The sequence below is a fragment of the Leptosomus discolor genome, unplaced genomic scaffold (assembly GCF_034619465.1).
Source record: "Leptosomus discolor isolate bLepDis1 unplaced genomic scaffold, bLepDis1.hap2 HAP2_SCAFFOLD_45, whole genome shotgun sequence".
Lineage (NCBI taxonomy): Eukaryota > Metazoa > Chordata > Aves > Leptosomiformes > Leptosomidae > Leptosomus > Leptosomus discolor.
In genome coordinates, this window is record NW_028237842.1 from 696168 (window position 1) to 767620 (window position 71453).

At 45.2% G+C, this 71453-nt stretch overlaps 1 protein-coding gene and 1 long non-coding RNA gene across 2 annotated transcripts in view; both read right to left on the reverse strand.

The window, feature by feature from the left end:
- Nucleotides 1-10138: 10138 nt before the first annotated feature.
- On the reverse strand, nucleotides 10139-51044 carry LOC147412654 (ubiquitin recognition factor in ER-associated degradation protein 1-like). Its single transcript, XM_086481132.1, has 12 exons — nucleotides 50999-51044; nucleotides 50788-50801; nucleotides 50578-50611; nucleotides 50356-50477; nucleotides 49927-50057; nucleotides 49496-49568; nucleotides 48888-48956; nucleotides 48302-48367; nucleotides 47940-47987; nucleotides 47462-47544; nucleotides 10610-10691; nucleotides 10139-10213 (listed from the first exon to the last, which is right to left on the reverse strand). The coding sequence occupies exons 1-12, from the start codon at nucleotides 51042-51044 to the stop codon at nucleotides 10139-10141; spliced, it is 843 nt and encodes a 280-aa protein (XP_086337258.1).
- A 14383-nt stretch (nucleotides 51045-65427) lies between these two features.
- Nucleotides 65428-71453, reverse strand: part of LOC147412655 (uncharacterized) — a 13042-nt gene continuing 7016 nt past the window's right edge. The window contains exon 4 of the long non-coding RNA XR_015184182.1: nucleotides 65428-65853. This is a non-coding gene — a long non-coding RNA (uncharacterized LOC147412655). The remainder of the gene's footprint in view (nucleotides 65854-71453) is intronic.

Below are 71453 nucleotides of genomic sequence, written 5' to 3' on the forward strand. Positions count from 1 at the left end.
GTTCTGGAAGGTTTTTATTTTGTATGTACTATTCATCAGGAAGACTTTTAATGAACTGCCAGGTTTCTGTTTTACTTCACGGTGCATGCCAACGAAGCTCGGCTTAAAAGGAGAACAAAACCGTGTGCAAGATGTTAAGACTGTAACTACAGCGGCTTAGAAACAGCCTTTAAATGACACGTATCACACCGGGCTTCACTCTTCATTAGAGTGGTTTGGAGTTGTGTGGCATGAACAGCTCATAAAGCTGAGTACTGAGCTGAGTGTCATTCATGACATACAGATGATTTCTGTTCAACTTAAATACTTTCCAACTAGGTGGAAACTTGGTTTAGTGCTGAAGTTCTAAATCTGTGTTCAGCTGAGATAGGTGTTGTTAATACAGAAGGTGTTATATTAACAGTTGTATTGATTGTTAATATTGAAGGGTTTTGTTCCACCAAAGTCCACTCAGTTTAAAACCCATGTAAACAGGTGAAGAGAAACTGGAGTTTCTGTTTCAGTAGTCCTTTGGGGGAGTGGGGAAAATAGTACAAAGTATGTCGTTGAGATGGGCCTTAACAGCAGTTTGCTGTAGCACGTTCTGTGTCTGTCTTTAGAATACATAAGTGTATATTTGTGTGTGCCACGTTTTTGAAAGAGCCGTATGAGAATGTCCCGGGGGAAGTTTTGTTTGCTGGTTTGTAACAAGCTGTCATAAAAATACGTTGTTATTAGTAGAAAGAGCAACACTCTCCCGATTGTTTATAACGAGGCTTTGCCTTTCACACGTGGAAAACGGTGGCTCATTCTGTCAGCTGGGTCCGTGGGAATCTCCAGTTGTCAGACAAACTGGATTGGATTGATGGAATGCGTGAGACGGCGAGACTTTCTGGCATTCGGTTCTTACACGTGTGAACAAGAGGCTCCCAGGTAAGATCTGGTTTTCCTTGCACTTCACAAAAGCAAAACAGTCTTTATACAATCATTCTCCAGTATCTTTTCAGTTAGTGTGTGTGTTTTCATGAGGTCACAGAAAACTGTTTTGCATGACATGAAATGTAGAGGAAGGCCATTCAAAAGCAGTAATAATGGACTGAATGGTTAGTCTCAGAGATTAAAAATAGCTGTTTATTTTTAAGAGTGAGCGCCCCAGAGGTAATCACGCCAGTGAGTCTCTTCTACTGACTAAGTCTGAGAATGAATGCTTTTGAAAACCATAACCAGTAAGTTGAGAACGTCTTAGAAAGAGGAGATGATTTTCCTCCAGGGCAGGCAAAGCTGCATCGAGTGTGTTCTGAGTGACATTTTCTGTGAAGCAGACCTCTGGGTGAGATCTGATGGTAAGACAAGAAGGGCTCTGGCTTTATTAAGGACATGTGTCATGCAAGTCGTGTGTGGTTCTGTTATTTCGATAGCAGCATGAGAGGGAGCGGGAGCGGACAGAGTGATACTTACACTGCTCTTTCTTTGAGACCCCAGCAGCTTCCAGCAATACCAAAGGCTTTCCTTGCCCAGATTCTGAGGGACTGGAGCGACTAGAATGTTTTCATGGCTTCTCATGAGCCCTGAACAGCACCTGATACGAGAGACAACTACTCTCACTCATGTGGTCTGCGCTGCTGTTGTCATCTTCTTTCCTACCCTCCTTTTTCTTTCCTACCCTCCTTCTGCTTTCTGTTGTAACAGACTGTAGCTGAGCTGACCAGGACTGATCGTTTTGCTAACTTCCGTGGAGAAAAAGACAACTTGGAAACTGCTGTCCTGAGCAGACCAGCATTGTCTCGAGCCAGCCCGAAGCGGGAGTGTCTGAAGCTGCCGTTCCTTAACACTCCAACCCAATTCAAGAGTGTGACCATCTTTCTCCTTTGCAGTTGCCTGGGACACCTCGTGACCCAGTGCAGGTTCTTGTTGGTCTTGCTGGTGCTGGCCCTGTGTTTTGGGTGGGGGGCGGCCCTGGCAGCAGAACCCCGGTGGTGTTCAGTTGGTATTTGCCAGTTCAGCTCCCTGATCCGGTTCACCACGATCCCCGAAGAGTGCCGCTGTTGGAGCGAGGGAGGAGAAACGCAGAGTTAGGGACAGGGAGGGGGGGCTGGCGTGCTGCCGGCGTAGGTGTGCTTGAGCGGTCACGGCTGCAGCCCGCAGAGCCTGTCCTGCCTGTCATTTTCTCAGATGGCCGTGCGTGGGGGTGAGCGCAGAAACAGGCTGCATGTTCTGTCCTGACTGCTCTTTTCTCTTTCCTTCTGTGCACTTGGGTTTTGTTCCCACTCAGCCTTTCCAGATCACAACAATAGCAGTTGCAGCAGTTCACAGTCACCACAGATAATTTTTTTTTTCTCTCAGAAGAATCATCACTGCCATTTATGTAGATACTCCTTTTCTCCTTAGCTGGAAAAGAGGTTAAACAGAATAGCACTAAGAACAGATTTCAGGTATTTTATTTTTTCCATATTTTTGTATCTCTTATTAAGTTTTACAAGACCTTTTTTAAACGTCTCTTCTCTTTTATTTTATTAAGCTATCTTGACTATTCCATAGTAGACTAAACAAATCTAACAGGGAGATGATCATAGACATACGGATTATTGGTCAGATGATTGAAGAACTTGCTGAAAACTAGAAAAGACAAAAGAAAACCAACCCAAACCCCTAGCTCTTGCCAGATCCAGTCCCTGAGCACCTGAGCTCAGCACTGGACACAAATTAGTTCAAGGCAGCAGCAGCAGCTTATGCTAATGCAGAGCTACACTTTCAAACCCCAACCTGATTTTGAGGTAGCAGGGTCTTGTTAAAGCTGTTGGTTCTCTGAGTTCATTGATAATGTCTAAGTTGAGGAAATTATACCAAAGCCGTTCAGTACAATACTTGAATGTGTAGTCTGTCTGGCAGAGGGCTTTTGAGCAGGGATTTAATTGCTTACAAAGAACAGAATCTTAGGATGATATGGGGTTGTTCTTCGATAATTTGGGATTTTCAGTCCTTTGCCACCCATGTGTGTAATTTTCAGCTATTTTGTTTTTTATTGTGAATGGACACAGTGAATACCTGGCTATCAATGCTTTTAAAGCCTTACTAAAGCATTGAATAATAAATAAATAGGGCTGGTTTTGTCTCATGTTGCTACCTCCACATGCAATATTTTGTGATGTCTCGAACAAGGTGAAAGTTCTTAAACTTTTGGGGTTTTTATGCTTCCTATACTACTTGTGGCATCCTCAGGGAGAAAGCACGATACCCAGAGCAAAACAGCAGACTTTTGAAATGGGCTAACTTAGATTCTTCCCCTACTTCTCTTGCTGCAAAGCACGTTCTAGTTACTCCTCCTGGTTAAAAGCTTGGAGGCACAATTACCAGCTTACACAGCTCTCATGTCATTTCTCTGTTTTCCCAGATGTTGAAATAATAATGCAGTGCCTCATTCCTGGAATGATGACCAGGAAAATGGTCACCAGCTGCATGTTGTACTTTGTTTTCTTCAGTATTCTGCAAGTCCAACAAAAATAGAGTTCAGTAAACGCTTGTTCCCTGACTGCAGCATGGCCATCCGTATATGTTGTTGCAGCCTGTTGGGTGTTTATTTTTCCATAGGTAAAAATTAGAAGTACTTGATTTTCAGTTATTAGAGTCAAATGATGATAAACCCATGGAAAGGTTCCACTCTATGTGATAGAAAATGTGCCTTAAAAGTGAGAGTGTGGCTGTTTATTTTGGAAAACTGGTTGTCCGCAGTTTAAATTCAGGAAATGTGAGTGTGTACTCGCGCAGTTTGATACAGCTGTGTTTACTCTGTATTTCTGAAATTACAGTGACTATATCCAACCTGTTGTGCAGTATCGTGTGGAGTCCATGGTGCTGCGTATTGCAAAGCCAACGAATTGTGTTCCTGGGACACCCAGCATCCAGCCGCGAGCTCAAACGAAAGCCCTGCAACGTGCTCCCTCAGTAACGGAGCCAGAATCCCGCTCCGACGGCAGTGCTGTTCTTGTGTGAGCCTTCCAGCCGTTAGAGCCTTCCGTTGGGATAGCACACAGCTACTGATTTTCAGCCTGCCTGGGACAGGTTGAAAGCTTAGGGAAGTAAGTGGTTAACATTTTCTCACAAACTTTGTTTCCCTGGAGACTTTAGCATCTTTTCCAAGGTACTGAGAACCCTTGGGTGTCATTGGAAACCACTGGCATGTACGAACAGCACCATTTTCAGCTACACAACAGAGATGATAAAAATCTACCGGGGGGGGGGGGTGTATGCACACACATATACCTATGCACATCAATATGTCTCTTTAATTAAACAGAGAATTAGACTCTGTTCTGTTAAAAAAGAAAAATCAACTCTGTATGTCCATGTGTGTAGAGCTGTCCCATTGTTGTGGTGAGGCTGGTTTTTCCTATTGCTTCAGAATAAGTTAGAATGTCACATAAATCCACTACCTCTTTTCAAAACTGTACTAGTGTTATTCGGCTGTATGTTAATAAATTATTGTGGTTCTCTTTTAACCGTGGTAGTTCATTCTGGTCTTAACCATGCAAAATGGAAAGATAGAATGAGTTACTCTGTGTGGCCTCTCTTATGGAGCTTAACAGCAACTCTGTTAATGGGAAAAAAGTCTCATGGGTCATTATAACATGTTCTTTATAATTGTAGGTAGGTAAGAAATTTTGAATGAGAGTATGTTTGTTTATAGCTGAGATTATAATTGTGGTTGTATCCTTGGTAGTGTTACCAGCATTTAATGTGAGTTGGTGGGTTTCCTTGCTCGGGCTGTAAATGAAAGAATTGTCTTCCTATTTCGTTTTCCTCTTTATTAGATAGGATGCATTCAAATCTGGCCGTGCATCTCTCAGAGCACTTCTTGACTGGCTTTACCAGATTAGAGATGATACCCCAGTGTCACCCAGTGGAGGAGCTTTTGTCAAGCTGACGATATCAGGGCTCTGTGACGGGCACTTTCCCTTCCTGTTGGCCGAGCAGCTTAAGATCAAACGGATCTTGTAGTTTCTATTTTGCTGCATTACGAGCAGAGAGAAGGGGGGGAGGTTCAGTCTCCCATTTCCCAATGTTTTTGATATTTGTCAGCTGGCTGAACTTCTGGCAGTTCAGGAAATATTTACACTTTATGCTTTCATGTACACTGAAGGCTCATTTCCTCAATAATTAAACTGTGTTTTACTTGTGCAGTTTGGGGATCAAACAGTAACTATCTGTGTGTAACACTTCCTTCTTCTTCTGCCTGTAGAGCAGAACGTTTTCCTAGGCAAAGAGTCGTGGTTCGGGAGATGAAACTCCCTGACCTGCTTTCTGTTGTTCTCATTTTGTATGAGGTGTCTGCTGGCTGCTTTGTAAGGAAGTAATAAATATGGCCTGGAGCTCTTTCAAATAATTAGCCAATCACCAGCATACACCTATTTGCCGTAAAAGAGAAACTTTAAGTAAAGAATATTTGTTCCTTTGGCATTTGCCAGTTTGAGAATGAACAGTTAACTCTTGAAGTCCCGTTTCAGGTAACAAGGGTATCTAACCAGTGGGTGAGTGGGGCTGATGGAAACAAAGAACAACAAGCTGTTTACCCTGCCCTCAAGAGCTTTACCTGCAGTCGGAGTTGCTTGTGGTAGTTGTGGGAAGAGCCAAACCGTTGGTGCCTGAGGCACCTTGCAAACTAATTTGTCCTCTGAAGAGCGATTATCTCAACAGTTCTGGGTTTTGCTTTTACTCCTCACTATTTAGGTTGGGCTTTTTAACGTGATTTTTCCTTGGTTCCCTTTGTGGCAGCCTTCCAGAAGAAAGGGTGTGCTGCCGGGAGTGCCGGAAGGGATCTTGAAGCCGAGGGTCGTGGTGAAACAGCCCGTGAAGGCTTATCAGCCTGCCAAGGCTGTAACTGGAATGGCTGAAGCTCGGCAGTCAGGTCTGGAATTTACAGCTGATGTTACCTGTGGTGACACCGGTGCTGATTGTTCTGGAAGAGTGCCCCGCACTGAGGTGAGCCTTGCAGGTAGAAATGCAGAAAAACTGTGGAAAAGACACTGTGAATAAAGGATAGTCAGCTATCACAGTAGTATTATTTGAAACGTGGTTAATCTAAATACCTTCCCAAAAGCTGGTTTTATTTGTAGTACTGAAAATCAGCAACTTGGGATTTATTTGCCATCTTCTTTAAAAAAAAAAAGTCTTATTTTTATTCTTCCCATAAAAATGCCATTTGGCATTGGCATTTCTGTAGAACTCTCTGCAGAAGTAGATTACAGTTGTAATAGTGGAAATAAAATAAAACATTGTGGCTGTTTCATAGTTTTCATGAAAGGAGGAATCAGAAGAATCCAAAAACTAGATCAAATGATCCTAAGCAGTCTTGTCGCCCTCCTTACCCTTCTAACATGCTAAAGAAGTTTAAACCAAATTTTCCTTTATTTTAATTCTTAATAAGTTGTGATCACTCTTCCTTTATTTCATGCTATTTTGGGGTAATGTAAGCACCTTTTTATTTATTATATGCATTAAACCCTTAAATAAAATATATTGCCTCAATATAGTAATTTTCATAAGCAAGGTTGGACTGTGTTTACCAAGAGCTAGTACTGGGTTTAGCAGTAAAGGTTTTTAGTTTATTTTTAACTTTGTAGGTTGGGGATAACCCTGTGCACAAAGCCAGAGAAACGCTGGAGCACGCTATAAAACTGGTGAAGGACACAAAAACCGGGGTGCTCCCTTGTGTATGGTGACAGGGACAGGCATCAATGGTCTGACTCTCACGGCGTTTTAAAACCGTAGTAGTTCTTCATAGATATATTTTTCTTTTGTCTCGGCAAGGGAAATTCTTGATACTGAAAAGGGTCTGTGGACCCTCTTTGGGAGGTTGCTTACTGTCTTGCAGGATATGCAAAATAAATAATATTTATTTCCTTGGAGTTTCTTTTGGGACTCTTAGAAAGAACATTGACGGATTCCTTTCCTTTGAAAACTATGTAGAAGAGAAGAGGGGGGGGGATATTTTTTCAGGTGTGAATTAATGTAAGTCTTATTTATTGAATTAATACTTTTGTGCCTGCTTCTGATGATATTTTTCATTTTGGAAAACAGAATGGTTTTATGATCCAGTAGGCATTGCATGTTGATACTCAGAGCAAGGCACTGTTTTTAAGCCTGAAAAGTGGACACAATTCAGAAGCGACCACCAGAGCATACAACGAGATGATCAGGCGGCCTGAAAGACATCAATACAAGTATCTCCCATCTCTCAGTCTAGGATACACTCTGGGCACGTCCATCTCTGGTGCTGGACTTGGGTAAGTTTCCAGCCATGGGAAACAGAGCCTGTCTGGCTGTCCTTCCTTAATAACTTGTGAATCCAGCGAGTGATTTCAGCCAGATTTCATCAAAGACTTGAAATTTCCAATATACTAAGTTCATAGTAGCTTCAACTGATATGGGAAAGTAGAAAATATCTGAAAATATTCTTTTTGAAATATGTGGTGTGCTTTAGTCTCTGCAATATTAGCTCACTAGCCTCGTCTTTGGTAAACAAGAGTGTAACCCCCTGCCCTTGGCAGGGCTCAAGTCGGGGTCTTTGTCACTCGAAGGCCTGCTTCATTGTTTTAGGGAAGATGGGGATGGGGGAGGAATCGTATTTGTGCCACAGACCGTGACCACAGAGGGGGATGTTGCCTTGAGCTGTGGGCGCGGGGGGAGACACTGCCCAGCTGCCCCTGAACTGCGCACTCTGGAGGATGGGTTCAAAAGGACAATCATGATGAAGACAATCGAGGAACTCTTACTTCCTCCTCAAGACCACCAAAAGACCCTCGAAGGGGAAGACTGTGCCTGTGCAAGGGGAGGAGGTGTAATTTACATCCGAAGTGGGACAGAGTAATAAATATGTAAAATATGTCAGTTTTGTGGCTTTAAATAGGAGGCAATTCCCGCGGCGCGGGGTGCAGCATCCTTAGGGCACCGGACCCTCGCTGCACCCAGCGCTGCTGAGCTGTGATAAACAGACCTGCTGCACAAGCCACTGGGATGGTGGTGTTCTTTTGCAGATCACCAGTACAAAATGGGTCCCCTCCCAGTACACACTGGGCCCTCTTACAGTACAAACCAGATGCCTTTGCAGTAAAGACTTGGTGGACTCACAGTACAAACTGGATCCACTCCCAGTAGAGAGTGGGCCCTGTCCCAGTACAGACTGGGCGCAGTCCCGGTTCAAACTGGTTCCCCTTCCAGTGCAAACTGGGCCCTGTCCTGGTGCAAACTGGATCCCCTATCAGTACAGATTGGACTATGTCCTGGTACAAACTGGATCCCCTCCCAGTACAGACTTGGCCCTGTCCTGGTTCAAGATCTCTCCCCTCCCAGTACAGAGTGCATCCCCTCCGAGGACAGACTGGGCCCTGTCCGGGTTCAAATTGGATCCCCTTCCAGTACAAATTGGGCCCTGTCCCGGTACAGACTGGGCCCTGTCCCGGTGTAAACTGGCTCCCCTCCCAGTACAGAGTTATCCCCTCTCAGTACAGATTGGACTATGTCCTGGTACAAACTGGATCCTCTCCTGGTACAGACTGGGCCCTATCCCAGTACAAATTGGATCCCCGGATCCCCTCCCAGTACAGACTGGGCCCTGTTCCGGTACAGACTGGATCCCCTCCTAGGATAGACTGGTCCATGTCCCAGTAGACACTGGATCCCCTGATCCCCTCCCAGTACAAACTGAGCCCTGTCCCGGTGCAAACTGGATCCCCTCCCAGGACACACTGGGCCCTGTCCCAGTACAAACTGGGTCCCCTCCCAGTACAAACTGGGTGCTGTCCCTATGCAACCTGGCTCCCCTCCCAGTACAGATTGGACTATGTCCTAGTACAACCTGTATCCCCTGATCCCCTCCCAGTACGGACTGAACCCTATCCCAGTACAGACTGGGCCCTATCACAGTACAAACTGGATCTCCTTCCAGTACAGACTGGGTGGACTCCTAGTACAAACTGTCTCCCCTCCCCGTACAGAGTCATCCCCTCCCACTACAGATTGGACTATGTCCTGGTACAAACTGGATCCCCTCCCAGTACAGACTTGGCCGTGTCCCAGTACAAAATGGAACAAACTCGACACCCTCCCAGTACAGACTGGGCCATGTCCCAGTACAACCTGGATCGCCTGATCCCCTCCCAGTACAGACTGGGCACTGTCCTGGTACAAACTCCATCCCCTCCCAGTAAGGACTGGGCCCTGTCCCAGTACAAACTGGAACAAACTTGACACCCTCCCAATACAGACTGGGCCATGTTCCAGGACAGACTGGATGCCTTGATCCCCTCTCAGTATAGGCTCAGCCCTGTCCTGGTACAAACTGGATCCCCTCCCAGTACAAACTGGGCCCTGTCCTGGTGAAAACATGGCCTTCCTGCGGTTCCCCAGGACCAGTGAACCCCAGTGCTGGTAGCCAGGCAGCGTGGGGCCTTCCTATGGCCCCCCAGGACCAGCCGCTCCAGACCCCTGGGTCTGACGCACCCAAAACTCCTCCCGGCGGATGTGCCCAGTGGACACTGAGGCACAGACCCATCTCAGGGGAAAGCTGAGCCCGAGACCCCTTTAATCTGCAGGGACACCCCCTTGTACACCCCTGAGATACTATTTTTAGCAACAAACCTCTTCATCCCCCACTGAGCCGCTTTCTTTCATCCCAAACTCATTTATACCCTCCTGCAAGGCCTCCTCACCGTGGTGTTCCCACAGCTTCTCGCCCACCAACGCTGGCTCCTTCCACAGGTCATTCCTGACTGGACTCCTACCCAAAAAGCTTCCCAGAAATTGTGGCAAAACAGAGAGAAAGGGAGGAAAATATCCAGCGTAGAGCTACCCGAGACCGTCCTCGCTCAGGGTGTAAGAGAGGAGGACGTCGCCCTGTTGGGGAAGGTAGAACTCGTTTGGATTGCTGCTCAGGTTTGGCTGAGAGCTGCTCTCTCTCTTGAAAAACATACGCAAAGAATTCCTTCAGAATTCTCAGAACTTCATTCTCCACTGAAAATTCCGACGGTTTGACAGAGCCGGGGTTCAGTGTGAAGCGAATAACCAGGGAAAGGGTGCCTGTGTTGCCAAAAAACAGTCTCTCCTCTCAACTGCGATGATCCAGACACTGCAATTGTTCTTCCTGACTGACCGAAGGTGCCACAAGTCAGGGCTTTCCTCCCGTTTCTTCCAGAGAATGGCCTTCTCCCAAAAAGGGAGTAAAGTGGCTGCCGGATTTCTCCTGGAAAAAGGAAAGAGGGGATAGAAGATGGTTACCTCTGTGCTCGCTGCTGGGGCAGGATGAACGCTGAGCGACCATTGGAAGGAACAATTGTTCCATCAGAGCAGCCACTGACCGGAGACATTTCACATCCTTAATCTGGGTAATCACTGCTTTCTCCCCGAAACTAAAAGACGAGCATTTGGTGACCTTTCAGCCACGTGAAAGAGGTTTCCATTAGCAAGCAAGGACACCGGAGGTGGCTTTCACCTCACTCCAATCACTTGGTGACTACTCCCACTTTTTAAGAGAAGGGTGCTGTGAAAAACCAAGTGTGGAGAGAGGAACCACAAACTCGGGCAATAGTCCTCATGTCCTAATTCTGTGCAAAACTGGGAGGGATCCAACTCAATTTACCTCTTGGTCTTTCTGAACCGGCGGGTGTGAGTTTCTGTTGAAGGTGATTTTGCCGATCTTGAAGTCGTGGTTGGGGATTCCTCTGGAAAAGCAGCATAAAAGTACGATGAAAGGAGAAATTTTGTACCTCCCATCCACCTGAACGAAGCGAGGCCTATTCTGTGTCAGTCAGAATTGTACCATCGCTGGCTGTGAATTTTCATCCCCAAGTAATTCTAGATGGAAACTATGGAATTATTTCCTAAAGGGAGGCATACATGGCACGGAGGAAATCATCAGCTCCTGGACCTGCTGTAGAAGCTTGGTTTCCACGTTGCCTGTGGTCTCCACAGGGCCACGGACATGCTTTTCCACCAGGGTTCAAGATTTCCCGTGACACCACGTTTCGCTTTAGGAAACGGGCAGGGCTCCCTCCAGCCCACCAGACTCGGCGAGCCTGCTGCCTCTCCCCACGTGTCTTCCCCAGAACCGGAGTTGACTGAGAGAGTTTTGGCAACGTCGACTTAGGATCTGCACCTTCAGCAGTCAGGGATGTCACAGTCAAGTCTAGAAGACCAGACTTGCTTTTCTAAACGCCAAATTAGGAGGAAAACACCTTGTTTATATTGCAGGAGCAGGAAAAAAAAGGGAAAAACTCCACTCAAATGCTGAACCTTCGCTTGCTGACAAGGGAACGAGATGGACCAACCTTCGAACGGCTCCTGGTTCAGCTGCCGACTGCTCAGCACCTTCCTTCTTGCTGTTTAGTCTGTACCCAGGACCGGAGAATGCCTGTGTGCACAGAACGAGGTTTAATTTAATTGAAAGCACGCTGCACAGGGCTGCTCTATTCTGTAAAAGCTTGCTATCCTTTTTATTCAGTTCTTTGATTCAGCAGTTTTCTTTCTGGCGTGTCAAAGAAGCCGCTGACCCCTGGATGTGTGGATGTTTCCATTGCCTGGTTCTCGCCTGCCCCTCGAAAGACAGCCAGTCATACTCTTCCTGGCCGTGAGCATTCACAAAACACGGGCAGAGACTCGCCAGTGAAGCAAGGAGCCCCTCTAAGAACAAGTATTTTGCAGTTTATACGAGTATTTTTCAGTTTATACGAGTATTTCGCAGTTGTTTGGAGCAGCTTTCCCTCACCCTTGCACAACACTGGGAAAACAGCAGAGACGGGGGACTTACGTGAAAGCCTGCTTTGCTCACACGTCCGCTGGGGTCTCCTTCAGCGTCCTGTGAGGGGAAAAAAGTGACTTCCTCGTGTTCCTGGTGCGGTGTGCAGAACACACAAGAACAGTTCCATGTATTTCTGACCAAACAAAACTTTAGAATAATTCTGTGCAAAATGAGAATAATTATCTTTCTGAAATCAACTGTTGGTACACAACCACCTCCTCAGTAACACAGGAAAAAGCATCCGGTAAGGAAAGGTCAGCCTTAAGAAATCGTTTCAGGCAAAAAAAAATGATGTTGGAGCTCCCCGTTCCCTCACAAGCAAGGCTGGTTGTCTAGAGGATGCGTTTGTGGAGAGCAGAAGCTTAACTTACTATGGTCTTTTCCTGTTGTGCTCTTCCCTCTGGTTCTTTGGGCCCCACGGGAGCAACAAAATCCACCTATTTATAGAAGCAGCGTGAAAATAAGCATGAACGATATTTTTCCTTGAATCGTAAGGTTTAGACTACTGTTTCTCAAAACTTCACCAGGAGTTAAACTGGGGGAGGGAAACCTGGCTGAAAGCTGTGAACGTGACTAGCGAAGACAGGCCCGGCCAGGACACCTCCCACCTCTTTAATACCAAACTGGCAACTCATTTGACCTGCTCTTCGGGTTTGGACACGGGAGACCACTCACCCAGGGCGGAAGGTAGCAGACACCCTCCTCAGCCTCAGATTCCAGCACTCCACAGTGCGTCGCTCGGTCCGCCTTGGTGTTTGTCAGCTGGAACAGCATCGGGCAGGGGATGTCAAGTTGGACTGGGGAGAAAGGAGACAAAAACGTTACTTGTTGACAAGCCACTACTGCGTTCCTGAAGTTTGAATTTGGAGATTGAACATGAGCCAGTGAACGGGCCAGGCTACAGCAGAGGATTCCCCTTCTGCCATCATTGCAGCTCCTCAAGACTATGAACCCCGGAGAGAACGCGGACGCACGGACGCTGTCATCGCACTGAGAGCTCTAAGTGCCTCTCCAGCATTTCCCCAAGCTCAGAGATAAGCAGGCAGCGGGCATTAGCAGAGGAATCTGTTGCTCTTCTGTCCTTGTGCTATTATCAGTTACCTCCTACCTCATGGGCTTTAACAGGCCCCGCCTCTTTGAAAATCAAATCCCGCCTAAACTGTTTCCTCAAGGAAATTCTATTCAGGTTAAATCTGAAGGGGGGAAAAAACCGCCTTGATTAAAAAGGCCAATAAAAGCCATTTATATAATTGATTTGGTTATCTTTTTTCCCCATTTCAAAGTTAATTATCACTTATTCTGTCTTCAAAACAAAACTGGTTCTGAACAAGAGCGTCCAGCACCAGCAGGTTATGGTTAAGTATTTAATACATGAATGGTAACCGTTGTATCGAGCTATTAATAGTTAATAAGTACGATTCCTGACTCAGGTAGCCCAATACTTCAGATGTCTGTACTTGAAGAGAGACAATCCCCATGAATTCTGACAGACAAAATAGTTCCATAACACATTTTGTGAACTAATTAGTCTCATGGTCTCTGTTTAAGTCAGAGTTTAGTAGGTAATTAAAATACTGCAGTATTTGATTATGCATTTGCTCATGCAAATAAAATATTCATTTACTGAGTTGATCCAAAGCAGACAGTGGCATAATTACTGCAGAAATGAGGAAGAATGTAAGGTTAGGAAAAATAGAAAGAAAAAGAGCACATAACATACAATTTTATCATTCCTTTTTCTAAAATCTCTTCTAAAACAAAAAAAGGAGATTCTAAAAACTCCTGCAAATTCGATTTTTGAGCCACAGATTTCAGGATAACCAGTCCTGACAAATAGACCTGCTCGCATGGAGATTTCAGAATTTAATCAGAAAAAAAAAAGAACAAGAAGACAAGGTTTTACAATACCTAGTACGAAAGAAAATGTTTCCTAAAGGCAATTTTGTTTGTTTGGGCTTATAAGCGCTCTTAAATCAACGCCAACTCAAAACTACGTAGCATTAGTCTGACAGCTTGAAAATTCTATTACGTGATCGATTCTCTTTGCTCAAGCTTAGTGAGGTACAGTAAGGAGGGGAAAAACATCCTTAATCATAAATTCCCATGGCTCCTAACAGGCCTAAGGTTTTAACAGGAGACTTTAAAAAAGAAGAATGTCTTCTTCTAACGCTCCTAAACCAGGACTCGTGTGGCAGGTTTTGTAACCACGCACTAATGCGATAAACCCCTCCTCTTTTGTCCTCAAAGCTGCCCCCAAATACTCTGCCAGCTCTGGCCACAAAGCCAGCAGGATGTCTGCGGGCAGTTCAGCGACGTTCCCGCAGCTTTGCCCAAAAGCTGTCCTACTCGGTGTCACCCACAAACGTTCTTCCAACAGGTTGTGAGTCAAAATGAAGCCCGCACGTACTCTTCCTGTCTTTCTCCACGTTGGAGCTGGTGTGAGGCCCAGGAAGCACGAATGTGGAGGAGCAGCAGGACTGGGATGAGAACTGGTGGAAGAACACAAAGAGGAGAGTGTGTGAATAGGTGTCTGCTGCAGAGTGAGGTGTCGCGGCGCTCACCAGGGTCTTCCCAAGCTCAGCCAAAACCGCGTTGAGGAGCTGTCAGGTTGATGTCCCTGTCAGCGGAGGGAGATGACACCCCCGGCCAGGGGGGTCTCGCACCTGCTGACGTGGCAACGGCTGTGGAGGGCTGCTCTGGTCACTCGGCCCTTCTCCAGGCTCCTCGTGCTGCTGCGGCCGCTCCAGCCTCTCCAGGGGACTCACTGAAACGGCAAAGCAAACCCTTCACCGGCGGCACAAGGAGCAGCGGCGGCAGCCAAAGCCAGCGCGGTGCCTCTGGTGCAGAAAGCACCAGATTTAGGATTTTAGGATACTGCTTAGAAATCCCTTTACTGTTCCCATCTTGATTTGAATATCAAGAATTCTAATTAGTGGATATTAATAGGAGAAACTAATGATTACTTTGGGAAAATAAGTCTCCAATGGGATAAACAATCAAATATAAAATAAAATCTGTATTGCCAATGCTGCTAGCATACCCCTGTAAAGTCCCAGAGCTACGGTATTCATTAACCAATGATCTGTTAGTGGTTAGAAACAAGGACAGTGTGTTGTAGTCCAAGATGTCTGCTGGACAGGATTTATGATGGTGCCCATTGTGTATAATCTTTGCATCATGACCAAAGCAGGTACGAGCCAAGAGCCTACGAGCCAAGGACATGTTCCTTGACCAAACATGGTCAATTTGAGGAGCGGTCGAGACCTCCGACTCATGGGCCACCTACCCAAATGATACCCCCTACTCACAAGGGAACAAGAGAAGACTACGACAGAGGCTGCGCACTCATTTGCATCAGAAGCGAGAGAAGAAGAACCAATCATCGAGAGGACGATGATGAATATGCATTGATGATATTTCAATGATATATCATTGATACATATCAATGATGACTGAATATGTACAAATTTAATATATAAATATTTGTTGATTGCAACGTGCAGGCGGCCATCTTGGGGAAGGATCCCACATCCCCGCTGCGTGTCGTTAATAAACGACGTCTCTACTGGTCTGTGTGTGGAGAAGTTTTTCTTCTCCAGATTTGCAACACCTCCAGCCGAGCAACCCCTGGGACCGGCGCCCCGCACATGTCGCAGCTCCCGTTTCCCAACCCCACTGCCAAAGGCCCGGCATGGGTTGGGCTGTTGGCCCCCGCTGCCCTGCGAATGAGGGACGGCCGCTCTTCTACGGGCCCTAGGCGCCCGGGGAGGGGGGATGCTCTGCACTCACCTTCCTCCGCGCGAGCCCGGCGCTTCCTTTTCCTCGGGGGAGGTCCCACAGAGGGGGACGGTGACTTCGTGCGACGTCCAGACCTCAGCTGCATCACAGCAACAGAGATGGGGCGGCACTGGTGCAGTCGCAGGCTGTCACAGAATCACACCACGGTGGGGGTTAGAAGGGACCTCTGGAGATCATCTAGTCCAACCCTCCCTGCTAAACCCCCTTACAGCACGCTGCACAGGAGTGTGTCCAGGCAGCGTTTTGAGTATCTCCAGGGAAGGAGACTCCACAACCTCCCTGGGCAGCCTGTTCCAGTGCTCTTGTCACCCTTAACGTTCAGGTTGAACTTCCTGTGCTCCAGTTTGTGCCCATTGCCCCTTGCCCGGTCACTGGGCACCACCGAAAAGAGCCCGGCCCCATCCCCTTGACACCCACCCTTGAGATATTTCCAAGCGTTGATGAGGTCCTCTCTCAGTCTTTTCTTCTTCAGGCTGAAAAGCCCCAGGTCTCGGTCCTCCGCTGCCTGTGGCAAACACACCACTGAGTTGAGGGGCAGCCGTGCGGGCAGATGAGTCCAGCTCATGCCATGACGTCACAAACGCCCCGGCTGTGACAGACAGACATTCCGGAACCCTGTGGTGGCCATGGGGATGGCCAATGGGGGAAACTGGGCCATGGCAAGGCCTGTCACTCCTGTTGACAGTTTCCTTATAGATGAGAACTGGAAAACGCAGCAGCTTTCGGGCTGTGCCAGCAGTCACAGGGAGGCTGGAGTGGCCTTCATCCGCCTGGGTCCCATTAGGGCTCCGGCCACGGGCTTCAGAGCCAGCTCTGTACCCCCGCCGTGACCGGTGGAGCAGGGTGAGCAGGGGTATTTGTGGCCAAACTGTGGATGGACTGGTGTGGTGGGTTGACCCTGGCCAAAATGCCACTTGCCCACCAAAGCCACTCTATCACTCCCCCTCCTTAACTGGACAGGGGAGAGGAGAGGAAAAAAACATAACAACAGGATTGTGGAGTTGAGATCAGGACAGTGACATCACTCGGCATTTACCATAATGGGCAAAACAGACTCGACTCCAGGAAAATGTAATTTATTACCAATTAACTCAGAGAGGAGTAATGAGAAATAAAACCAAATCTTAAAACATCTTCCCCCCACCCCTCCCTTCTTTCCTGGGCTTAACTTTGATCCCAATTTCTCTCCCTCCTCCCCCCCAGTGGCGCAGGGGGAAACAGGGAATGGGGATTGTGGTCAGTTCATCACACTGTTGTGTTCTGCTGCACCTTCCTCCTCAGGGGGAGGATTCCTCACACGTTTTCCCCTGCTCCAATGTGGGTTCCAGTCTCACGGGAGAAAGTCCTCCATGACTTCTCCAGTGTGAGTCCTCCCACGGGTTCAGTTCTTCATGAACTGCTCCAACGTGGGTCTCCTCCATGGGGTGCTGTCCTTCAGGAACCAACCGCTCCAGCGTGAGCCCCCTCACGGAGTCACCAGCAGCAAACCTGCTCCAGCGTGGGCTTCTCTCTCTGCACGGGCCACAGGTCCTACCAGGAGCCTGCTCCGGTGCAGGCTTCCCACAGGCTCACAGCTTCCTTCAGGCATCCACCTACTCCGGCCGGGGGTCCTCCACGGGGTGTAGGCAGTCATCTCCTCCACCACACACGGGCTGCAGGGGGACAGCCTGCCTCACCGTGGTCTTCACCACAGGCAGCAGGGGAATTGCTGCTCTGACACCTGGAGCATCTCCTCCTCTCCTTCTTCACTGCCCTTGGTGTCTGCAAGATGTTTCTCTCCCATATTCTCACTCCTCTCACTCGCTGCAATTCCTGCTGCACAACAACTTTTTCACTCTCTTAAATACGTTATCACAGAGGCGAAAAACGCTGTTGCTGATGGGCTCGGCCTTGGCCAGCGGTGGGTCCGTCTTAAAGCCGTCTGGCATTGGCTATATCTGACATAGGGGAAACTTCTAGCAGCTTCGTACAGAAGCCACCCCTGTAACCCACCCACCACCAAAACCTCACCACGCAGACCCGTTACATAGATACAGCCTACACTCAGCCACGGGGGGTGGGATTTAGGGGTAGGATTACTGTGCAGCACAGGAGGGCACAAAGTACTGTGTTTTCATCTCCCCCTTTAGCTTAAGACTTAAGTTTTTATACAGTGCTGACTCAGCAACCTATTTCAACAACTTAGAATTGGGAAAGATTGTTTCACAATTAAAGCCGTTGAATTTCGTGCTGATAGTCAGAAACTGGAGATGGGAAGTAATTTGAATTCAGATGTTTCATGTGGCTGTAAATGATTCCTGGGTTGTCACCTGGAGGGTCATTCTGTGGGTGCGGGGGTGAAGGCGGCACAGCAGGAGGTGTGTTCCTGCGGGGCGGGTGGCGAAATAGTGAGCGTGCGAGGGGAAACCTCTGGGCGTAGTCACGAGGGAGACTTGTGCAGGACTTGCAAAGTGGGGGTTTTATGTTGGTCCTACGCTAGCGTGGTACAAAGTGCCTACAACGGCGGGCACTGGTGCTGCGCTGCAGAAGGGAACGTCCTAACCACTGGCCCCGTGTTGCCCCCGAGACTTCCTCAGGTCACATCCCACTTCTTCGTTGCCCCTTCTCTATGGGCTCAGGGTTACGGTCTTGCCGTGACTCAAGTGTGTTTCTGACCGTCGGAACAAATTTCTAACGGGTTTAATATTTAGGAAAATGAATGTAATACTTATTGTAGTTTACTCATGCGTTAATTACTGAGTTGGAAAAAAAGCCGTGTTCTTTGAGATGTGAGCCATGTTCAGCGTCCTTGTTGTGATCCCTTTTATACTCACGTTGTGTAATGCTGACCTTGGGAATGAAGGTATTTGCATGTTTTATTGACTTACATCCTGAAAGTGAGATGTTGATGTATACATTAGATATTAGGCAAGAAAAAAAAGTAATGAAAAAGCACAGTAATGGTATCTGTCCTCTCACCCAGTTATTATGGTAGAGCAGATCTTTTTGTTGGGGTTTTTGTTGGTGGTGGTGCATTGGTTTATTTTGTATTTAGAATTATCTGTCTGTTCCCTGTTTAGACACAGAGGAATGCAAGATGTTAAAGCAGTTGTGACCTGATGCATCTACAGCTCCAAATTAAGTGGATGAGTGGGATTAATAGATACAATATTAAAACAGAGGAACCTATTTTATTGTAGTTCTAATTTTGCATACAAACGAGATATGATGTAATAATATTTATGTAATGCATGAGTAACTGTTCATTCTTAAAAACTGTAGAGCCTGAGGTTGTCTGGCAGGTATCAGGCTTTCTGTGTGTGAGGTTAACTCCTTCAGGCTGATTTTCTTTGAAGAAAATGTTTAGGCTCTGCCATATCACGAATGCGGCATCACAAAGTAAACAGTGAAGTGGTTTAGTTCTCCAGCTATTAGAAACACAGTAGGAAATCCCTGGCTTCTCAAGCCATAAACTGTAATATTAGTTTGCATAACACAGGCATTTCTACCTCATCTTAGTTAGAGAAGACACTTGACTATAGCCTGCAAAGGAAGTGTGATTTGGCCATCTTCTATTTGTTTCCATGTGAAACTTTTTAACGGCTTTTTTTCCTTTCTATACCTTTAGTAATGATTGCTAATAAGCTTCAAGAACTTCTTATTACATCTGTGTTCTTTTTTTCTTCTTTTAAAAAGGAGAGAAATGTAATTGTGTCTCTTTTCAGAGGTGTTGGACCCAAGCAGTCATTGTCAGAAGTCACGTAGGTGACTTGAGAGAGGCGCCTGTCCAATTACTTGTTTGAGAGTTGAAATACAGAATGAAATAAAGTGTAATCGCTTGTGTCTACACTGATATTTTCTTTGAGGAGCAAGAAACATCAGAAACAACTTCTAACTTGCTGTACAAGACAGCGGAGTGTCCTTGGTGTTTGGCTCGCAGGCAGCGTGATGCTTGTCTTCCCTGGAGTTGGTAGGGATCAGAACGACCCTTTCTCACGGGGTCTGACGTGCGTGTCTTGCCTGCAGAAAGGCGCTCAGCTGCCGGGCTGCCTGCCTGCCAGCCACCCACCCTGTCTGTACAGGCTGCTGCTCCTGTGGCGTGGGGAGCTCTGCACGAGCCTCCGTCTGCGTCAGGCTGGGTGTCCAGGCTGGGCAGCTGCTGGGGAGTCAGGGTCAGCCCAGGCTCCTCGTTCCACCTGCGGAGTGAAGGGGGGTGATGGGCAGGTGGAAGCGGCTGATGCAGATGTTCAGAAGCCGAACGTCCAGCAGCGCTGCAGCTCGTGTCTAGTGCCAGCTGTGGGCGCTGGCTCTGAAGCTGCCTACCTAGTCTTTCTGCCTCTTCTTCTGGAGGGGTTGTGCTCAGCGAGGTGTATGAACAAGGCCTGCCGGTGTTCTTCTCTCTGAGGGCTTTTGTGTGCTCCTGTGCTCAGCCATCGGTTTGTAAAGGTTTGCTGGTACGATCTAAGAAGTTTAAGTGGTTTGCGGTGTGGTGCTTGGGGGAAGTGAAAATCTGACTTTTAATTGAAAATAGCAGAAGGATCAACTCCTTGAATGGACTGTGGTGGCACTAAGGTTTGACAACTTCTTTAGATCTTTTGAAGGAGAAATCTCGTTGTGTTTGGCAAGACTATGGGTGTCATCTCTTGATGTCCTGCATCTTTACGTAGTAAGAGCTTGAAAGGCAAGGAATCAAACTTTTGTTTGAACCCAAAAATGCGCCTACGATTTTCTGTTGTTCTGTGAAATACAGAGAGTAAATTTTTGACTACAATAGCAAAGTCAAATTAAGCACCACTAGAATTTATGTTTGAATGCATCTTAGCTGGTTGAGCTGTTTTATTCCATTTTAGCCCTTTGGTGCTTGAAGCAGACTGGCTTGTCTGTTGACACAGTGACTTGCAGGAGAGTGTGATTTCAGAAATGCTGTAGCGCTGCCATGGTGGTAATACAATGAAAGCAGAATTAAATTTCATGCTTTCTGGTGTAAGGTTGTAGGTATTATTTGATGTGGTAGTCTTTGTATCTCTAAAGGTGTCTCATAATGTTGCTGCTTATATATAGAAACAATAGCTTTTAATTGACTAGGCAATGCTGAACTATGAAACAAGATTTGGTTACCTTCTAAGGCAGTATTTCTTTTCAACACACAAGAAAAACATTTGAGAAATTGCAAGGTCTGTTTATTAGAGTGAAATCATAATGAAAATGGGGTTTTCTGTTTACATACGGCCTCTTGTTTAGTTGGTGATTCTTGAATTGTCGTCCTTGTTGCTAACTTGTGGTGTATGGAGGTATCAAAGTTTCAATTTATTCCCTACTAGCTCTTGGCCATTTCAAGCTCTTGAGTCTTTCCTCAAGATTTCCCTGACTGCTTCAAAATGAGTATGTGACTGTTCGGTTGGGCGTTTCTGTCAGGTGCTTATTCAGCTGCAGGAAGACAGAACCAAGCTGTAAATCCATCCAGAAAGAAATCAGGGTGAGACTAGAGGTCATGTTAGGGGAGACATTAACAAACGAGCCGACGTTGCTAAATTATTGCTTTGCTTCACAAGCCTGAGTGCAAAGCAGCTGAGGACACTAAGAGTAAACAGCATACAAGATCCCTGTTGGTGTGTGATGAGAGTTGCAAAACAGGTAGGTGAAGTGTTTTTAAAAATCAGAATTGTGATTTGGGTGTGATTTGAGGCTGCTACGTGACAAATTTAACAGAAATAGGTACAGGTTTTAAAATTCCTTCTGGAGGGTGTTAGCCTGAGAAATGTGTGTTCAGTTGACAGGAGGTCCTTTGGAGAAGGCAGATTAGGAATTTACCTAAGACAAAGCAACGTGTCATTTGAGGAGTATTATAACTCTGCTGCCACCTTATATATTTGTCTCTTTTTGAAGGGTTTTGTATTTTACATTATGAGATCGCTGATCCAGGAATGAATCTTCTTTCAGGGCAGCACAAACACTCCGGCAAAGAAGAGGATGTTCCGAAGTCACTCTTGCGTGCTTTTGCTGATGAGTTTTTCTGAGGCTAGGTGTAATTCAGAGCAGGGGTTTGCAGTCGGCAAAATCTGAATGCATTTCAGGTAGGTGTCTAAGTTTGGTGGCTTCTGCTTGGTTTTCTGAGAGGGGAAAAAGCCGAGGCAAGTGCTCCAGCTCTAATCTGGCTCCCTTCCAGCAGCAGTAGCTCTGGCATGGCTCAGTGAGGGGGCCTGCTTCTCTTCTTTCCTCAGTTCTTCCCTCCCCTGTGCCCCCTCTCTCCCCTGGCTGGGCTGTATATCTGATGCCATCCAAGTGTCTGTCTCTCCTCCAGTGCTGCTCACTTGAGAAGGAATGAGCTCCTGGCAGGAACTCACTGCTTTATACACTCAGTTCGGGATTAGCTTTTCTCCCCTCGTTCTCGCTGTTGTTCCGGGCACCGTTTCCCGCACTGCTCGTGCCCCGTAGCCTCCTTGGTTCACTGTCCCAGGGCTCACGGCCCAACATTGTTCCAGTTGCTCTCACTTCACGTATTCCGTTTTTCAGAAGCGGGCACTTCTTGTCAACAGCCTTCCAGTCCCTTATGCGGTTTCATAGGGAGGGTCTGAGGATGCAAAGCGGACACAGCCATTGTGGTGCGGCTTATGCCTCTGCCTTCCTTTCTCACACCTTCTCCCAAACTACCCCAGCGTCCAGCTCCTGACAGGGGGTTATTCTGTGGGCTGCAGCATGGCCTCGCAAATTTACGGCATCGTACAGTGTAGCTCCGCTTCCAGCACACCACTTCTGCGCCTTGCACGGGCAGGCTTCTCGTGCTTTTGAAGAGCTGTTTGGCAAATGGCCTCCTGTCCTTTTGTTTCTTTTATTCTCCAGAGGTTTATAGCTTCTGTGAGATGTGAATACGGCTGGAGTAGGACTGAGGAATTGGGAGACAGTGTATTTATTCTGAGGTTGTTTTTGTTGTTGGAATTTTGTCAGGGATGAGATGGGAGGTCATTAGCCTCTACCTTCCCTGGTTCTTAAAAAGATGTGTTTTCTAGTGTGTTGTGGGGGTGTTTTTGAAGAACCTTCTCCTTTTTTGAGGCATTTGTTCCATACTTTGTATAGATTGGCTGCTGAGTCGTTTGAGCAATGAGAAGCTGCCTGAAGAGACTGCGAGATTCAGCTCTGCTGGCATGAAACTCGTTCAGCAGCAAATTTAGTACCCATATACAGCTTGCTTTAATTCTGTTTCTTGAGTAAACCTTAAAATACTGTGACAAAATCAATGTTCTAGAATCCAGTTATTAGTTTCATAACCGTTCTTCTGTTTGCTACTGTAGATCACCTCTTGATCGAGTCACTGAATATATTTGTGCTTTTGTGGTTCGATTAAAGAAATATACGTGTAACTGACACCGCATGCTTAGAACTCCATCAGCTGCAGGCTTCAAAGTGTTTCACAAAGTAGCTGCATCTATATTGGGTCGAATATATAACTTGGGACTGATTTTTCTGATCAGTGCCCCTGGAAGTAGGCTAACAGCTTATTTGTCTCAGCTACAACGTCCAGTTCTGTCACATACTTAAGGGTGCTCTTTGGCTGCTTGCTGAAATATCTTCTTTTTCAGTGTGTAAAGTGAACCTCCTCAAAATAAGACGCTGGCCTGAAAACAGTTGTCTGTCTTATGTTGTCTCTCTCTGTGCAGCCTGTTTGTGTGTCCAGGTAAACACAGTTGCATCCAAACGGTGTGGAAAGGTTGCCAAGTAGCTGTCTTGAAGTTGATGACCCTGCAGCTGTAAAAGTTACTGGAAGGTTTTGGCGCTGTTAGTGAAAACTGATTTAGATTTGGAAAGCAGAAGAAAAGAAAGCTATTAACTCCAGAGACCATGCCAGCTTGGGTTTGTTCCTCAGTGACAGGTTCTTTTCCTAAAAATTAGAGAGAAAGTAGGAGCAGAGGCTGCTTATTTACATTCCAGCTGTGCCTCTGTGCTGTTTGCTGCCTAAAGCAGTGTGGGCTACAGCAAGGCTGTATGTCCTGTTTCAGGTGCAATATCAAGATGCAGTACCCAGTGGGAATCTTGAAAGGGCTGTGGGATGTTGCACCTAATCCGTAATGCTTGGCGTTACTCCTCAGGGGAAGTTTGCAATACAAGTTTTCTGAGTTGTGTATGGTGAGATGTACACTGAGTCTTTCCTTTTGTGTTTGAAACTGCCGAGGTGGGTTTCTGTGTAGCACAGTTCTGGTTAAGCAGTGGGAACTGGAAACTGAATCAGCCCTCGCTTCTGCAGGTCCTGCCTTCAGATCAGTAATGAACACATTTTTATTGCTGCCACCCCTATTATATTTGTCATCCAGTTGAGGAGGTTGTTTTCTGGAGTTCTCGAAATGGCAGCTTTTGTATTTCCTTTACAAAAGCTGTATATTTAACCTAGCTAAAATGTTACAAAAAACTTTCATCACAGATGAATCTTCCTTCGTGTTGTTGTGTGGTTTTATCCGATGACTGTTAAGCAAACAGTTTTGTGGCCTTCACATTTGTAAGCAGTGAAAGCTGGTGTACTGTCTGTAGGAAACCGAGAGAGATTAAGGCAGTTTCTTACATTGAGGTAAAACGAAGCTGTTTTATAAACACTTGGTATCAAATATTTTGATTTTTGGGCTGTTTGAATTACCTTTGTAGTACTGAGGCTTAACCACCTTTACTGTTAGATGTAAATAGCAGCAGGAAAACCAACCCAGTTCAGCTGTGAGTGTTATCTGTTTGTCTGTTTCCTGCAACAGAAGTGGGTTTTGTACCCTCAGATGAATGTTCAGGTTGGAAGGGACCTCTAGAGGTCGTTTAGTTAGTCCAAGCATCCTGCTCACATCAGGGTGACCTAGACCAGCTCCAGGGATTGAAACGCCACAACCTGTCTGGGTAAGTTCCAGTGTTTGACCACCCTCACAGGAAAACAAAAGAAACAGCAAGAGGAAAAGGGGAAAAAAAAAAAAAAAAAAAAAAAAAAGGAAAGAAAGAAACCAAACCCACCCAAAACTTACTTTTTAAGTTTCTTGTGTTTCCAGTTGTGCCTGTTGCCTCTTGTCCATTCACTGGGCACCACTTGGGTGAGTCAGACCCACTCTTTTTTGCTGCTTCCCATCAGGTTTTTAAAGGCATTGATAAGATTCTTTCCCGCCGCCCCCAGTTCTTCTTAAGGCTACAAAATCCTGGCTCACACAGCCTTCCCTTGTATGTCCGACGCTCCAAGCCCTTAATCGGGCTCCAGTATGTCCGTGTTTGCCTTGTACTGGGGAGCCTAGACCTGGGCCCAGCACTCCAGATGTGTCTCACCAGTGCTGAGCAGAGGGAAGGGTCACGTCCCTCGACCTGCTGGAGCTCTTCCTAATGCAGCCCGGGACACTGTTGGCCGCCTTTGTGGCCGAGGCACGTTGCTGGCTGGTTCATCCAGGACCCCGGGTCCCGTTCTGCAGAGCTGCTTTCCAGACAGTCTGCCTCCAGCCCGCAGTGAGGGCTGGGGTTATTCCTCCGCGGGTGAGGACTTTGCATTTCCCCTTGTAGGGCTTCAGGAGATTCCTCTCTGCCCATTTCTCCGGCCTGCCAAGGTCCTGCTGAATGTCAGCACAACCCTCTGGTGTGTAAGGCACTCCTCCCAATTTTGTCATCTGCAGACTTGCTGAGGGTACACCTGTTCGCTGTCCAGGCCGTTGATGAAGGTGTTCAACAATATTGGCCTCAGTATTGACCTCTAGAGCACCACTAGTGACTGGCCTCTGTGTTGCATTACCACAAGGCTGCTTCTCCTCACTTCGGTTTCATTTCTCTCTCTGCTGCATAACAGTCAAATCTGGTTTAGAGCTCTCCAGGGTGTGTTTTGTTGTTACCGCTTCCTTTTTTAACATGCCGTCCTCTGGGCTGAGCGTGTAGGCGCTCCATTTCATTTCTGATTACAGCAAGGCTTGTTTTGTAGCTTTTAGAAAACTTGTATGTAGATATCTTGGGTACGGGATGACTAAAGTAAAAGTAATAAATCCTGGGTCTGTATTTTCTGATTTTTGATGGTATGTATTACCTGAACAGAAAACACAGGAATGATCTAAAATAACTGAATGTAAGTCGTCATTTGACTAAGAAGGTGTTCTGTATCAGAAATACAGTTTTAAATTGTCCCATGTTTTCTTTACTTCAGAAAAGTGGCATATGTTGTGCATAAAGTAATTTAACTTGCCATGGTAACTCAGGTCATTCTTTATTATGTTTTTTTTAATGTATGGTTCTTAAGGAATTTGTGCATTCACATGTATGTTTGTGAACCTGTGATTCCCATGCAGAGTTGGATTTAGTACCTTTCCAGTCGGGATTTCTGTTTTGAGTCTGATGCATTTAAAAAAAAACAAACCCGAAACCCACCAACAGAACCCTGCACCATAAGATAGATGGGGAGAACAGGATAAAGCTCTGCTAAGCATTTACAGATTGTGCCAGCATGTCAGGTTTTGGTGAGCTTGTGTTCTTATACCAGCAGTTGGAAACCTAATCAAGGAAAAAAATAGTCATTTTTAACCACGGCTATATTAAAGGTGAAAGAGTTAAGAACAGAAACCGGTTGTTTTAGGCAGTGTAATGGTGGATAGTCCTCACTCCAAAAAGTTCTGTTCTCTGTAAAAGGAGGAGTTAAAAGGTGTAGGAAGAGTGATATGTTATGGAAACAGATGGCATGGCAATATTGTTAGTCCTTATTTTGAAGTGGGTTTTTGTAGGAGGGATTGCCCGAGTGGACAAACAGGAGGAGGGGAGGATGTGTTGAAAGGAAGGCTGGGAGCGGAAAGGGAGATGTAGAGCATGTGAGGTGAGCTGAGGGGGAGGGTGGGGGTGGCTGGAGGAAGAGAGTGCTGAGAGCCAGGGCTGCAGAAAATACTGACATGGGAGTTGCAACAACAGGGACCAGTGATCTAAGGCTGCTCCCTTTTGGTTTCGCTTGCTTTGGTTCACGGGGCTGACTCATCCCCTGGAATTTCTTATCTCCAGACTTGTGGAAGTAGGTGAAGTGTTAGGTGAGGTTTATTGCTCTGTGCAGTGGGAGAAGAGAGGAGGAGGACAAAGTCCCCCTGGCTGAGAAGTGTCCAAGGGGTGTTGAGCAGAGCGGAGAACTACAGTGTTCTCGTGAGCACTGTGGTTTGTGAGCACGTTTTGTGTGGCCTGCTTTCGTCAAAATTTGTGTGGTTGTTTTTAGGTTAAGGGATGTGGAAATGTAAATAAAATGAATTCCAACTATCTAGTGTTCATCTTCCCCGTGTATCCGTAGAAAGAAACTAAAACCAGCCAGACTTCAAGCCTGACTGCAGGGTGATGCGTGCACAAGAAAATACTTTTGGTGGCAGAGAAAGGTAGGTGGAGCTGCCTAATGTAGGTGCCTACGTGGCAGATTTGAAAAACAGAGCGAAACCCAAACAGAGTGAGAAACAGGTCACTTCTTCAACTGATCATCTCTTCTTTAGTGTCAGGGGGCTTTCTGTAGCCTGTTTGTTTGCCGTGTTCTTCAGTTGCTTCCATAAATACCTTACTTGTTTTGCGTGAGCTTGATTTGTTGAAAGCAAACCTTAGCAACATCTGATTCTTGCCAAGTTAGTCTTTGGCTTTCTCAGAATGTCATTCTCTTATGGAAACCACTAGCAATGCGATGTTTCAGTTTTATTAATAATCTGGTTTCTGTCAGTAGTCGTCTGTCTCCTAGTAAACCATTGAATGTCACTGAATGTTTGAATTCTGTAGTTTCTAAAGGTTGAGCAGTTCCATTTTTCTACTTGTAGTACCCTCATGACCAGGGACTTGGTATTTTGATGGCAGAACATTGACGGTGAGAGGCCGAAGCTTATTCATTTGACAATGAAGTTGTGGAGATAAAATGGTGATGGAAAAGTAACAGTAAATCAGAGTGGCGTTGTCCAAAGACCCTTCAGCAAGAAGTGGGTTTAGGAGAAACCTTGGTGACTAAGATTGCAGCGTAATGCTTTTATTATCTGAAGAGAGATAATTTGGTATACAAGGGTCAGGAGAAGCACAAGTAATGTTTAAAACTGAGTAGTACAAAACTTTGGCCGTTTTTACAGCTGCTTTGCAGCAGCCATCAGCTGAAACTGGAAGCTTGATCATACAGTTGAATCTGCACCTGCCTCGAAGGTGGATGGACGAGTTTTCCAATCCAGTAGCTTGCATTTTTTTCTTTTATGTTTATAATCCTAGATGTTTCATGGTGTGCAATAGCGAGCAGGAGTTTCCTAGGGCGAGGGTTTGATGCAGCAGCCGTCACATGGCATAAATGTTGCTTTCAGAAGCCGTTGTGATTTCATTGGGCTTGTTTGGACAAATGCACAGTGTGGCTATTTGTGAGTGCCTTTGTGCTAGAAAGTCACTTAGAATTGCAGGGAAGGGGGAAGCAGAGGGGGGAGCCTGATGTGATTTATTTGCTGAGCTGAGGAGGGCTGGGGTGGTGTTTTGGTTGGGGTTTTTTCTTCTGGAGGTCGACTCAGTCTATTGTCCTCAAATAACTGGGATCTTTGTTAGCACTAATGGAGGTTTGAGCTGTTCTAGAGCTGAAAGCAGTTTACTGTTTCAGAGTATTTTGTGAGCTGCCTATGGATACTGTGATGAGTGACTAAAGAAGGGCAGGGGATTTTTCTACCAGTTGTGTGTCCTGAAATACTGCACACACTGAAGCTTTGCAGAAGAATTGTGCTGTTTCAGCTCATCAAACCTGGGTACTGCTAGTACTAGAGGCAGTGTATTCATGTGAGGATTACGGGAAGAGACATACATGAAAAGGAAAAGAGGCAAAAACCCAACTGGTGGAATTAGAAGTTTGTTTCATCTGCATTCATGAAGGAGTGTCAGCTTTTTTCCATCTATGCATTATTACAAAGGTTTCTTAATTTCTTCAACTACGTGGTGATCTGTTACAGATCCCAGCCATTCCTTGAAGTAACTAGAAGTGATGGAGTTAGATGTGCTCTGCTGTACTGGATATCAGCCCTGCTCTTCAATATCTGTAAATTGAATATTTAAATGCATACTCAGAACCAGAGTCTTTTTGACAGAATACAGCCTAGTATAGCTGTTACAAATCTTGTGATCCAGTTTTCAACAAAATCTTGGATGTTAAAATTTAATGTAACTCTAATTTTTCTTTTTTTTTTTTTTTTCAATTAAGTCATAATTGGAAAATTCTGCAACTGTTGTATTGATATTCTTTATTTTCTTCTCCTTTTTGGGAGAGGAGGAACATGTGATAGGGAGAGCTGTCCGATAAATCTTTGGCTCTGTGAATACCAGAGTGACTGGGTGTGAGTGCAGTCTCTTGTGGTTATACTTTGAGGTGTGTGTTTCATTCATTGGTGTGGGTTTGTTACAGAACGTTAAAATATTTGGGGAAATCTTGTTTAAAAAATCAATTAAAGGAATAAACTTGTAATTAAGGGCGATAGTGTCATCTATACAAAAGGAATGACTTCTAGTGAACTTCGACACAAATCCTAGTTGTGATTACTGTTACCGTACATTTAAAAGTGGTTGGTGTTCTTTGTCTTTCCTCCTTGTAGTGCTGGTGTTCTCTCCGTTTTAACAGAAATGTGAGACCTAAATGTAGTTCTATGTAATGTCTTAAAAAATCCCGTTATGAAAAGAAAACAAGATTACATGTGCCAAAGTACAGCAGCTGTTTTACGGCGTCTGATTACAATGATGTTTTTTTCCAAAGTACTGTGTTTTAAGCAGTCTGTAATTTGAGTGTTTAGTCTGTCATGATTATTAATACATAGTATAAAGGAACTTTTTATTCTCTGATATTATTTGCAAGCTAGGATCAAAATGGAAAAAGTATGAGGGTTTTGTATGTAAGGAAGCACTGCTTTTTTTTTTTAACCTGTTGGGTTGGGTTTTTTTTTCTATTTTTGATGACTTTTCAGTTGACCAACAAAATGCATCACCGTGATACAATACGTATTTTACAAGGAGAAAAGTATTGTTCGTCAGCCGATGTTCTAGCAGCTGCCAGCGTTTGGAGCAAGGAAATCTCCAGGTTCAGGCTGGAGGCTAGCCGTGTGACAGGACAAGGCGCCAACTGCATGAAGGGGTGTTTTTCTGGCAAGCAGCTGCTGTGCACACGCGTCCCTAAGTCAGAAGTAAATCTGATCTGAGGTGGTTTCTGCTGTTGTGAGTTAGTTCAAGTTTAGCTCTGGATTCTTGAAGCGTGGGTCACATCTGCAGGGAGATTTGCTGCTCTTTGACTTTCTGTGGTTGCACAGTCAGGTCAGGAGCTCTTTTTCCATTCAGGAGCTTCAGTCACATTTAAAGTAAGCTCAGCTGCCACTGGGCATCATTGTCTCTCCTTGCCAACCTGTATGTTGGACTATTTAGCTTTCAAAAGGCTTCTAGAAATGGTCTCTCGTGAGGCTTAGTGGTATTTCTGCTTAGGCCCAATCATAGACAAAAGGCTTCACTCCAGAGAGGGTTTGTAACGGTTGACATGGTTGTAGTTTTGTATTAGAATTTGCTCAAGCAGTTAAAAAAATTCTTTAAAGAAAAGAAAAATAATCAAACATTTCTACTGTTAGTAGAGAATGTGATGAAAACGGAGCGATCTTTTCCAAAAGTGAAATAAACTGATACAAAAGGAATTGTGGATGCGGTTAAAACTCATCCTTTCCATTAAGTGAAAGGTGAAAAAAGTGAGAAATGCAGTAGAAGGTTATGATGATATTTAATATCTCTTTAGAAAGAGGTTGCACTTTTTCCAGTGGGAAAACAAATATTTCTGTTCTGGAATTGTCTGGGTTAACAGAGACCTTGATCCCTAGCGATTGACCAGTAGCAGCCACGATAACAGGATTAATGTGTCAAAAATGTCCCATTTAAATATTTTTGTTAACTTGCCGTTGTTGTAGGAAATCATGTCTTAGACTTTTCTTTGTTTTAAGACAGTTTCTTAATCCTTGAGACAGGATGAAAATTTCAAGGGGCAATCCTTCAGCTGGGTGCAAGGAAGTTTGTCAGGAGATGATCTGGCTGGTCTGGCTCCATAACATCAAGAACTTGGTTTTTCAAAAGTACAGAACGCTCACAATTCCTATAAAATCAGTGTATGTCTGGCTACCTGCAGGAGTTCCACCCTTAATCCTTTTTTTTGTTGTTTTATAGAAATGTGCTACAAATGTTTTTAGTTAGAAACAATAATTGGAGTCCTGTGTTTTTCTAAGGCACAATTGTCAAGGAGAGTTACTTATTTGTCGGAGAGAAGCAGCAGAACCCACGGTCTCATTTGTGAGTTGTGTATGGGCTTGAGTTTTTAGCTCTTCATGACCATGATTTTTAAGTGATTGCTGTTGTTCATGCAGTCGTAACTTAAGGGTTTTGTCTCCCCCCCAACTCCCCAGTTCCTGTCCTGGACAGAATTTTATGCATCAAGACCTGAAAACCTCCTAATAACAAGAGTAATCAAAAGGCTCGCCGTATCAAACCACTGCCCTTTTAAGCAATATCTCTGTGGTTCGGTACTTCTACTGGAGTTATTTTAGATTGGCTTGAACTCTTGCAAGAGGAGGATTCGTTCACGTTGGCCTTTCAAGACTGCGTTCAGATTGAAAGCTGAGAATCGTGTGCAGAACCTTTGCAAAGGCATTTGATTTTTTTCTTTCTTTTAATTCTACTCCTGCAAAGGAATTGTTTTCAGTGTTTATCGCACATACAGACTTCCCGACTGCCTTTCCGTCTGAGTGCCATGTATGCACTCAGGAAATGATTTTGTGCTTTAAAATATTTAAGCAATTGTGAATTTGGTATTATAGATGTGGAATCCAGAGTGAGGGATTGAATGACCTGTGCGAGGTCGCGGGGGATTCATCCTCCTTTTCTTGCCTTTAGGTGCCTTAATGACAAGACCATCATTTAAGGTAACGGGATGCACCAGTGCTTCTGAGAAACCCTCACAAATCTGTGCCTTTGTACCATAACACTGGGTGCAGATTTGTACAGCTAAACTGACGAGCCATAGACTGGAAAGAGGCACTGTATGGACAAGTCCTAAACCCAAAGGCGTTATTAAAAGGTGGTATTGTGAGGGGAAGCAAAGATGTCTGTGTTCATCAGTTTCAGCTTGATTTCATTGAAGTGTATGCCTTTTTCATCATGTGTTAAGAACAATTGTGAGTATTCTGTACTGATAAATGATTTCCAAGACTCACAGCATAGCATTTTGTTTTCTGAAGATTAAAGTTTTGACTGTGCTGTGTCTTCTAATGGTTTTGAACCGTATTCAGTTACAAGTCTGCATACGTGCTGGAGCACTTCCACTTTCTGAGAGAACTCTTGGAGGGATAGTCCCTGACATAGTTTACCTCACAGGGTTCCTTTCTTTAAAAAACAAAACAAAACCAACAACAAAAACAAAGGAACAAACAAAACCCTGGTCAGGGAAACTTGGCAGACAATCACATTGGAAAATAATAAACAGGCCTCTGCCAGGAGGGTTTGAATTTGTTACATTCGTCTGGTTGGGACTCGTAGCTGCTTAGAAATCTCTGAATAGCAACAGTAGAGGCGGCGGAGGAGCAATTTTTCTACAGGCATAGGGTTGAAATGATTCTTATTTGGAAGTCTGCCTTTGTCATCAAAGAGTTAGAAATACAGCATTTTTTTTGCTCTTAAAGTTTTTTCTCTGAAGAAATGAATATGTAGTAATAAACAGAATTTGAAATTTGCGGGAGCATTCATTTTAGAACAGGACAGTGCAGAAACCCCCCGGTGACACTGATGAATGAGTTTCTGACCAAAGCCCTGACAAAAAATAAATAACCTTACTTGTGGTTTTAGATCTCAAGGTCTTCTGGTGGTTTCGATGGCAATTCTTTTCTGTTTTTCCTAGAAATAAAGGAATTCTTTGTCTCTTCAAGGGCTAGAGCCCCAGGGATTTGAATGGCCAGCTTCTCTGTAGAGTTGCACAAGCCTTACTCTTACTTTCTGTCAATAGGAGGTTTTCAGGTGGTTGTCCCAGCCCACAGCCATCACTATTAATACTATGCTGCGGCAGTCACCTGTGTGAGAAGTTCCCGTTGGTTTGTGCTTTGCTCTCAATGCACTTTGTGCTTATTTTCCTTTTGATATATTCAAGTTAATTGGCTAGGACTTGCAATCATCAGTCAAGTGTTGGCCTTAACTATGCAAAATACTTGTTAAGCACTGATTTTTATTGCTGGTTACGGTCTGTTTGCTGCAGTTGTCCCAAGTGTTTGAATGACCGCTGGAAGAGTAAGTGTTGATGGTTCGGGTGTGAGAGCAGTCTGATGGTTAGGGTGTGAGAGGTCAGATTTTGGTTTTTCCATCAATTTCCTCTGAGGCTTTGGAAAATGCTCCTAATATCTAGAAAAATGTCAAATGAAGTAGAAGAGAAGTCCTAATTTATAATTTGGCACAGTGCTGCACTGGTAATCTGATCTAAATAATTTGAATCTACTTTATAACATTTTCACTTCTTGGTCTAATTACAAATGAGAAATAGATCCTTTTCTTCATCGTCCTGAACTTTGCTCTCGATACTTCCAGGTTCTTTTGTTCTGGGTGCCTGAACAAGTTTGTGTGTGTCAGTTCTTTCTTAAACTCCTTGTTAATAATCTCATCGTTACTGTTCAAAGGACTGAATGAAACCTTTCTCTGAAAAGGACCAGGAGCTGGGACAGTGAAATAATGAAACTGTCTAGAATAAAAGTGATGCCATTAGTACTGGAAATAAAATGCAAATACTTCCAACTCTGAAACACGAGAACGGGAATAGTTGTGTTCTGTCATACAGGTGTTCACAGAGAATTTTCCAGACTCCAACTAGAGCCTCTACTGAGAGCTGATTGCATCATTATAGTTCAACAGCCCAAAAGCATTTTACTAATTGATGATCTTTGTGGACTGTGAGTTAACTGCAGCGATAACTGTCCAACAGACCTCAGGGACAAAGAAATTGGAGGTATGATTTGTCGGTGTACTTCTGAAGTTGCACAACTTCTTGATCTGTCTCCTGACACTGAAGGAAGTTGCATGAAGTTGTTGCATGGCTTCAGAAAGACAGCCTTTCTTTTCAACTCTTGGAAATGTCAGTGGTAGCTTCTGAGGAAGACTCTGAAGTGCTCTTTGAAGGTGTCTCTTCACTAAGCAATGAGCAGTAGGGCTGCCGCAAAGTGTATCACACCATGACGTTAACACCCTGCATGCTTTCAGATCTGGTCAAGTTTAATGACTTCAGGAAAAGTCATAGCTTGGCATTCAAGTCCATTTCTTACTCAAGCTTGTCATGACAAGGCATGTAAGCTGACGTAATGTGCTGGTAAAAGCTCTTAGAGCATCTCGCTATGAAAAGTAGAATATACCACTAGAGGTACATGGCTGAGCAAAAGCAGTATTGAAGATGCAGAATCACTGGATAGTATTTTACAAGGTTAACCTGGGTCTTCAGATTCGGTTGTTAATCTTTGGAGTTCTCCATAGGGTAACCAGCTGCAAGGGTATCTAAACACACGGGTATAAAGCAAAATCTGTTTTCAAAGAGATGGAGACAATCACTTCTCTAACGATGAAAAGGAAAATATCTTCAGTAGCTTCTAGTCCTCTTTTTATTCTTTTAGGGCTAGCCTCTACTATGGCAGTGGCTGTAGCATGGGAAAAGAATGGTTTGGGCAGATTACCGTATGTGTATTCTGCCATCAGCTGGAAAAAAGACCTAATAAATGCTTGTTTCTGTAAGCCCTTGGGTATAAAGCAATAAAGCCACTACAGAAAACCAACTAGTAGGGAATAAACTGGCTTCAAATGTTTACTTTGTCATAGGTTCATCAAAAGGTGTATTCACAATGTGTAAAACTGCCTCTCATAGCTAATCTATAGTGTTATCCCCAAGTTTTACCTGTTACTGTGATAAGGAGACTTTGTCCTGTTCACTTCCATAGTCTACAGTGTCCTGGGAGTTAAATGGATTCTATTTTGTTTAGTTTTCTCCCCTCTCCATTGCACCTTCTTTTAGTGAATATTTAGTCCAAAAAGTCTCCAGTGTGCTTTATGAGTTTTGTTTTTTTCCGGATCTCTACTACCCCGGCTTTCGTAGAGAAGCCCTTAGTCCCCATGGACCTTTGAGTAACGCAGTGAGATGTCTGTGTTTTCTTTGCATGTTGTTATTTCAGTTATCAGGTTGTACTGAGGAGCTTAAGGAAGTCCTATGGGTATCTTAAATGTGGGAAGTCCTCCGTTCTGTTATTAAGTATGTAGCCTTTAAACAGATAACGGATCAAAAGCGAGGACTTACTTTGATCCGACTAAATGATGATGATGGATGTTATTATTTTCTCAGTGCATTGGAAATGCAAGTTCTCTTCCATTCTTGAAGCAGTCCTGTTGCTTTTGAGGATCCTTTCCACTCAAAGGCTTAATACAGTAAGATTTGAAATATTTGTAGTAAACTTGTGTAGATATTTGATTCCTTTTTCTAAGCATGGTGATCAGTAGACCTGAATTTTCACAATCTGAATCAATGAAGTTCTGTTAGTGGAACTTTGTGTGCAGGTTTGTGCAATATATGCTGTTCCTTGCCATCTTCAATTTAAGCAGGACTTTGTGTAAAGCCAAACTTCTTAGAATAATAGCAGCAATCCCAGGGGACATAAAAGAAAGTATCTTGGGAACAGAGCTAGACCTGTGGTTTTGATGTGTCATCCTAACTTTGTTTTCAAATGAGAACCAGTTCTGTAGTTGCAAGGAAACCTTCAACACCAAAACCAAGTCAATCCTGTAAAATACTGCCTGCTTGAGCTGTCAGAGAGCTTTAAACAATAGCTCTGAGGTATGAACTGACCCATTCTTAAAACTGTGCCAATCTGAGTGCCAGTAGTGATCATAGAACCATGGAATCATTAGGCTGGAATAGACCTCTAAGATCATCAAGTCCAACCGTCGACCTAATACCACCATGCCCACTAAACCATGTCTGGAAGCACTACATCAACACTTTTTTGAACACCTCCAGGGATGGTAACTCCACCAGCTCCCTGGGCGGCCTGTTCCAATGCTTGATAACCCATTCGGTAAAGAAATTTATCCTGATGTCTGATCTAAACCTCCCCTGGTGCAACATAGAATCATTTTGGTTCGAAAAGACCTTTAAGGTCATCAAGTCCAACCATTATCCTAACACTACCAAGCCCACCACTAAACCAGGTCCCTAAGCACCACACGTGTACGTCTTTTGAACACCTCCGGGGATGGTGACTCTACCACCACCCTGGGCAGCCTGGTGCAGTGTCTGACCACTCTTTCAGTAAAGACGTTTTTCCTAATATCCAATCTAAATCCGCTTGAGGCCATTCCCTCTTGTCCTGTCATTAGTCACTTGGGAGAAGAGACCAACACCGGCCTCACTACAACTTCCTTTCAGGTAGCTGTAGAGAGCAATGATGTCTCCCCTCAGCCTCCTCTTCACTAGGCTCAACACTCCCAGTTCCCTCAGGCGCTCCTCACAAGCCCTGTTTTCCAGACCCCTCACCTGGACCCACTCCAGAACCTCAAGGTCTTTCCTACACTGTGGCGCCCAAAACTGGACACAGCTCTCAAGGTGTGGTCTGACCAGTGCTGAGAACAGGGGCACGCTCACTGCCCTGCTCCTGCTGGCCACACCATGGCTGACACAGGCCAGGATGCTGCTGGCCGCCTTGCCCACCTGGGCACACTGCCGGCTCACCTTCAGCCGGCTGCCGACCAGCACCCCCAGGGCCTTTTCTGCCGGGCAGCTTCCCAGCCACTCCTCCCCAGCCTGCAGCGCTGCGTGGCCTTGGTGTGACCCAGGTGCAGGACCCGGCACTTGCCCTTGCTGAAGCTCATCCAGTTGGCCTCGGCCCCTCGATCCAGCCTGGCCAGATCCCTCGGCAGGGCCTTCCTGCCCTCGAGCAGATCGACACTCCCACCCAACCTGGTGTCATCTGCAAGCTCCCTGCGGGAGCACTCGATCCCCTCACCCAGCTCATCCCTGCAGATGTTACACCAGAGCGGTCCCAGTCCTGAGCCCTGGGGGACACCCCTTGTGACCGGCCGCCGGCTGGATTGAACTCCCTTCACCACCACTCTCTGTGCTTGGCCGTCCCAGCCGCTTTTTAACCCGCCTTAGAGTGATGATCTGAAATGTCCGAGTCCTTTACTGTTTCACTGTTCATTGAGATAGAAAGCAGGACCGTGTCTATACACATCTTGCATTCTGAAAAATGTAGAGCCCAGACAGGCTGATAGCGTCAATAAAATGAGTAAAAGAACAGATGTACGAGGATATTAAACTGAACAGCTGCAAAGTCTTAGATTTGGAATTGCTTTTTCTTAGGTATGTATTGTAAAACTGTAGCCTTACTGCTGTAATTATTGTCAATTCAGGATGCTTCAGTTGCAGGGCGTACACATGTTAATTGGTGGAGATTACTAATATTTATGTCCTTGAAGAAAAACTGCCTTCACTGATTTTTCACTTCTTTAGGGGTTTTGAGAACAACTTAGCTGTTTTCGCAATTTGTCAAGTGTGGCGCTTTTCCTAAATTAAATACTTGAACTTACTTTAAGCTGTCAGACTTACTCATTGCTTTGCTCTTTAAGACCGTGCATTTAATACTCAGATGGTTGAGTTCTTAGAAGTCTTGTTCTGACCAAATTCAGACCTGACCTTTGTGATTTACAATTCTGCCTTTTCTTTTCAACTGATGGGGGATATACTTTCCTGACTTGTAAATAGTTTGGGACTTCTACGTATGTATGTTTACTTTTTTAGCAGAGAATCCTAATACAAAGTTAATAAATTGAGTTGTCACGGTGTTTAAAAAGTAGGGATTTCTGTGACTATGAAAGACATCACGCAGGTTAACGCAGCCTCTGTGTTTTTCTAGGTGAATCTAATGAATTACCCTTTTGAAAACGTGGTCTTTCATGTTCCTCATCAACGTTTTCCTTTATTTACTTTCCGAGTGCTGTCTGATTGGTTTGATAATAAGGCAGATGTCTACGGGTGGATCTATTGATCCGGTTTGTTTGTTCTTTTTAAGGCCAGATTCTTAACATGGGAATAGGGGTGAGCTACAGTCAGCATAGGGAGAAATAATCAGTTTAGCTCAGGTGCTGGAACAGTCTGTATGCAGCAACATGAGTTTATTTACTCTGCTGTTGTGCTGTGCTCTGTTGTGTAGTTGTACCCTCAATATTTCATCGCCATGTATTTTTCTGTTTAAAGCACACAAAACCAAAACAAATGCTCAGTCCCAGTTCCAACGTATCTGAATAGATGGACCATTTTGAAGTTCTGGAAGGTTTTTATTTTGTATGTACTATTCATCAGAAAGACTTTTAATGAACTGCCAGGTTTCTGTTTTACTTCACGGTGCATGCCAACGAAGCTCGGCTTAAAAGGAGAACAAAACCGTGTGCAAGATGTTACGACCGTAACTACAGCGGCTTAGAAACAGCCTTTATATGACACGTATCACACCGGGCTTCACTCTTCGTTAGAGTGATTTGGAGTTGTGTGGCATGAACAGCTCATAAAGCTGAGTACTGAGCTGAGCGTCATTCATGACATACAGATGATTTCTGTTCAACTTAAATACTTTCCAACTAGGTGGAAACTTGGTTTAGTGCTGAAGTTCTAAATCTGTGTTCAGCTGAGATAGGTGTTGTTAATACAGAAGGTGTTATATTAACAGTTGTATTGATTGTTAATATTGAAGGGTTTTGTTCCACCAAAGTCCACTCAGTTTAAAACCCATGTAAACAGGTGAAGAGAAACTGGAGTTTCTGTTTCAGTAGTCCTTTGGGGGAGTGGGGAAAATAGTACAAAGTATGTCGTTGAGATGGGCCTTAACAGCAGTTTGCTGTAGCACGTTCTGTGTCTGTCTTTAGAATACATAAGTGTATATTTGTGTGTGCCACGTTTTTGAAAGAGCCGTATGAGAATGTCCCGGGGGAAGTTTTGTTTGCTGGTTTGTAACAAGCTGTCATAAAAATACGTTGTTATTAGTAGAAAGAGGAACACTCTCCCGATTGTTTATAACGAGGCTTTGCCTTTCACACGTGGAAAACGGTGGCTCATTCTGTCAGCTGGGTCCGTGGGAATCTCCAGTTGTCAGACAAACTGGATTGGATTGATGGAATGCGTGAGACGGCGAGACTTTCTGGCATTCGGTTCTTACACGTATGAACAAGAGGCTCCCAGGTAAGATCTGGTTTTCCTTGCACTTGACAAAAGCAAAACAGTCTTTATACAATCATTCTCCAGTATCTTTTCAGTTAGTGTGTGTGTTTTCATGAGGTCACAGAAAACTGTTTTGCATGACATGAAATGTAGAGGAAGGCCATTCAAAAGCAGTAATAATGGACTGAATGGTTAGTCTCAGAGATTAAAAATAGCTGTTTATTTTTAAGAGTGAGTGCCCCAGAGGTAATCACGCCAGTGAGTCTCTTCTACTGACTGAGTCTGAGAATGAATGCTTTTTAAAACCATAACCAGTAAGTTGAGAACGTCTTAGAAAGAGGGGATGATTTTCCTCCAGGGCAGGCAAAGCTGCATCGAGTGTGTTCTGTGTGACATTTTCTGTGAAGCAGACCTCTGGGTGAGATCTGATGGTAAGACAAGAAGGGCTCTGGCTTTATTAAGGACATGTGTCATGCAAGTCGTGTGTGGTTCTGTTATTTCAATAGCAGCATGAGAGGGAGCGGGAGCGGACAGAGTGATACTTACACTGCTCTTTCTTTGAGACCCCAGCAGTTTCCAGCAATACCAAAGGCTTTCCTTGCCCGGATTCTGAGGGACTGGACCAACTAGAATGTTTTCATGGCTTCTCATGAGCCCTGAACTGCACCTGATACGAGAGACAACTACTCTCACTCATGTGGTCTGCGCTGCTGTTGTCATCTTCTTTCCTACCCTCCTTTTTCTTTCCTACCCTCCTTCTGCTTTCTGTTGTAACAGACTGTAGCTGAGCTGACCAGGAGTGATCATTTTGCCAACTTCCGTGGACAAAAAGACAACTTGGAAACTGCTGTCCTGAGCAGACCAGCATTGTCTCGAGCCAGCCTGAAGCGGGAGTGTCTGAAGCTGCCGTTCCTTAACACTCCAACCCAATTCAAGAGTGTGACCATCTTTCTCCTTTGCAGTTGCCTGGGACACCTCGTGACCCAGTGCAGGTTCTTGTCGGTCTTGCTGGTGCTGGCCCTGTGTTTTGGGCGGGGGGCGGCCCTGGCAGCAGAACCCCGGTGGTGTTCAGTTGGTATTTGCCAGTTCAGCTCCCTGATCCGGTTCACCACGATCCCCGAAGAGTGCCGCTGTTGGAGCGAGGGAGGAGAAACGCAGAGTTAGGGACAGGGAGGGGGGGCTGGCATGCTGCTGGTGTAGGTGTGCTTGAGCGGTCACGGCTGCAGCCCGCAGAGCCTGTCCTGCCTGTCAGTTTCTCAGATGGCCGTGCGTGGGGGTGAGCACAGAAACAGGCTGCATGTTCTGTCCTGACTGCTCTTTTCTCTTTCCTTCTGTGCACTTGGGTTTTGTTCCCACTCAAACTTTCCAGATCACAACAATAGCAGTTGCAGCAGTTCCCAGTCACCACAGATTTTTTTTTTTTTTCTCTCAGAAGAATCATCACTGCCATTTATGTAGATACTCCTTTTCTCCTTAGCTGGAAAAGAGGTTAAACGGAATAGCACTAAGAACAGATTTCAGGTATTTTATTTTTTCCATAGTTTTGTATCTCTTATTAAGTTTTACAAGACCTTTTTTAAACGTCTCTTCTCTTTTATTTTATTAAGCTATCTTGACTATTCCATAGTAGACTAAACAAATCTAACAGGGAGATGATCATAGACATACGGATTATTGGTCAGATGATTGAAGAACTTGCTGAAAACTAGAAAAGACAAAAGAAAACCAACCCAAACCCCTAGCTCTTGCCAGATCCAGTCCCTGAGCACCTGAGCTCAGCACTGGACACAAATTAGTGCAAGGCAGCAGCAGCAGCTTATGCTAATGCAGAGCTACACTTTCAAACCCCAACCTGATTTTGAGGTAGCAGGGTCTTGTTAAAGCTGTTGGTTCTCTGAGTTCATTGATAATGTCTAAGTTGAGGAAATTATACCGAAGCCGTTCAGTACACTACTTGAATATGTAGTGCGTCAGGCAGAGGTCTTTGAGCAGGGATTTAATTGCTTACAAAGAACAGAATCTTAGGATGATATGGGGTTGTTCTTTGAAAATTTGGGATTTTTAGTCCTTTGCCATCCATGTGTTTAATTTTCAGCTATTTTGTTTTTTATTGTGAATGGACACAGTGAATACCTGGCTATCAATGCTTTTAAAGCCTTACTAAAGCATTGAATAATAAATAAATAGGGCTGGTTTTGTCTCATGTTGCTACCTCCACATGCAATATTTTGTGATGTCTCGAACAAGGTGAAAGTTCTTAAACTTTTGGGGTTTTATGCTTCCTATACTACTTGTGGCATCCTCAGGGAGAAAGTACGACACCCAGAGCAAAACAACAGACTTTTGAAATGGGCTAACTTACATTGTTCCCCTACTTCTCTTGCTGCAAAGCACGTTCTAGTTACTCCTCCTGGTTAAAAGCTTGGAGGCACAATTACCAGCTTACACAGCTCTCATGTCATTTCTCTGTTTTCCCAGATGTTGAAATAATAATGCAGTGCCTCATTCCTGGAATGATGACCAGGAAAATGGTCACCAGCTGCATGTTGGACTTTGTTTTCTTCAGTATTCTGCAAGTCCAACAAAAATAGAGTTCAGTAAACACTTGTTCCCTGACTGCAGCATGGCCATCCGTATATGTTGTTGCAGCCTGTTGGGTGTTTATTTTTCCATAGGTAAAAATTAGAAGTACTTGATTTTCAGTTATTAGGGCCAAATGATGAGGAAACCCATGGAAAGTTTCCACTCTATGGGACAGAAAATGTACCTTAAAAGTGAGAGTATGGCTGTTTATTTTGGAAAACTGGTTGTCCGTACTTTAAATTCAGGAAATGGGAGTGTGTACTCGCACAGTTTGATACAGCCGTGTTTACTCTGCATTTCTGAAATTACAGTGACTATATCCACCCTGTTGTGCAGTATCGTGTGGAGTCCATGGTGCTGCGTATTGCAAAGCCAACGAATTGTGTTCCTGGGACACCCAGCATCCAGCCGCGAGCTCAAACGAAAGCCCTGCAACGTGCTCCCTCAGTAACGGAGCCAGAATCCCGCTCCGACGGCAGTGCTGTTCTCGTGTGAGCCTTCCAGCCGTTAGAGCCTTCCGTTGGGATAGCACACAGCTACTGATTTTCAGCCTGCCTGGGACAGGTTGAAAGCTTAGGGAAGTAAGTGGTTAACATTTTCTCACAAACTTTGTTTCCCTGGAGACTTTAGCATCTTTTCCAAGGTACTGAGAACCCTTGGGTGTCATTGGAAACCACTGGCACGTACGAATAGCACCATTTTCAGCTACACAACAGAGATGATAAAAATCTACCGGGGGGGGGGGGGGGGGGTGTATGCACACACATATACCTATGCACATCAATATGTCTCTTTGATTAAACAGAGAATTAGACTCTGTTCTGTTAAAAAAGAAAAATCAACTCTGTATGTCCATGTGTGTAGAGCTGTCCCATTCTTGTGGTGAGGCTGATTTTTCCTACTGCTTCAGAATAAGTTAGAATGTCACATAAATCCACTACCTCTTTTCAAAACTGGACTAGTGTTATTCGGCTGTATGTTAATAAATTATTGTGGTTCTCTTTTAACCGTGGTAGTTCATTCTGGTCTTAACCATGCAAAACGGAAAGATAGAATGAGTTACTCTGTGTGGCCTCTCTTATGGAGCTTAACAGCAACTCTGTTAATGGGAAAAAAATCTCATGGGTCATTATAACATGTTCTTTATAATTGTAGGTAGGTAAGAAATTTTGACTGAGAGTATGTTTGTTTATAGCTGAGATTATAATTGTGGTTGTATCCTTGGTAGTGTTACCAGCATTTAATGTGAGTTGGTGGGTTTCCTTGCTCGGGCTGTAAATGAAAGAATTGTCTTCCTATTTCGTTTTCCTCTTTATTAGATAGGATGCATTCAAATCTGGCCGTGCATCTCTCAGAGCACTTCTTGACTGGCTTTACCAGATTAGAGATGATACCCCAGTGTCACCCAGTGGAGGAGCTTTTGTCAAGCTGACGATATCAGGGCTCTGTGACGGGCACTTTCCCTTCCTGTTGGCCGAGCAGCTTAAGATCAAACGGATCTTGTAGTTTATATTTTGCTGCATTACGAGCAGAGAGAAGGGGGGGAGGTTCAGTCTCCCATTTCCCAATGTTTTTGATATTTGTCAGTCGGCTGAACTTCTGGCAGTTCAGGAAATATTTACACTTTATGCTTTCATGTACACTGAAGGCTCATTTCCTCAATAATTAAACTGTGTTTTACTTGTGCAGTTTGGGGATCAAACAGTAACTATCTGTGTGTAACACTTCCTTCTTCTTCTGCCTGTAGAGCAGAACGTTTTCCTAGGCAAAGAGTCGTGGTTCGGGAGATGAAACTCCCTGACCTGCTTTCTGTTGTTCTCATTTTGTATGAGGTGTCTGCTGGCTGCTTTGTAAGGAAGTAATAAATATGGCCTGGAGCTCTTTCAAATAATTAGCCAATCACCAGCATACACATATTTGCCATAAAAGAGAAACTTTAAGTAAAGAATATTTGTTCCTTTGGCATTTGCCTGTTTGAGAATGAACAGTTAACTCTTGAAGTCCCGTTTCAGGTAACAAGGGTATCTAACCAGTGGGTGAGTGGGGCTGATGGAAACAAAGAACAACAAGCTGTTTACCCTGCCCTCAAGAGCTTTACCTGCAGTCGGAGTTGCTTGTGGTAGTTGTGGGAAGAGCCAAACCGTTGGTGCCTGAGGCACCTTGCAAACTAATTTGTCCTCTGAAGAGCGATTATCTCAACAGTTCTGGGTTTTGCTTTTACTCCTCACTATTTAGGTTGGGCTTTTTAACGTGATTTTTCCTTGGTTCCCTTTGTGGCAGCCTTCCAGAAGAAAGGGTGTGCTGCCGGGAGTGCCGGAAGGGATCTTGAAGCCGAGGGTCGTGGTGAAACAGCCCGTGAAGGCTTATCAGCCTGCCAAGGCTGTAACTGGAATGCCTGAAGCTCGGCAGTCGGGTCTGGAATTTACAGCTGATGTTACCTGTGGTGACACCGGTGCTGATTGTTCTGGAAGAGTGCCCTGCACTGAGGTGAGCCTTGCGGGTAGAAATGCAGAAAAACTGTGGAGAAGACACTGTTAATAAAGGATAGTCAGCTAACACAGTAGTATTATTTCAAACGTGGTTAATGTAAACACCTTCACAAAAGCTGATTTTATTTGTAGTACTGAAAATCAGCAACTTGGGATTTATTTGCGATCCTTTTTTTAAAAAAAAAGTCTTATTTTTATTCTTCCCATAAAAATGCCATTTGGCACTGGCATTTCTGTAGAACTCTCTCCAGAAGTAGATTACAGTTGTAATAGCGGAAATAAAATAAAACATTGTGGCTGTTTCATAGTTTTCATGAAAGGAAGAATCAGAAGAATCCAAAAACTAGATCAAATGATCCTAAGCAGTCTTGTCGTGCTCCTTACCCTTCTAACATGCTAAAGAAGTTTAAACCAAATTTTCCTTTATTTTAATTCTTAGTAATTTGTGATCACTCTTCATTTAATTCATGCTATTTTGGGGTAATGTAAGCAACTTTTTATTTATTATATGCATTAAACCCTTAAATAAAATATATTGCCTCAATATAGTAATTTTCATAAGCAAGGTTGGACTGTGTTTACCAAGAGCTAGTACTGGGTTTAGCAGTAAAGATTTTTAGTTTATTTTTAACTTTGTAGGTTGGGGATAACCCTGTGCACAAAGCCAGAGAACCGCTGGAGCGCGCTATAAAACTGGTGAAGGACACAAAAACCGGGGTGCTCCCTTGTGTATGGTGACAGGGACAGGCATCAATGGTCTGACTCTCACGGCGTTTTAAAACCGTAGTAGTTCTTCATAGATATATTTTTCTTTTGTCTCGGCAAGGGAAATTCTTGATACTGAAAAGGGTCTGTGGACCCTCTTTGGGAGGTTGCTTACTGTCTTGCAGGATATGCAAAGTAAATAATATTTTTTCCTTGGAGTTTCTTTTGGGACTCTTAGAAAGAGCTTTGAGGGTTTCCTTTCCTTTGAAAATTATGTAGAAGAGAAGAGGGGAGGATATTTTTTCAGGTGTGAATTAATGTAAGTCTTATTTATTGAATTAATACTTTTGTGCCTGCTTCTGATGATATTTTTTATTTTGGAAAATAGAGTCTTTATGATCCAGTAGGTATTGCATGTTGATACTCAGAGCAAGGCACTGGTTTTAAGCCTGAAAAGTGGACACAATTCAGAAGCGACCACCAGAGCATACAACGAGATGATCAGGCGGCCTGAAAGACATCAATACAAGTATCTCCCATCTCTCAGTCTAGGATACACTCTGGGCACGTCCATCTCTGGTGCTGGACTTGGGTAAGTTTCCAGCCATGGGAAACAGAGCCTGTCTGGCTGTCCTTCCTTAATAACTTGAGAATCCAGCGAGTGATTTCAGCCAGATTTCATGAAAGACTTGAAATTTCCAATATACTAAGTTCATAGTAGCTTCAACTGATATGGGAAAGTAGAAAATATCCAGTACAGACTGGATCCCCTCCCAGTACAGACTGGGCCCTGTCCTGGTACAAACTGGAACAAACGACACCCTCCCAGTACAGACTGGGCCATGTCCCAGGACCGACTGGATGCCCTGATCCCCTCTCAGTACAGACTAGGCCCCGTCCCGGTACAAACTGGATCGCCTCCCGGTATAGACTGGGCCCTGTCCTCGTGCAAACATGGCCTTGCTGCGGCTCCCCAGGACCAGTGAACCCCAGTGCCGGTAGCCAGGCAGCGTGGGGCCTTCCCACGGCCCCCTAGGACCAGTAAACCCCAGTGCCAGTAGCCGGGCAGCGTGGGGCCTTCCCATGGCTCCCCAGGACCAGCCGCTCCAGACCCCTGGGTCTGACGCTCCCAAAACCCCTCCTGGTGGACGTGCCCGGTGGCCACTGAGGCACGGACCCATCTGAGGGGAAAGCTGAGCCCGAGACCCCTTTACTCCGCAGGGACACCCCCTTGTACCCCCCCAAGATACTATTTTTATCAACAAACCTCTTTATCTCCCACTGAGCCGCTTGCTTTCATCCCAAACTGATTTATACCCTCCTGCAAGGCCTCCTCACCGTGGTGTTCCCACAGCTTCTCGCCCACCAACGCTGGCTCCTTCCACAGGTCGTTCCTGACTTGACTCCTACCCAAAAAGCTTCCCAGAAATTGTGGCAAAACAGAGAGAAAGGGAGGAAAATATCCAGCGTAGAGCTACCCGAGACTGTCCTCACTCAGGGTCTAAGAGAGGAGGACGTCGCCCTGTTGGGGAAGGTAGAACTCGTTGGGGTTGCTGCTAAGGTTTAGCTGAGAGCTGCTCTTTCTCTTGAAAAACACACGCAAAGAATTTTTCAGAATTCCCAGAACTTCATTCTCCACTGAAAATTCCGACGGTTTGACAGCGCTGGGGCTCAGTGTGAAGTGAATAAGCAGGGAAAGGGTGCGTGTGTTGCCAAAAACCAGTGTCTCCTATCAACTGCGACGATCCACACGCTGCAATTGTTCTTCCTGACTGACCGAAGGTGCCACAAGTCAGGGCTTTCCTCCCGTTTCTTCCAGAGAATGGCCTTCTCCCAAAAAGGGGGTAAAGTGGCTGCCGGATTTCTCCTGGAAAAAGGAAAGAGGGGAAGGAAGATGGTTACCTCTGTGCTCGCTGCTGGGGCAGGATGAACGCTGAGTGACCATTGGAAGGAACAATTGTTCCATCAGAGCAGCCACTGACCGGAGATAGTTCACATCCTTAACCTGGGTAATCACTGCTTTCTCCCCAAAACTAAAAGACGAGCGTTTTGGTGACCTTTCAGCCACGTGAAACAGGCTTCCATTAGCAAGCAAGGACACCGGAGGTGGCTTTCACCTCACTCCAGTCACTTGGTGACTACTGCCACTTTTTAAGAGAAGGGTGCTGTGAAAAACCAAGTGTGGAGAGAGGAACCACAAACTCGGGCAATAGTCCTCATGTCCTAATTCCGTGCAAAACTGGGAGGGATCCAACTCGATTTACCTCTTGGTCTTTCTGAACCGGCGGGTGTGAGTTTCTGTCGAAGGTGATTTTGCCCATCTGGAAGTCGTGGTTGGGGATTTCTCTGGAAAAGCAGCATAAAAGTACGATGAAAGGAGAAATTTTGTACCTCCCATCCACCTGAACGCAGCGAGGCCTATTCTGTGTCGGTCAGTGTTGTACCATCGCTGGCTGCGAATTTTCATCCCCAAGTATTTCTAGATGGAAACCACGGAATTATTTCCTAAAGGGGGGCATACGTGGCACAGAGGAGATCATCAGCTCCTGGACCTGCTGTAGAAGCTTGGTTTCCACGTTGCCTGTGGTCTCCACAGGGCCACGGACGTGCTTTTCCACCAGGGTTCAAGATTTCCCGCGACACCACGTTTCGCTTTAGGAAACGGGCAGGGCTCCCTCCAGCCCACCAGACTCGGCGAGCCTGCTGCCTCTCCCCACGTGTCTTCTCCAGAACCGGAGTTGACTGAGAGAGTTTTGGCAACGTCGACTTAGGATCTGCACCTTCAGCAGTCAGGGATGTCACAGTCAAGTCTAGCAGACCAGACTTGCTTTTCTAAACGCCAAATTAGGAGGAAAACACCTTGTTTATATTGCAGGAGCAGGAAAAAAAAACCTCCACTCAAATGCTGAACCTTCACTTGCTGACAAGGGAACGAGATGGACCAACCTTTGAACGGCTCCTGGTTCAGCTGCCGACGGCTCAGCACCTTCCTTCTTGCTGTCTAGCCTGTACCCAGGACCGGAGAATGCCTGTGTGCACAGAACGAGGTTTAATTTAATTGAAAGCAAGCTGCATGGGGCTGCTCTATTCTGTAAAAGCTTGCTATCCATTTTATTCAATTCTTTGGTTCAGCAGTTTTCTTTCTGGCGTGTCAAAGAAGCCGCTGACCCCTGGGGGTGTGGATGTTTCCATCGCCTGGTTCTCGCCTGCCCCTTGAACGACAGCAAGTCGTGCCCTTCCTGGCCGTGAGCAAAACAAAACACGGGCAGAGACTCGCCAGTGAAGGAAGGAGCCCCTCTAAGATCAAGTATTTTGCAGTTTCTGCGATTATTTTGCAGTTTATACGAGTATTTCGCAGTTGTTTGGAACAGCTTTCCCTCACCCTTGCACAACATTGGGAAAACAGCCGAGATGGGGGACTTACGTGAAAGCCTGCGTCGCTCGCACGTCCACTGGGGTCTCCTTCAGCGTCCTGTGAGGGGAAAAAAGTGACTTCCTCGTGTTCCTGGTGCGATGTGCAGAACACACAAGAACAGTTCCACGTATTTCTAACCAAACAAAACTTTAGAATAATTCTGTGCAAAATGAGAATAATTATCTTTCTGAAACCAACTGTTGGTACACAACCACCTCCTCAGTAACACAGGAAAAAGCATCCGGTAAGGAAAGGTCAGCCTTAAGAAATCGTTTCAGGCAAAAATAAACGATGTTGGAGCTCCCCGTTCCCTCACAAGCAAGGCTGGTTGTCTAGAGGATGCATTTGTGGAGAGCAGAAGCTTAACTTACTGTGGTCTCTTCCTGTTGTGCGCTTCCCTCTGGTTCTTTGGGCCCCACGGGAGCAACAAAATCCACCTGTTTATAGAAGCAGCGTGAAAATAAGCATGAACGATATTTTTCTTTGGATCGTAAGGTTTAGAGCACTGTTTCTTCAAACTCCACCAACTATCACTCCGTTTTCATCAAGAAAGAACTGACGTCTGCCTGTTACATATTTTAACTCAAAAGTGAAAAGACTAAACCTCCCAGGAATGAGCCTTAGCACAGAAGTGGGACAGAGCCGTGAACCAGCACCCCGCAATTCTTTGAACCAAGAAAAGGCTGCTCTATCAAACTCAGATTCTAAAACACCTTGAGGACAAACACGGCCCCCGAGGCATGACAGTCACCTGAGGGGACATGAAGTGCAGCTCAGGACCACAGCCGTGGTCACAAAGGCACACGGGGTTCTCTCAAACGAGTCCTCTTCCCCGTCCCATCTGACTTGACCTTTCCTGCCCCATCCTCAGAGGTGCCCGGTGGGCGATGCTGTCACTGACTAAGATGCCCTCTCCTTTGGGGAGGACACAGGCTTTCCATGTCAGCTTGAACTTACCTCGAGATCACAGTCTGTGATGGACACGGCCTTCTCTGGTTTGGTCTCCACCACCTGAAGCTCATAGATCTGAAAGAGCAGTGAATATTTCAAGACGGCCCATGAAAGAGCTCAGCCTGTAGAAGAAAAGCATGGCAAAACCTTTCCCTTCAGACAGCTTCAAGAAAATTGAAGGAAGTGCTCCCCTTACTCGACGACTGGATACTACAGGACCTCCACAGAACATGACAGCAAAGATTTTTTTGCCCTAGACAGAAGATTGCTGTATGGTGGAACGAGAGAACCTGCCTTTTACTGTACCTTGCTGCGCTCTGACTGTACCTTAATCTGCATTTCTGAAAGCAAATTACGAATGTAGGGTAAAACTGAAACAGAGCTTGTAAGAACATCAGCAGCACAAATGTGTGTTTTCTCACGAGTCAACAACCAGCCTAAACATCATCTGTGTTGATTGTTTTAGCATCGACATCGAAGAGCTGAGCTGAGTCTGCAGCCCCAACGGATCCAGTGGGCACAACACTCACCCATAGAATCGCTTCTCAAGATGTAGCCGAGGTACTTGTGCAGTCACAACTGACTGTACGGTGTCTATATCTAATATACTGTACCTTTTTGTTGTACTTGATGGCAATAACATCCCCCGTAGTGAGACAAGGGTAGTTTCTCAAGGCGTTTTCTAATCTTGGGAGGATGTTAAGATGAAACGTTTGTCTTCGATGCAACATCAAAGCTTTAAAGCTACTGTGTCATTAAAACCCTGATCCTTGGTCCCTCAAATGTGGTTTAGAACCTTTTAGTAAACCTTAGGGTGTTTAAGTTTTTCTAGAGAACACTCAAACCCATTGGACTTTCAAGATTCACGCTTGTGCCCTCCAGGTGACGCTTTGTGCCAGCAGTTGGCGTCATCTCTGTACGTAAGCCCTCCATCCTTCCAGGAGTTACTGGAGGAGTGTGAGCCACGCCTGAAGAGCGAGCTCTGCCTCGTCCTTCCATTCAGGAGAAAACTTGTGCCCCACTCCGTAGCCGGTAGGAAGGATACACAGCTTTGACGCTGGTGATGGAAAGAAAATCTGGGCTCTGGGGCTGAAATGTGGCGGAAGTACCCACGGGAAGGTGGACGCTTTCCACTTGTACCAGGCCTCCCGCTTCCAGCGACAAGTTCTGCATCATCTGCGAGAGTGAAAACAAGGACACGAACCACGATCAGCGAGATCTCTTTCCTTATTTTCGCTGGGGCCACCACCTGCCCTGAAACGCACCAGTCGGCCATGTTTTCTTTTCAGGAATAACGGCCTTCAGAAGCAGTCTGCTTCGCTTACGGAGTTAAACTGGGGGAGGGAAACCTGGCTGAAAGCTGTGAACGTGACTAGCGAAGACAGGCCCGGCCAGGACACCTCCCACCTCTTTAATACCAAACTGGCAACTCATTTGTCCTGCTCTTCGGGTTTGGACACGGGAGACCACTCACCCAGGGCGGAAAGTAGCAGACACCCTCCTCAGCCTCAGATTCCAGCACTCCACAGTGCGTCGCTCGGTCCGCCTTGGTGTTTGTCAGCCGGAACAGCATCGGGCAGGGCATGTCAAGTCGGACTGGGGAGAAAGGAGACAAAAACGTTACTTGTTGACAAGCCCCTACTGCGTTCTCTTGTGGAGAAGGTGCACGCAGGAAGATCTGGTTTGTAAGATTTACCTATTCTTCCCAGCCCAGTAAGGTCCAGTGATCTCTGCCCCGTTCACCATCCACACCGCACTATGCCTGTTCATAAACAGAACTACATGGATTTAATGAGGATTAATTTGGCATGCTGTCAGTCACTTACCGAGGAGCTGTTGTGAATCAGGCGGTCTCTCCACCTCAGGTTCAGAAGGATCTCTTAGTTTCTGGTAAGGGATCTCAAACCTTGGGAGACGTCCCTGCTCAAAGGGGAGAGTCACCGGGCGTGCAGTCTGGTTGCAATTTAGGGAGAGCTCAAGTTGGGCTCATGCAAAGATCTGTGGCTGGTAAAAGGTCTCTCTGCCTCAAGGAACCACCTTGAGAGGTGACCCAGCTCAAGGGGAGATGACTGCCATGCAGCCACGCTGCCGAGCAGGGAGAGCCCAGAGCGGCTCACTTAGGCCGTCACATTGATGGGATGAAGTGGTTGGCTCGTAGTCCATCTGCAGACAATGGGAAAGGTCTGCATGAGACTCCTTGTGCCCACAACTTTCTTTGTGCCTTGATCAATGAGTCTGGGAAGAACCACCTGCTATTGATGTGTTAATCACGTGATGGATGATCCAAGCTCATGTGCATCGATACTCGCTGGGTCACCCTGTGTGGGTTCCCTAGAACCTTCCGACGTTCCAAATTTCCCCAAAAAAACCCATTTCTTTTCCCCAAAGGACTCTCCGAAAGCAAGTTCAAGAAGAACTCTTTGCATCTCAACTCTCACCAGCACATCGCCATTCTGGTGGATGAAAGCCTTGTCGTCAGCCCCAGCTGGGAAACCAGGTTGGTGCTGGGACTATCTATGGGGTCCCTCACTGGAGTGCAGGTCCCTCACAGTCTTTCTCACAGGTCCACTACTGGTCCCAGCTCTGCACAATATACCCCAAAGGAAACAGCCCAAATGACCAAGGACTCACTTTTGGCCAACATGTTATTTCTTATTTATTCTAAAAAGCATCATCTGATGTACAGCATCCCAGTTGGTACTGGTAACAACTGCTCATAGACAGCCCAGCTCAGCTCAGGTGCCGGGAGTCAAATCCCAGTCCATCCATGGTTTGGCCACAAATTCCCCTGCTCACCCTGCTCCACCGGTCACGGCGGGGGTACAGAGCTGGCTCTGAAGCCCATGGCCAGAGCCCTGATGGGACCCAGGCGGGTGAAGGCCACTCCAGCCTCCCTGTGACTGCTGGCACAGCCCGAAAGCTGCTGCGTTTTCCAGTTCTCATTGTAAGGAAAGTGTCGACAGGAGTGACAGGCCTTGCCATGGCCCAGTTTCCCCCATTGGCCATCCCCATGGCCACCACAGGGTTCCGGAATGTCTGTCTGTCACAGCCGGGGCGTTTGTGACGTCATGGCATGAGCTGGACTCATCTGCCCGCACGGCTGCCCCCCAACTCAGTGGTGTGTTTGCCACAGGCAGCGGAGGACCGAGACCTGGGGCTCTTCAGCCTGAAGAAGAAAAGAGTGAGAGGGGACCTCATCAACGCTTGGAAATATCTCAAGGGTGGGTGTCAAGGGGATGGGGCCGGGCTCTTTTCGGTGGTGCCCAGTGACCGGGCAAGGGGCAACGGGCACAAACTGGAGCACAGGAAGTTCAACCTGAACGTTAAGGGTGACAAGAGCACTGGAACAGGCTGCCGAGGGAGGTTGTGGAGTCTCCTTCCCTGGAGATACTCAAAACGCTGCCTGGACACACTCCTGTGCAACCTGCTGTAAGGGGATTAGCAGAGGGGGTTGGACTAGATGATCTCCAGAGGTCCCTTCCAACCCCCACTGTGTTGTGATTCTGTGACAGCCTGCGACTGCACCAGCGCCGCCCCATCTCTGTTGCTGTGATGCAGCTGAGGTCTGGACGTCGCACAAAGTCACCGTCCCCCTCTGTGGGACCTCCCCCGAGGAAAAGGAAGCGCCGGGCTCGCGCGGAGGAAGGTGAGTGCAGAGCATCCCCCTTCCCCGGGCGCCTAGGGCCCGTAGAAGAGCGGCCGTCCCTCCTTCGCAGGGCAGCGGGGGCCAACAGCCCAACCCATGCCGGGCCTTTGGCAGTGGGGTTGGGAAACGGGAGCTGCGACATGTGCGGGGCGCCGGTCCCAGGGGTTGCTCGGCTGGAGGTGTTGCAAATCTGGAGAAGAAAAACTTCTCCACACACAGACCAGTAGAGACGTCGTTTATTAACGACGCGCAGCGGGGATGTGGGATCCTTCCCCAAGATGGCCGCCTGCACGTTGCAATCAACAAATATTTATATATTAAATTCGTACATATTCAGTCATCATTGATATGTATCAATGATATATCACTGAAATATCATCCATGCGTATTCATCATCGTCCTCTCGATGATTGGTTCTTCTTCTCTCGCTCCTGATGCCAATGAGCGCGCAGCCTCTGTCGTAGTCTTCTCTTGTTCCCTTGTGAGTAGGGGGTATCGTTTAGGTAGGTGGCCCGTGAGTCGGAGGTCTCGACCGCTCCTCAAATTGACCATGTTTGGTCAAGGAACATGTCCTTGGCTCGTAGGCTCTTGGCTCGTACCTGCTTTGGTCATGATGCAAAGATTATACACAATGGGCACCATCATAAATCCTGTCCAGCAGACATCTTGGACTACAACACACTGTCCTTGTTTCTAACCACTAACAGATCATTGGTTAATGAATACCGTAGCTCTGGGACTTTACAGGGGTATGCTAGCAGCATTGGCAATACAGATTTTATTTTATATTTGATCGTTTATCCCATTTGAGACTTATTTTCCCAAAGTAATCATTAGTTTCTCCTATTAATATCCACTAATTAGAATTCTTGATATTCAAATCAAGATGGGAACAGTAAAGGGATTTCTAAGCAGTATCCTAAAATCCTAAATCTGGTGCTTTCTGCACCAGAGGCGCCGCGCTGGCTTTGGCTGCCGCCGCTGCTCCTTGTGCCGCCGGTGAAGGGTTTGCTTTGCCGTTTCAGTGAGTCCCCCGGAGAGGCCGGAGCGGCCGCAGCAGCACGAGGAGCCTGGAGAAGGGCCGAGCGACCAGAGCAGCCCTCCGCAGCCGTCGCCACGTCAGCAGGTGCGAGACCCCCCTGGCTGGGGGCAGGAAAGGTCAAGTCAGATGGGACGGGGAAGAGGACTCGTTTGAGAGAACCCCGTGTGCCTTTGTGACCACGGCTGTGGTCCTGAGCTGCACTTCATGTCCCCTCAGGTGACTGTCATGCCTCGGGGGCCGTGTTTGTCCTCAAGGTGTTTTAGAATCTGAGTTTGATAGAGCAGCCTTTTCTTGGTTCAAAGAATTGCGGGGTGCTGGTTCACGGCTCTGTCCCACTTCTGTGCTAAGGCTCATTCCTGGGAGGTTTAGTCTTTTCACTTTTGAGTTAAAATATGTAACAGGCAGACGTCAGTTCTTTCTTGATGAAAACGGAGTGATAGTTGGTGGAGTTTGGAGAAACAGTGCTCTAAACCTTACGATCCAAAGAAAAATATCGTTCATGCTTATTTTCACGCTGCTTCTATAAACAGGTGGATTTTGTTGCTCCCGTGGGGCCCAAAGAACCAGAGGGAAGCGCACAACAGGAAGAGACCACAGTAAGTTAAGCTTCTGCTCTCCACAAACGCATCCTCTAGACAACCAGCCTTGCTTGTGAGGGAACGGGGAGCTCCAACATCGTTTTTTTTTGCCTGAAACGATTTCTTAAGGCTGACCTTTCCTTACCCGATGCTTTTTCCTGAGTTACTGAGGAGGTGGTTGTGTACCAACAGTTGATTTCAGAAAGATAATTATTCTCATTTTGCACAGAATTATTCTAAAGTTTTGTTTGGTCAGAAATACGTGGAACTGTTCTTGTGTGTTCTGCACATCGCACCAGGAACACGAGGAAGTCACTTTTTTCCCCTCACAGGACGCTGAAGGAGACCCCAGTGGACGTGCGAGCGACGCAGGCTTTCACGTAAGTCCCCCATCTCGGCTGTTTTCCCAATGTTGTGCAAGGGTGAGGGAAAGCTGCTCCAAACAACTGCGAAATACTCGTAGAAACTGCAAAATACTCGCAGAAACTGCAAAATACTTGATCTTAGAGGGGCTCCTTCCTTCACTGGCGAGTCTCTGCCTGTGTTTTGTTTTGCTCACGGCCAGGAAGGGCACAACTTGCTGTCGTTCAAGGGGCAGGTGAGAACCAGGCGATGGAAACATCCACACCCCCAGGGGTCAGCGGCTTCTTTGACACACCAGAAAGAAAACTGCTGAACCAAAGAATTGAATAAAATGGATAGCAAGCTTTTACAGAATAGAGCAGCCCCATGCAGCGTGCTTTCAATTAAATTAAACCTCGTTCTGTGCACACAGGCATTCTCCGGTCCTGGGTACAGGCTAGACAGCAAGAAGGAAGGTGCTGAGCCGTCGGCAGCTGAACCAGGAGCCGTTCAAAGGTTGGTCCATCTCGTTCCCTTGTCAGCAAGTGAAGGTTCAGCATTTGAGTGGAGGTTTTTTTTTCCTGCTCCTGCAATATAAACAAGGTGTTTTCCTCCTAATTTGGCATTTAGAAAAGCAAGTCTGGTCTGCTAGACTTGACTGTGACATCCCTGACTGCTGAAGGTGCAGATCCTAAGTCGACGTTGCCAAAACTCTCTCAGTCAACTCCGGTTCTGGAGAAGACACGTGGGGAGAGGCAGCAGGCTCGCCGAGTCTGGTGGGCTGGAGGGAGCCCTGCCCGTTTCCTAAAGCGAAACGTGGTGTCGCGGGAAATCTTGAACCCTGGTGGAAAAGCACGTCCGTGGCCCTGTGGAGACCACAGGCAACGTGGAAACCAAGCTTCTACAGCAGGTCCAGGAGCTGATGATCTCCTCCATGCCACGTATGCCCCCCTTTAGGAAATAATTCCGTGGTTTCCATCTAGAAATACTTGGGGATGAAAATTCGCAGCCAGCGATGGTACAACACTGACCAACACAGAATAGGCCTCGCTGCGTTCAGGTGGATGGGAGGTACAAAATTTCTCCTTTCATCGTACTTTTATGCTGCTTTTCCAGAGAAATCCCCAACCATGACTTCCAGATGGGCAAAATCACCTTCGACAGAAACTCACACCCGCCGGTTCAGAAAGACCAAGAGGTAAATCGAGTTGGATCCCTCCCAGTTTTGCACGGAATTAGGACATGAGGACTATTGCCCGAGTTTGTGGTTCCTCTCTCCACACTTGGTTTTTCACAGCACCCTTCTCTTAAAAAGTGGCAGTAGTCACCAAGTGATTGGAGTGAGGTGAAGGCAACCTCCGGTGTCCTTGCTTGCTAATGCAAGCCTGTTTCACGTGGCTGAAAGGTCACCAAAACGCTCGTCTTTTAGTTTCGGGGAGAAAGCAGTGATTACCCAGATTAAGGATGTGAACTATCTCCGGTCAGTGGCTGCTCTGATGGAACAATTGTTCCTTCCAATGGTCGCTCAGCGTTCATCCTGCCCCAGCAGCGAGCACAGAGGTAACCATCTTCCTTCCCCTCTTTCCTTTTTCCAGGAGAAATCCGGCAGCCACTTTACCCCCTTTTTGGGAGAAGGCCATTCTCTGGAAGAAACGGGAGGAAAGCCCTGACTTGTGGCACCTTCGGTCAGTCAGGAAGAACAATTGCAGCGTGTGGATCGTCGCAGTTGAGAGGAGAGACTGTTTTTTGGCAACACACGCACCCTTTTCCTGGGTATTCGTTTCACACTGAACCCCGGCTCTGTCAAACCGTCGGAATTTTCAGTGGAGAATGAAGTTCTGGGAATTCTGAAAAATTCTTTGCGTGTGTTTTTCAAGAGAGAGAGCAGCTCTCAGCTAAACCTTAGCAGCAACCCCAACGAGTTCTACCTTCCCCAACAGGGCGACGTCCTCCTCTCTTAGACCCTGAGCGATGACAGTCTCGGGTAGCTCTACGCTGGATATTTTCCTCCCTTTCTCTCTGTTTTGCCACAATTTCTGGGAAGCTTTTTGGGTAGGAGTCAAGTCAGGAACGACCTGTGGAAGGAGCCAGCGTTGGTGGGCGAGAAGCTGTGGGAACACCACGGTGAGGAGGCCTTGCAGGAGGGTATAAATCAGTTTGGGACGAAAGCAAGCGGCTCAGTGGGAGATAAAGAGGTTTGTTGCTAAAAATAGTATCTCGGGGGGGGTACAAGGGGGTGTCCCTGCGGAGTAAAGGGGTCTCAGGCTCAGCTTTCCCCTCAGATGGGTCCGTGCCTCAGTGGCCACTGGGCACGTCCGCCAGGAGGGGTTTTGGGAGCGTCAGACCCAGGGGTCTGGAGCGGCTGGTACTGGGGGGCCATGGGAAGGCCCCACGCTGCCCGGCTACTGGCACTGGGGTTTACTGGTCCTAGGGGGCCGTGGGAAGGCCCCACGCTGCCTGGCTACCAGCACTGGGGTTCACTGGTCCTGAGGAGCCGCAGCAAGGCCATGTTTGCACGAGGACAGGGCCCAGTCTATACCGGGAGGCGATCCAGTTTGTACCGGGACGGGGCCTAGTCTGTAGCGGGAGGGGATCCAATTTGTACCAGGACAGGGCCCAGTCTGCACTGAGAGGGGATCAGGGCATCCAGTCGGTCCTGGGACATGGCCCAGTCTGTACTGGGAGGGGATCCAGTCTGTACTGGATATTTTCTACTTTCCCATATCAGTTGAAGCTACTATGAACTTAGTATATTTGAAATTTCAAGTCTTTCATGAAATCTGGCTGAAATCACTCGCTGGATTCTCAAGTTATTAAGGAAGGACAGCCAGACAGGCTCTGTTTCCCATGGCTGGAAACTTACCCAAGTCCAGCACCAGAGATGGACGTGCCCAGAGTGTATCCTAGACTGAGAGATGGGAGATACTTGTATTGATGTCTTTCAGGCCGCCTGATCATCTCGTTGCATGCTCTGGTGGTCGCTTCTGAATTGTGTCCACTTTTCAGGCTTAAAAACAGTGCCTTGCTCTGAGTATCAACATGCAATACCTACTGGATCATAAAGACTCTATTTTCCAAAATAAAAAATATCATCAGAAGCAGGCACAAAAGTATTAATTCAATAAATAAGACTTACATTAATTCACACCTGAAAAAATATCCTCCCCTCTTCTCTTCTACATAATTTTCAAAGGAAAGGAAACCCTCAAAGCTCTTTCTAAGAGTCCCAAAAGAAACTCCAAGGAAATAAATATTATTTACTTTGCATATCCTGCAAGACAGTAAGCAACCTCCCAAAGAGGGTCCACAGACCCTTTTCAGTATCAAGAATTTCCCTTGCCGAGACAAAAGAAAAATATATCTATGAAGAACTACTACGGTTTTAAAACGCCGTGAGAGTCAGACCATTGATGCCTGTCCCTGTCACCATACACAAGGGAGCACCCCAGTTTTTGTGTCCTTCACCAGTTTTATAGCGCGCTCCAGCGTTTCTCTGGCTTTGTGCACAGGGTTATCCCCAACCTACAAAGTTAAAAATAAACTGAAAATCTTTACTGCTAAACCCAGTACTAGCTCTTGGTAAACACAGTCCAACCTTGCTTATGAAAATTACTATATTGAGGCAATATATTTTATTTAAGGGTTTAATGCATATAATAAATAAAAAGGTGCTTACGTTACCCCAAAATAGCATGAATTAAAGGAAGAGTGATCACAAATTACTAAGAATTAAAATAAAGGAAAATTTGGTTTAAACTTCTTTAGCATGTTAGAAGGGTAAGGAGCACGACAAGACTGCTTAGGATCATTTGATCTAGTTTTTGGATTCTTCTGATTCTTCCTTTCATGAAAACTATGAAACAGCCACAATGTTTTATTTTATTTCCGCTATTACAACTGTAATCTACTTCTGCAGAGAGTTCTACAGAAATGCCAATGCCAAATGGCATTTTTATGGGAAGAATAAAAATAAGACTTTTTTTTTTTAAAGAAGATGGCAAATAAATCCCAAGTTGCTGATTTTCAGTACTACAAATAAACCCAGCTTTTGTGAAGGTATTTAGATTAACCACGTTTGAAATAATACTACTGTGTTAGCTGACTATCCTTTATTAACAGTGTCTTCTCCACAGTTTTTCTGCATTTCTACCCGCAAGGCTCACCTCAGTGCAGGGCACTCTTCCAGAACAATCAGCACCGGTGTCACCACAGGTAACATCAGCTGTAAATTCCAGACCCGACTGCCGAGCTTCAGGCATTCCAGTTACAGCCTTGGCAGGCTGATAAGCCTTCACGGGCTGTTTCACCACGACCCTCGGCTTCAAGATCCCTTCCGGCACTCCCGGCAGCACACCCTTTCTTCTGGAAGGCTGCCACAAAGGGAACCAAGGAAAAATCACGTTAAAAAGCCCAACCTAAATAGTGAGGAGTAAAAGCAAAACCCAGAACTGTTGAGATAATCGCTCTTCAGAGGACAAATTAGTTTGCAAGGTGCCTCAGGCACCAACGGTTTGGCTCTTCCCACAACTACCACAAGCAACTCCGACTGCAGGTAAAGCTCTTGAGGGCAGGGTAAACAGCTTGTTGTTCTTTGTTTCCATCAGCCCCACTCACCCACTGGTTAGATACCCTTGTTACCTGAAACGGGACTTCAAGAGTTAACTGTTCATTCTCAAACTGGCAAATGCCAAAGGAACAAATATTCTTTACTTAAAGTTTCTCTTTTACGGCAAATAGGTGTATGCTGGTGATTGGCTAATTATTTGAAAGAGCTCCAGGCCATATTTATTACTTCCTTACAAAGCAGCCAGCAGACACCTCATACAAAATGAGAACAACAGAAAGCAGGTCAGGGAGTTTCATCTCCCGAACCACGACTCTTTGCCTAGGAAAACGTTCTGCTCTACAGGCAGAAGAAGAAGGAAGTGTTACACACAGATAGTTACTGTTTGATCCCCAAACTGCACAAGTAAAACACAGTTTAATTATTGAGGAAATGAGCCTTCAGTGTACATGAAAGCATAAAGTGTAAATATTTCCTGAACTGCCAGAAGTTCAGCCAGCTGACAAATATCAAAAACATTGGGAAATGGGAGACTTAACCTCCCCCCCTTCTCTCTGCTCATAATGGAGCAAAATAGAAACTACAAGATCCGTTTGATCTTAAGCTGCTCGGCCAACAGGAAGGGAAAGTGCCCGTCACAGAGCCCTGATATCGTCAGCTTGACAAAAGCTCCTCCACTGGGTGACACTGGGGTATCATCTCTAATCTGGTAAAGCCAGTCAAGAAGTGCTCTGAGAGATGCACGGCCAGATTTGAATGCATCCTATCTAATAAAGAGGAAAACGAAATAAAAAGACAATTCTTTCATTTACAGCCCGAGCAAGGAAACCCACCAACTCACATTAAATGCTGGTAACACTACCAAGGATACAACCACAATTATAATCTCAGCTATAAACAAACATACTCTCATTCAAAATTTCTTACCTACCTACAATTATAAAGAACATGTTATAATGACCCATGAGACTTTTTTCCCATTAACAGAGTTGCTGTTAAGCTCCATAAGAGAGGCCACACAGAGTAACTCATTCTATCTTTCCGTTTTGCATGGTTAAGACCAGAATGAACTACCACGGTTAAAAGAGAACCACAATAATTTATTAACATACAGCCGAATAACACTAGTCCAGTTTTGAAAAGAGGTAGTGGATTTATGTGACATTCTAACTTATTCTGAAGCAGTAGGAAAAACCAGCCTCACCACAACAATGGGACAGCTCTACACACATGGACATACAGAGTTGATTTTTCTTTTTTAACAGAACAGAGTCTAATTCTCTGTGTAATTAAAAAGACATATTGATGTGCACAGGTATATGTGTGTGCATACACACACACACACACCCCCCCGGTAGATTTTTATCATCTCTGTTGTGTAGCAGAAAATGGTGCTGTTCGTACGTGCCAGTGGTTTCCAATGACACCCAAGGGTTCTCAGTACCTTGGAAAAGATGCTAAAGTCTCCAGGGAAACAAAGTTTGTGAGAAAATGTTAACCACTTACTTCCCTAAGCTTTCAACCTGTCCCAGGCAGGCTGAAAATCAGTAGCTGTGTGCTATCCCAACGGAAGGCTCTAACGGCTGGAAGGCTCACACGAGAACAGCACTGCCGTCGGAGCGGGATTCTGGCTCCGTTACTGAGGGAGCACGTTGCAGGGCTTTCCCTTGAGCTCGCGGCTGGATGCTGGGTGTCCCAGGAACACAATTCGTTGGCTTTGCAATACGCAGCACCATGGACTCCACACGATACTGCACAACAGGGTGGATATAGTCACTGTAATTTCAGAAATGCAGAGTAAACACGGCTGTATCCAACTGTGCGAGTACACACTCCCATTTCCTGAATTTAAAGTACGGACAACCAGTTTTCCAAAATAAACAGCCATACTCTCACTTTTAAGGTACATTTTCTGTCCCATAGAGTGGAAACTTTCCATGGGTTTCCTCATCATTTGGCCCTAATAACTGAAAATCAAGTACTTCTAATTTTTACCTATGGAAAAATAAACACCCAACAGGCTGCAACAACATATACGGATGGCCATGCTGCAGTCAGGGAACAAGCGTTTACTGAACTCTATTTTTGTTGGACTTGCAGAATACTGAAGAAAACAAAGTCCAACATGCAGCTGGTGCCCATTTTCCCGGTCACCATTCCAGGAACGAGGCACTGCATTATTATTTCAACATCTGGGAAAACAGAGAAATGACATGAGAGCTGTGTAGGCTGGTAATTGTGCCTCCAAGCTTTTAACCATGAGGAGTAACTAGAACGTGCTTTGCAGCAAGAGAAGTAGGGGAAGAATCTAAGTTAGCCCATTTCAAAAGTCTGCTGTTTTGCTCTGGGTATCGTGCTTTCTCCCTGAGGATGCCACAAGTAGTATAGGAAGCATAAAAACCCCAAAAGTTTAAGAACTTTCACCTTGTTCGAGACATCACAAAATATTGCGTGTGGAGGTAGCAACATGAGACAAAACCAGCCCTATTTATTTATTATTCAATGCTTTAGTAAGGCTTTAAAAGCATTGATAGCCAGGTATTCACTGTGTCCATTCACAATAAAAAACAAAATAGCTGAAAATTACACACATGGGTGGCAAAGGACTGAAAATTCCAAATTTTCAAAGAACAACCCCATATAATCCTAAGATTCTGTTCTTTGTAAGCAATTAAATCCCTGCTGAAAGCCCTCTGCCTGACGCACTACATAGTCAAGTAGTGTACTGAACAGCTTCGGTGTAATTTCTTCAACTTTGACATTATCAATGAACTCAGAGAACCAACAGCTTTAACAAGACCCTGCTGCCTCACAAACAGGTTGGGGTTTGAAAGTGTAGCTCTGCATCAGCATAAGCTGCTGCTGCTGCCTTGCACTAATTTGTGTCCAGTGCTGAGCTCAGGTGCTCAGGGACTGGATCTGGCAAGAGCTAGGGGTTTGGGTTGGTTTTCTTTTGTCTTTTCTAGTTTTCAGCAAGTTCTTCAATCATCTGACCAAAAATCCGTATGTCTATGATCATCTCCCTGTTAGATTTGTTTAGTCTACTATGGAATAGTCAAGATAGCTTAATAAAATAAAAGAGAAGAGACGTTTAAAAAAGGTCTTGTAAAACTTAATAAGAGATACAAAACTATGGAAAAAATAAAATACCTGAAATCTGTTCTTAGTGCTATTCCGTTTAACCTCTTTTCCAGCTAAGGAGAAAAGGAGTATCTACATAAATGGCAGTGATGATTCTTCTGAGAGAAAAAAAAATTATCTGTGGTGACTGGGAACTGCTGCAACTGCTATTGTTGTGATCTGGAAAGGTTGAGTGGGAACAAAACCTAAGTGCACAGAAGGAAAGAGAAAAGAGCAGTCAGGACAGAACATGCAGCCTGTTTCTGCGCTCACCCCCACGCACGGCCATCTGAGAAAATGACAGGCAGGACAGGCTCTGCGGGCTGCAGCCGTGACTGCTCAAGCACACCTACACCAGCAGCATGCCAGCCCCCCCTCCCTGTCCCTAACTCTGCGTTTCTCCTCCCTCGCTCCAACAGCGGCACTCTTTGGGCATCGTGGTGAACCGGATCAGGGAGCTGAACTGGCAAATACCAACTGAACACCACCGGGGTTCTGCTGCCAGCGCCGCCCCCCGCCCAAAACACAGGGCCAGCACCAGCAAGACCGACAAGAACCTGCACTGGGTCACGAGGTGTCCCAGGCAACTGCAAAGGAGAAAGATGGTCACACTCTTGAATTGGGTTGGAGTGTTAAGGAACGGCAGCTTCAGACACTCCCGCTTCGGGCTGGCTCGAGACAATGCTGGTCTGCTCAGGACAGCAGTTTCCAAGTTGTCTTTTTGTCCACGGAAGTTGGCAAAATGATCACTCCTGGTCAGCTCAGCTACAGTCTGTTACAACAGAAAGCAGAAGGAGGGTAGGAAAGAAAAAGGAGGGTAGGAAAGAAGATGACAACAGCAGCGCAGACCACATGAGTGAGAGCAGTTATCTCTCGTATCAGGTGCTGTTCAGGGCTCATGAGAAGCCATGAAAACATTCTAGTTGGTCCAGTCCCTCAGAATCCGGGCAAGGAAAGCCTTTGGTATTGCTGGAAACTGCTGGGGTCTCAAAGAAAGAGCAGTGTAAGTAAGTATCACTCTGTCCGCTCCCGCTCCCTCTCATGCTGCTATTGAAATAACAGAACCACACACGACTTCCATGACACAAGTCCCTAATAAAGCCAGAGCCCTTCTTGTCTTACCATCAGATCTCACCCAGAGGTCTGCTTCATAGCAAATGTCGCTCAGAACACACTCGATGCAGCTTTGCCTGCCCTGGAGGAAAATCATCCCCTCTTTCTAAGACGTTCTCAACTTACTGGTTATGGTTTTAAAAAGCATTCATTCTCAGACTCAGTCAGTAGAAGAGACTCACTGGCGTGATTACCTCTGGGGTGCTCACTCTTAAAAATAAACAGCTATTTTTAATCTCTGAGACTAACCATTCAGTCCATTATTACTGCTTTTGAATGGCCTTCCTCTACATTTCATGTCATGCAAAACAGTTTTCTGTGACCTCATGAAAACACACACACTAACTGAAAAGATACTGGAGAATGATAAATAAAGATAAATACATATTATATTTATATATATATATAAAAAATATAAAAATAAAAATAAATAAATTAATTAATTAATTAAAATAAAGACTGTTTTGCTTTTGTGAAGTGTAAGGAAAACCAGATCTTACCTGGGAGCCTCTTGTTCATACGTGTAAGAACCGAATGCCAGAAAGTCTCGCCGTCTCACGCATTCCATCAATCCAATCCAGTTTGTCTGACAACTGGAGATTCCCACGGACCCAGCTGACAGAATGAGCCACCGTTTTCCACGTGTGAAAGGCAAAGCCTCGTTATAAACAATCGGGAGAGCGTTGCTCTTTCTACTAATAACAACGTATTTTTATGACAGCTTGTTACAAACCAGCAAACAAAACTTCCCCCGGGACATTCTCATACGACTCTTTCAAAAACGTGGCACACACAAATATACACTTATGTATTCTAAAGACAGACACAGAACGTGCTACAGCAAACTGCTGTTAAGGCCCATCTCAACGACATACTTTGTACTATTTTCCCCACTCCCCCAAAGGACTACTGAAACAGAAACTCCAGTTTCTCTTCACCTGTTTACATGGGTTTTAAACTGAGTGGACTTTGGTAGAACAAAACCCTTCAATAATAACAATCAATACAACTGTTAATATAACACCTTCTGTATTAACAACACCTATCTCAGCTGGACACAGATTTAGAACTTCAGCACTAAACCAAGTTTCCACCTAGCTGGAAAGTATTTAAGTTGAACAGAAATCATCTGTATGTCATGAATGACGCTCAGCTCAGTACTCAGCTTTATGAGCTGTTCATGCCACACAACTCCAAACCACTCTAATGAAGAGTGAAGCCCGGTGTGATACGTGTCATTTAAAGGCTGTTTCTAAGCCGCTGTAGTTACGGTCTTAACATCTTGCACACGGTTTTGTTCTCCTTTTAAGCCGAGCTTCGTTGGCATGCACCGTGAAGTAAAACAGAAACCTGGCAGTTCATTAAAAGTCCTTCTGATGAATAGTACATACAAACTAAAAACCTTCCAGAACTTCAAAATGGTCCATCTATTCAGATACGTTGGAACTGGGACTGAGCATTTGTTTTGGTTTTGTGTACTTTAAACAGAAAAATACATGGCGATGAAATATTGAGAGTACAACTACACAACAGAGCACAGCACAACAGCAGAGTAAATAAACTCATGTTGCTGCATACAGACTGTTCCAGCACCTGAGCTAAACTGATTATTTCTCCCTATGCTGACTGTAGCTCACCCCTATTCCCATGTTAAGAATCTGGCCTTAAAAAGAATAAACAAACCGGATCAATAGATCCACCCATAGACATCTGCCTTATTATCAAACCAATCAGACAGCACTTGGAAAGTAAATAAAGGAAAACGTTGATGAGGAACATGAAAGCCCACGTTTTCAAAAGGGTAATTCATTAGATTCACCTAGAAAAACACAGAGGCTGCGTTAACCTGCGTGATGTCTTTCATAGTCACAGAAATCCCTACTTTTTAAACACCCTGACAACTCAATTAACTTTGTATTAGGATTCTTTGCTAAAAAAGTAAACATACATACGTATTTACAAACTATTTACAAGTCAGGAAAGAATATCCCTCATCAGTTGAAAAGAATAGGTGAAATTAAGTAAATCACAAAGGTCAGGTCTGAATTTGGTCAGAACAAGACTTCTAAGGACTCAATCATCTGAGTATCAAATGTATGGTCTTAAACAGCAAAGCAATGAGTAATTCTGACAGCTTAAAGTAAGTTCAAGTAGTTAATTTAGTAAAAGCGTCACACTTGACAAGTTGTGAAAACAGGTAACTTGTTCTCAAAAACCCTAAAGGAGTGAAAAGGAACATCACGTAACATGACTGAAAGGTAAGGGCTTCAGTATTTTACATTCCAGCGACACGCAAAATCCAGTCTCACCCAGTGGCAGAATGCTCTATTTGAAAAGGTGTACAAACAGAGAACAAACAGTTACAGAAGGTACATGAACTGTTCAACAAAGCCTACAATCATCAAAACCCCCCCAGTCAGTAAATACATTAACCTTTTAAAACTTTACCTCATTTCTCATCGTTCTCCAAACACTTAAAATATTTCGCCCAACAATATTCATTTCACTCATTGTATCTGACCCAAATTCATCCAGCTCAGCTGCAAATCGGTTCTTTTTCTTTTCATCTAAAGACATTAAAAGAGAACAGATTTAGACAAGTTACAGGACAGTCAAGGCCAGACCGAGCTATCCCTCTTCCAATTTGAGCTCTCTAGAAAAATAAGAATTCCTAAAGACTGTCACCGATTGCACAAGATTGTGTATTTACCAGTCTTCCACACGATCTCTAAATAACACTCCCCCAGGTTGTTCTGCTCTCGCACGTCCAAGACAACACGTACTTCAATTTCACTGAAGTGGTGTCCATGGCAAAGTGTTTTCCGTACCAAATATACTGGTTAAGCAATGCCCAACGTTACTTCAGAGCTAGCTGCATGCACATCAGTGCACAACATTAAAAAAAAAAAAAAAAAAAAAAAAAGGTATTTCTGCCCTGTAGCATTTATAACTCAAGGCTTTGCTTGTAACGATCTTACCTAGTCGGAACGAGGCCAACAGAGAAGCAACAGAGAAGAGGTCCATCTGTAGAAACACTCTGCATTGATTTTTTCACTTTATTACAGGGCAACACCATTGGAGTGGTGCTGCAAAGCTAGTGAGCTCTCCTAAGAGCTCCAAGAGACAGAAAGCACAACCCTCCCCACGGACTCTACCTAAATCCCCAGTACTTGGGGTCAGCTATTTGCATACAGCTCAGAGCAGCACAAGTCAGTAAGCTCTGAGATGACACAAGGAGCCTAACAGGGAACTGGTACTCAAATCTTTCTACTTCACAAGTAGGGTCAGTGCTCCGCGCTGCTGAGACTGAGCTAGAAGCAGCACTTCCCACCCAGACATTACCCCGCACTGATACAGAACCGAATCAGATTGATGCCGTGGATTGATATTTAATGTCCTTGGGTTTTTTAGGTTACGGGGGAAGATCTGATCAATTTACCTGCCCTCCAGGATGTTACAGACCTAGAGGTTAACCTGGTCGTCCAGTAGCTCACATGACCAAAGCAGTCATTCTAGAAAGATCCATGGCTGGCTGTAGGAGGAGGCTACCACTTTAACAGGCACTTCAGAACCACTTCAGATCCCCTCTCTAACACTCTTCTTTGCTTAGATATTTGTGTGAGCTGTTGTTTATTCTTTCCACGGTTTTCTTCAGTAGACTACAACTTCTCAGTACTTCTTCACAAGCTCCAAACACAACCTAACAAAAATATATCTTATCATCCCCCAGAGGAGCAAAGCACATCTTTGAGTCTCTTCTGAGCCTTCTCTGTTTTTTCAAAATAGTTTAAAATACATTGGAGCAGGAGTCGGGCACACTGCTTATCCCAGCTGTTTCACTTGTGTTGAAGTATTCCCAGTTTAGAATTCTCTGGTGCTCACTGCAATCACCAGACCTGACAAACGTAAACCTGCTGAAGGGCTACTCTGCATGCTAAGTGAGCTGTGAAATGCCCATAATAAAACGTAACTTCATCTGAACTATGCAAATTTTACTAAGTGTTGCCTGTTTCCCTTTGTTCTATGGCTGAAGATTCTTTAATCACTTACTGACTTAATAGTATGTCTCTCCTCAGACTCAGACAGAAGTCTGTAATGCCTGAGGGCAGCAGCCGCAGTCCATCAGCAGGAGCAACCAGAGTGCAGCTCTGTCAGCTGTACTGAATTTCACCCAGGTAAAATCCCGGTCCTTTATCCAAACAGTTAACTGTCACCATTTCACCCTCAAAAAATGGATACCAAAAAACCTTCAGCAACTGAACATCACAAAACGATTAAAACTTTTTGACAGGGTCCTATTAGGGGAGAGCCATAAACCTAAATTGTTTCCACTTCAGCAACTTGCAAACAAACCCTTTCCTTTTAAAGTAAACCTCTTAATGATCCAATTTGAATGTGTAACAACTTACACTGAGGTTTATGTTTGCTGTAAGCCATTAACATTTTTCCAATTAAATGCTTTTAAATGTTAAGGAAAGCATGTCTAACACAAACCTTTGTAAAATCAAACCATGGAAATGGAAAAGTAAGCAGCCTAGAATTCCAGAGCTTTTCTAAATCCAGCTTGTGACAGAGACCATCTCTCCCAAGCAGGTGTGCAGAACAAGTAACTTCACTTTGGTTTTCTCAAACAGATCAATGATAGTCATTCAACACTGAGGAAGAGCTGAAAACTTGGTTTTAGTTTTGATTCCATTAATTTCTACTACATAGAAATGACTCAGGTATTCTTTCTTTTAATTGAGAACAACAGAATGAGTTAAAATATTTCCACAAAACAAGGAACAAAATCGGAAATACAAACTACTGGCTAAACCTATGTTAATGCAGGTTTATTAAATGCAATTCTTCTGTCACAGAACAGATTGACAGAACAGTCGAGGTCGGAAGGAACTTCTGGAGACCATCTAGTCCAACCTCCCTGCTCAAAGCCTACGACCTCTTCTAGTCTTTCAGCTGGCTTTGGATTTTTTTTCTTTGACTCCAGTTTCTACACAAACGTATTCTGACAAACGTTCAGGCCATCCAATCACAGCTAAACTTAAGCCCAACAACAAAGAAGCAGAAGAAAAATCAGTGAATGTAGGTTTTCTTCAAGGACATAAATATTATTAGCCTCACCAATTAACACGTGTACGCCCTGCAACTGAAGCATCCTGAATTGACAATAATTATAGCAGAAAGTCTAAAGTTTTACATTACTTACCTCAAAAAAGCAATTCCAAATCTAAGACTTTGCAGCTGTTTGGTTTAATATCCACGTACATCTGTTCTTTTACTCATTTTATTGACTCTATCAGCCTGGTTGGGCTCTACATTTTTCAGAATGCAAGATGTGTATAGACATGGTCCTGCTTTCTATCTCAATGAACAGTGAAACAGTAAAGGACTCGGACATTTCAGATCATCACTCTAAGGCGGGTTAAAAAGCGGCTGGGACGGCCAAGCACAGAGAGTGGTGGTGAAGGGAGTTCAATCCAGCCGGTGTCCCCCAGGGCTCAGGACTGGGACCCCTCTGGTGTAATATCTTTAGGGATGAGCTGGATAAGCTAAAAACTTAAGCCCATACACAACTCACAAATGAGACCGTGGGTTCTGCTGCTTCTCTCTGACAAATAAGTAACTCTCCTTGACAATTGTGCCTTAGAAAAACACAGGACTCCAATTATTGTTTCTAACATTTGCAGCACATTTATATAAAACAAACAAACAAACAAAAAATTAAGGGTGGAACTCCTGCAGGTAGCCAGACATACACTGATTTTATAGGAATTGTGAGCATTCTGTATTTTTGAAAAACCAGGTTCTTGATGTTATGGAGCCAGACCAGCCAGATCATCTCCTGACAAACTTCCTTGCACCCAGCTGAAGGATTGCCCCTTGAAATTTTCATCCTGTCTCAAGGATTAAGAAACTGTTTTAAAACAAATAAAAATCTAAGACATGATTTCCTACAACAACGGCAAGTTAACAAAAATATTTAAATGGGACATTTTTGACACATTAATCCTGTTATTGTGGCTGCTACTGGTCAATCGCTAGGGATCAAGGTCTCTGTTAACCCAGACAATTCCAGAACAGAAATATTTGTCTTCCCACTGGAAAAAGTGCAACCTCTTTCTAAAGAGATATTAATTATCATCATAATCTTCTACTGCATTTCCCACTTTTTTCGCCTTTCACTTAATGGAAAGGATGAGTTTTAACTGCATCCACAATTCCTTTTGTATCAGTTTATTTCACTTTTGGAAAAGATCACTCTACTTTCATCACATTCTTTACTAACACTAAAAAATGTTTGATTTTTTTTTTTTTTTTTTTAACAGATTTCTTAACTGCTTGAGCAAATTCTAATACAAAACTACGACCATGTCAACCGTTACAAACCCTCTCTGGAGTGAAGCCTTCTGTCTATGATTGGGCCTAAGCAGAAATACCACTGAGCCTCACGAGAGACCATTTCCAGAAGCCTTTTGAAAGCTAAATAGTCCAACATACAGGTTGGCAAGGAGAGACAATGATGCCCAGTGGCAGCTGAGCTTACTTTAAATGTGACTGAAGCTCCTGAATGGAAAAAGAGCTCCTGACCTGACTGTGCAACCACAGAAAGTCAAAGAGCAGCAAATCTCCCTGCAGATGTGACCCACGCTTCAAGAATCCAGAGCTAAACTTGAACTAACTCACAACGGCAGAAACCACCTCAGATCAGATTTACTTCTGACTTAGGGACGTGTGTGCACAGCAGCTGCGTGCCAGAAAAACACCCCTTCATGCAGTTGGCGCCTTGTCCTGTCACACGGCTAGCCTCCAGCCTGAACCTGGAGATTTCCTTGCTCCAAACGCTGGCAGCTGCTAGAACATGGGCGGACGAACAATACTTTTCTCCTTGTAAAATACGTATTGTATCAATGTGATGCATTTTGTTGGTCAACTGAAAAGTCATCAAAAATCAAAAAAAAAACCCCAACGGATTAAAAAAAAAGCAGTGCTTCCTTACATACAAAGCCCTCATACTTTTTCCATTTTGATCCTAGCTTGCAAATAATATCAGAGAATAAAACGTTCCTTTATACTATGTATTAATAATCATGACAGACTAAACACTCAAATTAGAGACTGCTTAAAGCACAGTACTTTGGAAAAAAACATCATTGTAATCAGACGCTGTAAAACAGCTGCTGTCCTTTGGCACATGTAATCTTGTTTTCTTTTCATAAAGAAAACAACCTCCTCAACTGGATGACAAATATAATAGGGGTGGCAGCAATAAAAATGTGTTCATTACTGATCTGAAGGCAGGACCTGCAGAAGCGAGGGCTGATTCAGTTTCCAATCCCACTGCTTAACCAGAACTGTGCTACACAGAAACCCACCTCGGCAGTTTCAAACACAAAAGGAAAGACTCAGTGTACATCTCACCATACACAACTCAGAAAACTTGTATTGCAAACCTCCCCTGAGGAGTAACGCCAAGCATTACGGATTAGGTGCAACATCCCACAGCCCTTTCAAGATTCCCACTGGGTACTGCATCTTGATATTGCACCTGAAACAGGACATACAGCCTTGCTGTAGCCCACACTGCTTTAGGCAGCAAACAGCACAGAGGCACAGCTGGAATGTAAATAAGCAGCCTCTGCTCCTACTTTCTCTGTAATTTTTAGGAAAAGAACCTGTCACTGAGGAACAAACCCAAGCTGGCATGGTCTCTGGAGTTAATAGCTTTCTTTTCTTCTGCTTTCCAAATCTAAATCAGTTTTCACTAACAGCGCCAAAACCTTCCAGTAACTTTTACAGCTGCAGGGTCATCAACTTCAAGACAGCTACTTGGCAACCTTTCCACGCCGTTTGGATGCAACTGTGTTTACCTGGACACACAAACAGGCTGCACAGAGAGAGACAACATAAGACAGACAACTGTTTTCAGGCCAGCGTCTTATTTTGAGGAGGTTCACTTTACACACTGAAAAAGAAGATATTTCAGCAAGCAGCCAAAGAGCACCCATAAGAAGCATGTGACAGAACTGGACGTTGTAGCTGAGACAGATAAGCTGTTAGCCTACTTCCAGGGGCACTGATCAGAAAAATCAGTCCCAAGTTATATATTCGACCCAATATAGATGCAGCTACTTTGTGAAACACTTTGAAGCCTGCAGCTGATGGAGTT

Coding starts and splice junctions, on each gene's coding strand:
- LOC147412654 (XM_086481132.1), bottom strand. CDS start 51,044: ATGGACTACGAGCCAACCACTTCATCCCATCAATGTGACGGCCTAA. Junction 49,569..49,926: donor ATCACCAGCGTCAAAGCTGT/GTATCCTTCCTA, acceptor CATCCTCCCAAG/ATTAGAAAACGCCTTGAGAA. Junction 48,368..48,887: donor TCACAGACTGTGATCTCGAG/GTAAGTTCAAGC, acceptor TTCTATAAACAG/GTGGATTTTGTTGCTCCCGT.